A 60,948-nucleotide genomic window follows, 5' to 3' on the forward strand; every position below is an offset into this window, starting at 1 on the left:
CCCAATCGCTGGCGGAACTATCGATTCACCCAATGGTGGGATTCAGCCAGTTCGCACCTATTCGGGAGAACCAGTTGTTAACTTTCTAAGCAATTCAGAGAACCACTTGTTGGAAGAAATCTTATTTCGGTATAAAAATTTAATAATTTTTATTATTAAAAATAATAATATATAAAAATATATTTTTATATTTTATATTTAAATTTTTATTTCGGTATAAAAATTTAATAAAATAAATAAAATAAATAAATAAATTTTGTTTTTTTCCACTTTACAGGGTTAATCCTGTAAACATTCTGGTGGTGTTTCTAGACTAATTTTTATTGCCCTGCTTACAGAAACTGCCTCTCTGGTTAACCCTTCTTACATTGTAACAGCTAAGGCGAAGCTGTTACAAAGCCTCTGGTGGCTCAGCAGACTAAGTCTGTCTGTTATTAACACAGCTGCTTGCAATTACTGCAGGTTCAAGTCCCACCAGGCCCAAGGTTGACTCAGCCTTCCATCCTTTATAAGGTAGGTAAAATGAGGACCCAGATTGTTGGGGGCAATAAAGTTGACTTTGTATATAATATACTAATGGATGAAGACTATTGCTTAACACAGTGTAAGCCGCCCTCAGTCTTCGGAGAAGGGCGGGATATAAATTCAAATAATAATAATAATAAAAAGCGCCCATCGACGTAGTGACGTTGAGTTGGCCATGCCCACACGGTCACATTACCACCGAGCCACGCTGACCCAGCTGATCATTAGGGCAGAGAACCGGTTGTTAAATTATTTGAATTCCACCACTGAATTCACCCAAATCGGCCCGAACTGGCAGCAGTCCATCTCTGATATGGCCACCTATCAGGATCTATCAGGCGATGCCATGAAAAATTGGATCTCTTCATCTCTTCAAGTCATCTAGAGAAGACTTATTTTACATTCTCCTTCCTTACAAGGTAGAGCATGGTAGGGTGGCTAGCCTTTTCTTGGGTGGTCCCACCCTGTAGAATATTTTTTTTCCAGAAATACATACAGCTCCCACTTTGCTGATGAATTTCAATCAACTTAAGACAGTTTTGGGGGATGCAATGGCTCAGCGGTTAAAGACGCTGTTGTGACTCCATCCCCCGAACCTGGCCCCATGCCCAGAAGTGACTTGGAGCCAGGCCTGCTGCCAGAAAGTGACTTGGACAGTGAGGGGGAAGGGCCGTCAGGACTTACCTCAGGAGCACTGGCTTCCCTGGCTCAGCTCCAGGAGCCAGAAGCAGGCCAGGTGGAAGAAATAATGAGGCCTAGGAAGTGCTGAGTCATGGAGCCACACCCCACAGGATATAAAAGGCAGAGAGAGCTGGTGTATCTCTTTGTAACAGGCAAATCCACTGATTGACTAGAGCTGAAGTTTGTGACTCACCAGCGTCGTGGAAAATAACGAGGGCTCTTGGTAGATGCTGGCTCTTTTGCCACCAGAGCTGATAGTGCCGGCTAATTAAGCCATCATTCGGACGGAGGCGGAGGAGGAAAGAACAGATGCTAAGCTTGTCAGCCCAGGTTCAAGACCTGAATACCATGTGATGGGATGAGTTCCCGTTCCTTCCTCCAACTCCTGCCCATCTTGCAGTCTGAAAGCATGCAAATGGAAGTGGATGAATAGGTACCACTTTGGTGGGAAGGTAACAGCATTCTATGCACCTTGATGTATAGTCATGCTAGGTACATGACCAGGGAAGCATTTTTGGACAATACTGGCTCCCTTAGATAAGAAACGGAGGTAAGCACCACCTAGAATTGGACTCAACTGGACACGGGGAACCTTTAAAACAGTTTTATTTATTTATTTCAACAAGTCTTTGGTCCCAATTGATGGTGCCTATCATAGGCGTTATCTTACTTAAGAGCCATGGTGGTGCAGTGGTTAGAAAGCAGTATGTCAGACTAACTCTGCCGACTGCCAGAAGTTCGATTCTGACCAGCTCAAGGTTGACTCAGCCTCCCATTTTTCCGAAATCAGTAAGATGAGGACCCAGATTACTGGAGGCAACAAGCTGACTCTGTAAACCGCTTAGAGAGGGTGGTAAAGCACTATGAAGCGGTATATATGTCTAAGTGCTAGTACTAGTGTTATTTATTATTCTATAATAGAACCAGAGGTCGCTAAAATCCTAGGCTCCTAGGCACCATTATTTTCCTTTATTTAAACTAAAGGGCTTTTGAAAGTTATATTCCTTCGCTTCACACTGGAATCTTATTTAAATAAATAATCATATTTATTGACTGACTGCCTAAGAAACACTTGTTTCTTCTTCGCCAACTTCAGACCTTACACTTTATAGATGATGCTGAATGTTGTTCTATGAATTTTTGTACACAGCCTTACTTACAAGGGATTCCGTGTTGTTGTTGTTAGTCGCAAAGTCGTGTCCGACCCATTGCAACCCCATGGACAATGTTCCTCCAGGCATTCCTGTCCTCTACCATCCCCTGTACACCATTTAAGCTCACACCGACTGCTTCAGTGACTCCATCCAGCCACCTCATTCTCTGCCATCCCCTTCTTCTTTTGCCCTCAATCTTTCCCAGCATTAGGCTCTTCTCCAGTGAGTCCTTCCTTCTCATTAGGTGGCCAGAGTACTTGAGTTTAATCTTGAGGATCTGGCCTTCTAAAGAGCAGTCAGGGTTGATCTCCTCTAGGACTGACCTGTTTGATCGCCTTGCAGTCCAAGGGACTCGCAGGAGTCTTTTCCAGCACCAGAGTTCAAAGGCCTCAATTCTTTGTTGCTCAGTTTTCCTTATGGTCCAACTTTCACAGCCCTACATTGCAACTGGGAAAACCATAGCCCTGACTATACACATTTTTGTTGGCAGGGTGATGTCTCTGCTTTTTAGTTTCCTGCCTAAGCAGGGAGTTGGACTAGAAGACCTCCAAGGTCCCTTTCAACTCTGTTATTCTATTCTATTCTATTCTATTCTATTCTATTCTATTCTATTCTATTCTATTCTATTCTATTCTATTTCTATTCTATTCCATTCCACTCCACTCCACTCCACTCCACTCCACTCCTCTACTCTACTCTACTCTACTCTACTCTACTCTACTCTACTCTACTCTACTCTACTCTACTCTACTCTACTCTACTCTATTCCACTCCACTCCACTCCACTCTACTACTCTACTCTACTCTATTCTACTCTACTCTACTCTACTCTACTCTATTCTACTCTACTCTACTCTATTCTATTCTATTCTATTCTATTCCATTCCATTCCATTCCACTCCACTCCACTACACTACACTACACTACACTCCACTACACTACACTACACTCTACTACTCTACTCTACTCTATTCTATACTCTATTCTATTCCACTCCACTCCACTCCACTTCACTCCACTCTACTACTCTACTCTACTCTACTCTACTCTACTTTACTCTACTCTACCCCACTCTACTCTCTACTCTACTCTACTCTATTCTGCTGGATTCCTTGTAAACTTGTACAAACTGCAGATATATTCTAATCTAACTGATGGGCAGACCGGTATAACACAGTCACACTCAAAGCAGGATAGTTTTTGCTTGACTTCCACTTCCCTTTCTCTCATTGTGCTTCCCTGGTACAGTAATACATTGCTGTGTCCTCATTTTTCAGGTCGTTCATTTGCAGAAACATCAGGCTGTTGGAATCATCTCTGGAAATGGTGAATCGTCCTTTCACTTTATCCGAGTAATAAATGGGATTTGAGCCGGTACTGATGTACGCCACCCACTCCAAGGGCTTTCCAGGACTTTGTCTCACCCAGTGCAAATAGGCACCACTGAAGGTGAATCCTGATCCTCGACAGGAAAGACGGAGGGATTCTCCGGGTTTTTTCACATCCCCGCCAGATTCTACTAACTGGACCTCCAAATAGACACCTGCAAGGAGAGACTGCTTAACGTGGGTTTGTGTGTGTTAGAAGTTGAAATATGACAGCATCTTTAAATTAGGAGAACCTAAATTACCTCTGAAGAGTACAAAAGAGAAAACAAACGGCAACCAAAATATCATTTTCTCCTCGTTTTTGTTGTTTTTCTCGCTCTGGAAGGGATTCACTTGAAATGATGTTCTGGCTTTCCGGACATGCAGAAGAAATTGAGGTCGGGTGTAGTGATTTGCATCTAGGTTTGCATAGCGCTCAGAATAAAAGAGAAACGGAGAACACGCAAACCATCTACTGCAGGGGTCCTCAAACTTTTTAAACAGGGCCGATTCACAGTCCTTCAGACTGTTGGAGGGAGGGGCAGACTGGCTGGCTGGGCCTGGCTAGGTGGTCATGTGATTGGATGAGCGTGGCTAGGTGGTCATGTGATTGGCCATGCCCACCCAGTCATGTGACTGGGTGGGTGTGGCCAATTTAACTCCTTTTTTTTTGCCATTCTCCTTCCTAAGCTCCTGTTTAGATTATTTTCAAAGACTTTTAATTTAAAGCAGTGCTTTATGAGCTCAGAGCTGCTTTTCCAGGCTGCACCCACCCCCCACTCCACTATTCAAACACGGCCCTGTTTCGCATGGCTGTGAAAAAGATTTTTAATTTAAAGCAGTACTTTATAAGTGGAGAGCTGTTTTTTCAAGGCTGCATGGAGAGATCATCTCTCAGCTGGCCCTCCAGCTGGCTCGCTGGAAGATAATAATAACAACAACAACAACAGCAACAACAATAACAAAAGAAGAGTTGGAAGGGACCTTGGAGGTCTTCTAGTCCAACCCCCTGCCCAGGCAGGAAACCCTACACCATTTCAGACAAATGGCTATCCAACATTTTCTTTAAAAATTCCAGTGTTGGAGCATTCACAACTTCTGCAGGCAAGTTGTTCCACTTATTGATTGTTCTAACTGTCAGGAAATTTCTCCTTAGTTTTAAGTTGCTTCTCTCCTTGATTAGTTTCCACCCATTGCTTCTTGTTCTACCCTCAAGTGCTTTGGAGAATAACTTGACTCCCTCTTCTTTGTGGTAGCCTCTGAGATATTGGAACACTGCTATCATGTCTCCCCTAGTCCTTCTTTTCATTAAATTAGACATACTGAGTTCCTGCAACCGTTCTTCATACGTTTTAGCCTCCAATCCCCTAATCGTCTTTGTTGCTCTTCTCTACACTCTTTCTAGAGTCTCAATAACTTTTTTACATTGTGGCAACCAAAACTGAATGCAATATTCTAAGTGTGGCCTTATCAAGGCATTATAAAGTGGTGAAAGTGATAGAAGTAGAAAAATGTTGGTTTTCAAGAAAACGTTCCAGAAAGTAACACTCAATATAAACACAGCTATAAACCACTTCCTTCATCCTTTCTGATTCAATTATTCCCCAAGGACAAGGTATTTCCCTTTCTAGAACTTTGCTGCCACCTTGTGAAATTTTTTAAAAAATAGAATGAAAATAATTTCAAGGCCTCTTTTTGCCTTCTCCTTTTGCACATAAAATAACTGAACCACGGTATTAAAAAAAAAAAAAGGTAATGATTTCTTTCTTTTGGGTCTAATGGAAAAAGACCTGGAGAAAAAAAAATTGGAACTTTGTTACTATATATGTTGACAGCATATAAGGGTGGCTCAGTGGCTAAGATGCTGAATTTGTCAATCAAAAGGTCAGCAGTTCAGCGGTTCGAATCCCTAGTGCTGCCGTGTAACAGGGTGAGCTCCCGTTACTTGTCCCAGCTTCTGTCAACCTAGCAGTTTGAAAGCACATAAAAAATGCAAGTAGAAAAATAGGGACCACCTTTGGTGGGAAGGTAACAGCGTTCCGTGGGCCTTCGGCGTTTAGTCTTCGGATAGTGCTGGCTCTTTGGCTTTGAAACGGAGATGAGCACCACCCCCTAGAGTCAGGAATGACCACATATGTGTGAGGGGAACTTTTACCTTTACTTATGTTGACAGCAGCAAAACTCTGTATGTACAAAAAAATGGAAGGACACTTCAATTCCTAACAAATGGCTGCATAAGTTGATGGAGTTAGCTGAAATGGCAAAATTGACTATTTTGATTAAAGAGAAGAATATAAGTCCTTTTGTTTCCACATGGAGACAAAGCTTCTGAACTTTGTGCTTGAAGTGGAAAAGAACGAAACTTTGATTTGGGGTTTTACCGAGTAGATTGATAGATCTATCAAGGTTCCAAGTAACACCCCCAACTAAAGAAGACTCCGAGGCTGGCAAATAACCCTGTTTGGAATCCTCACCCTGTCTCTGACATCAATACAATTGAACGTGTCCAGAAATATTTTACAAGAAGAGTTCTCCATTCCTCTGAAAACAACAAAATACCTTATCCCACCAGACTTGAAATCCTAGGCTTAGAAAACTTGGAACTCCGTCGCCTTCAACAAGACCTAAGTTTAACTCACAGAATCATCTATTGTAATGTCCTTCCTGTTAAAGACTACTTCAGCTTTAATTGCAATAATACTAGAGCAACTAATAGATTTAAACTTAATGTCAACCACTTTAATCTAGATTGCAGAAAATATGACTTCTGTAACAGAATCATCAGTGCTTGGAATACTTTACCTGACTCTGTGGTCTCTTCCCATAATCCTAAAAGTTTTATCCAAAAACTTTCTACTATTGACCTCACCCCATTCCTAAGAGGACCATAAGGGGCATGCATAAGCGCACAAACGTGCCTACCGTTCCTGTCCTATTGTTTTCCTTTTCTTCTTCCTATATATATGCTTATACCTCCTTATATTTACCCATATATGTGTTTATTTACTATATAATCTTTTTGTATGATACCTACATATATTGTTGTGACAAAATAAATAAATAAATAAATAAATAGACATAAAACAACAACACATCATATAAACATATATATAAGCAAAAGTATGCAACAACTATATTAATTTGATATAATGAAAGGGAACAATAGGACAGGAACGGTAGGCACTTTTGTGCTTTTTTTTTTTAATTGAAAGAGTTTTAAAAAAAACAAAGATATTTTCCCCCCTTTTTCCCCCCTCCCTCCCAGAAAACCCCTTCCCCCCTCCCTCCCCCCCCCCGGCTTCCCGGGTCAATCACAAGGTATTGTTATACATAAACCAAACATAGAATAAAATTTTCCCTTCCAATCCAATTAACCTCATCCAAAGCTTTTCATCTCCCAACCCCCTCCCCATTACATAAAATAACTTTCTAATTATTCAAAGGCAATCTGATATTTCTTAATCTGATATCTGTTTTGTAGATAATCAATCCATTTTTTCCATTCAATTAAATATCTTTCCTGCGTATTGTCTTTTAAAAAAAGCTGAGATTTTAGCCATCTCAGCCAAATTAATGACTTTCAATATCCATTCTTCTATTGTAGATACCTCTTCTTTCTTCCAATATTGTCCAATCAACAGTCTTGCTGCTGTTATTAAATTCAGAATCAGTTTAGTCTCAATCCCTGTACAATCCGTTATAATTCCCAAAAGGAAAAATTGTGGCAGGAACTTTATCTTCTTCTTCAGTACATTTTGAATAATCCACCAAATTCTTATCCAAAAGGCCTTAATTTTCTTGCAAGTCCACCAAATATGAAAATATGTAGCGTCATCACAATCACACCTCCAATATTTCGCTTGGATATTAGGATACATACGTGATAATTTTTTGGGATCTATCACAACCTGATCTTCATTTTGATCCACTTTTTTCTGAACACCTTGCATTTTATCTTCTAAATGCTTATTTGACTGAGAGATCTGTTGCATTTCCTCTTCCAATCCCTCAATTTTTTTACTCAATCCTTGAACTGCCATGAGAATATCTTCTCTTATTTTTGCATTAAAATTCTCCATCATCTCTTTTTGCCTATCTTCAGAAAGTTTTAATTGTACTTTCAATATATCCTCAAGACTTGGTTCAGATCCCCTTCTTCCAGAAGGCTTTAAAGGTTTAACTGCCATTCTGTCTTCAAAAGAATCAGGAATTTAAACTTAACAACTTTCCTTTACTCCTTTCAGTATAAGAACAATTGTTTGTAACAATCCACAAATAACGCTACTTTGTTGTACTAAAAAATTTTACTTTCACTTTCAGACGCCATTTTAAGTCAATTAATCAGACACAAAGAAAGGTTTCAGGTTTCAAAAAGGGAGTCGGTATACTTGCCGTGTTGATTCTACATCAAAGATCGAACGCTTGTGAAATTCCCGTCTGCTTAGAAAATCAATCAATTTAATAAGTCCTTTTGAGCAGAAGTGACTCTCCTACTCCTTTTTCCTGAAAAAAAAAAACAGGAGCGCATTTGAAGTTGGAGATAGTGGAATTCGGTGAGATCATAAATCCAGGAAAATTCGCTCTTAAGAGCAAACCCCCTGTCTAGATCTACCACTTTTCCACAACTCTGCATAACCCTCTTATGCCCAAAGGGTATGCTAAGGTCAGTGAACAGTGATTTATACTGTTTCACTGACTTTTACAATCTTCTAACGCGGAGTGCCCTGTTAGAGCACCCGGCAGGAGCGGTGACGTCACTGGAGCCTCAGGCACTTTTGTGCTCTTATGCACGCCTTTTATAGTCCTTTTAGGAATGGGGTGAGGCCAATAGTTTTTGGATGAAGTTTTAATATTCTCCCTCTCTCCCTTTCTCTCTTTATCCATAACTAAATTGATGTTAATTCTTTCATAGAGAAAGGCGTGTAGGTTATTTGTACTGTAAGAGCTTATGCACTGGAGATAAATTCCTTGTGTGTCCAATCACACTTGGCCAATAAAGAATTCTATCTATCTATCTATCTATCTATCTATCTATCTATCTATCTATCTATCTATCTATCTATCTATCTATCTATCTACCTACCTACCTACCTATCTACCTACCTACCTATCATCTATCAGATTGCAGCTGTTTTTTCCTTTTTTTTTAATCTGAGCACAACCAAACCCCCACCCAAACAGGACACACCCCCAGCCAATCAGAACACAAAAAACCCCCCATCCAATCAGAGCACAGCCAAGCTCCCACCCAATCAGTTCAAACCCCCCACTAGCAGTTAAAAAGGAAGAAACAGCTGCAATCACACATTGCTCCCAGAAGCACGAAGCTGAAGCTTGAAGATGACGAATGAGACTTCGTCGAAACGTCACCAAGACACTTCCAATTTTACGCGGGAGAAAACCCGAATAACCAAAGACACACACACACACACACACACACACACACACACACACATATATATATATATATATATATATATGTTTTCTGAGGTTTTCACGGGTGTTTGTATATAGGTCTTTGGTTGTTTGGGTTTTCTCCCGTGTAAAATTGGAAGTGTCTTGGCGACGTTTCGACGAAGTCTCATTCGTCATCTTCAGGCTTCAGCTTCGTGCTTCTGGGAGCAATGTGATCGCAGCTGTTTCTTCCTTTTAACTGCTGGTGGGGTTTGAACTGATTGGGTGGGAGCTGGCTGTGCTCTGATTGGATGGGGTTTTTCTGTGCTCTGATTGGATGGGGTGTGTCCTGTGTTGGTGGGGACTTGTTGTGCTCAGTCTAGTCTGTGCTGCAGGGGGATTTGAGCTGGTGAGCTGCATAGCTGTTGTTTGGCTTTGTGGTCGTGCTACATCTTCATAGTGGGTGTCAGTCTGCTGCATGAATGGATTGGAGGGGTTTGAATCCCTCCAATCCAAATCCCCCTGCAGCACAGACTAGACTGAGCACAACCAAGCCCCCACCAACACAGGACACACCCCCATCCAATCAGAGCACAGAAAACCCCCCATCCAATCAGAGCACAGCCAAGCTCCCACCCAATCAGTTCAAACCCCCACCAGCAGTTAAAAGGAAGAAACAGCTGCGATCACACATTGCTCCCAGAAGCACGAAGCTGAAGCCTGAAGATGACGAATGAGACTTTGTCGAAACGTCGCCAAGACACTTCCAATCTTACACGGGAGAAAACCCGAACAACCAAAGACCTATATATATATATATATGTATATGTATATGTCATATTGTCACATCTGGGAAAACCCGAATCTGAAAGTTCCTGGGTTTTTCCCCATCCAAAAGAAAGTCAAAGTTCCATCCCCTGCACCCACATGTCCATCACATGATCCAATCAGTCATCATCCGAACTGGAGACAATTCCCACCCTCGTCATTCCCATCCAGGTGCAAGCTGAACGTCCTTGACTCTGAGAGCAAAACAATGTTGTTTTGGCTATATATCTGCACCAACACCTTTCAAATCCCCTCTTCCATTTTCCCCAGGCTCTAAATGTGGCAGCCCTGAAGTTCCAAAGAAAAGATGGCTTTGAGGGCTGACTTGTGGCTTGTTCAGATTATTATGAAAAAAAACCAAACAAAAAGCTGTGATTTGATGTTAATGCCTTATTCTACTGCAACAGAGTCAGGAGTCAATGTTTTTTTCTTTTTTTTCTTAAGGTTATGTTTTGTATCTTATTTTATTTTATAACCCAATAAAAACGTTAAACAAAAAAAGTAATCATTTCTCTTTATTTTGTTAATTTATTTTCATTTTCATTTCCAAACCCCCTCCCCCACCCAAGAAGGAAACCCTACACCATTTCTGACAAATAGCAGTCCAATCTCTTCTTGAAAGCCTCCAGTGATGAAGCTGTCACAACTTCCGAAGGCAATTTCTGTTCCATTGGCTGATAGTTCTCACTGTCAGAAAGTTCCTCCTTATTTCCAGGTTGAATCTCTCCTTGTTCAGTTTCCATCCATTGTTCCTTGTCTGGCCTACAGGTGCTTTGGAAAATAGTTTGATCCCCTTCCACCTCTCTGTGGCAGCCCCTCAAATATTGGAACACTGCTATCATGCCTCCCCTGGTCTTTCTTTTCACTAGACTAGCTATGCCCAGTTCCTACAACCATTCTTCGTATGTTTTAGTCTCCAGTCCCCTAATCATCCTGGTTAGGAAATGAAATGGCTGCAGGGGAAAAAAAAAAAAGAACCAAGCTCAGAGAGCACCAAGGACCCCTCATTTCAAATCCCAAGCAACAAATATTTTCCTTTAAAGTCACTATCTCCTTGCTGTATCAAGTTCTGACTCTTCACTGCATCTTGAATAAACAAAGATGAAAGTGGTCACTTTTTCTTTTGTTTTCTAAATAAGCCATGACAATGATAGATAAGACTTTGTGGTCAATCATTTAAATGTGAGCCAGCAGTGTGCTGCAGCTGCCAAAAAAGCCAACAAAGTTCCAGGTTGCATTAACAGAGGGATAGAATCAAGATCACATGACGTGTTAATACCGCTTTATAAGGCCTTGGTAAGGCCACACTTGGAATATTGCATCCAGTTTTGGTTGCCACGATGTAAAAAATGATATAGAAACTATAGAAAGAGTGCAGAGAAGAGCAACAAAGATAATTAGGGGAATGGAGGCTAAAATATATGAAGAACGGTTGCTGGAATTGGGTTTGTCTAATTTAATGAAAAGAAGGACTAGGGGTGACATGATAGCAGTGTTCTGATACCTCAGGGGTTGCTACAAAGAAGAGAGAATCAAGCCAGGGGCGAAATCCAGCAAGTTCTGAAAGGTTCTGGAGAACCGGTCCGGTAGCAGAAATTTTGAGCAGTTTGGAGAACCAGCAAATACCACCTCTGGCTGGCCCCAGAATGGGATGGGAATGGAGATTTTGCAATATCCTTCCCCTAGGAGTGGGGAGGGAATGGGCATTTTGCAGTATCTTTCCCCTGGAGTGGGGTACGAATGGAGATTTTTTTTTTTGTTTACATTTATACCCCGCCCTTCTCCGAAGACTCAGGGCGGCTTTTCAGTATCCTTCCCCTGCCATGCCCACCAAGCCACACCACGCCCACCAAGCCACACCCACAGAACCGGTAGTAAAAAAGAAATCGGATTCACTATTCTTCAAAGCACCTGAAGGCAGGACAGGAAGCAATGGATGGAAACTAATCAAGGAGAGAACTAGAACAAAGAAGAAATTTCCTGACAGTTAGAACAATTAACCAGTGGAACAACTTGCCTCCAGAAGTTTTAAATGCTTCAAACTGGAAGTTTCTAAAAAGAGACTGGATAACTACTTGTCTGAAATAGTATAGGGTTTCCTGCCTGAGCAGGGGTTGGGCTAGAAGACCTCCAAGGTCCCTTCCAACTCTGTTATTCTGTTAAGACATTGGATAAGATCAGCCTAAATTCATATTAGTTAGAACAATATTGTTAGAATAGAATAGAATAGAATAGAATAGAATAGAATAGAATAGAATAGAATAGAATAGAATAGAATAGAATAGAATAGAATTTTTTATTGGCCAAGTTTGATTGGACACACAAGGAATTTTGTTGATTGTTGATTGTTGTTGAATATTGTTGAACCATTGAATATTGTTGAAATGATTAAAGAGGATGGGGACTGCAACCCAATAACTTTGGATATCAATTTGCAAAGTGGTTGTGGGATACATTAATACTTCTCCTGAACCATTTTTATTATACTTTGAAGACGTGACCAGGAATACATATTAGGATTGCTTCTGTTTGAAGAAAGCCATGGGGGAAAGATTGAAACACAGTTTGTTCAATACCACCATGTCCAGAAGTATTTTAGTATTATTCCTGTTTGAAGAAAATCAAAGATTAAACTCAGTTCTCTTATTAGATATATCACTTCATGAACATGTTTCAACTCAATGTGGGACATAAGGATCAGCAGAATATTATATTATCATTTCCCCTTCAGGTTCAAAGTTTTTTGCCTTGCTCCAGCTACACACACGAGCTATGCTATTCTGTTCATATTTAATCAATGTGATCATCTTGAAACCTATCTCCCATTGGCTGCCTCATCAGGGAGACCATCAAGGGCACACAGAGAGAGTCAAAAAGAACATCTACTTCCAATGTGTTGTTGGTAATACACAGCAGAGTTGTTTCTCCTATAATTACTCCATAATTATAGTTACTTTCATCATCAGACCTCCAACAATTACCCACAAGATGCCAAAAAGAGAATCAAGCCAGGGGCGAAATCCAGCAAGTTCTGAAAGGTTCTGGAGAACCGGTCCGGTAGCAGAAATTTTGAGCAGTTTGGAGAACCAGCAAATACCACCTCTGGCTGGCCCCAGAATGGGATGGGAATGGAGATTTTGCAATATCCTTCCCCTAGGAGTGGGGAGGGAATGGGCATTTTGCAGTATCTTTCCCCTGGAGTGGGGTACGAATGGAGATTTTTTTTTTTGTTTACATTTATACCCCGCCCTTCTCCGAAGACTCAGGGCGGCTTTTCAGTATCCTTCCCCTGCCATGCCCACCAAGCCACACCACGCCCACCAAGCCACACCCACAGAACCGGTAGTAAAAAAGAAATCGGATTCACTATTCTTCAAAGCACCTGAAGGCAGGACAGGAAGCAATGGATGGAAACTAATCAAGGAGAGAACTAGAACAAAGAAGAAATTTCCTGACAGTTAGAACAATTAACCAGTGGAACAACTTGCCTCCAGAAGTTTTAAATGCTTCAAACTGGAAGTTTCTAAAAAGAGACTGGATAACTACTTGTCTGAAATAGTATAGGGTTTCCTGCCTGAGCAGGGGTTGGGCTAGAAGACCTCCAAGGTCCCTTCCAACTCTGTTATTCTGTTAAGACATTGGATAAGATCAGCCTAAATTCATATTAGTTAGAACAATATTGTTAGAATAGAATAGAATAGAATAGAATAGAATAGAATAGAATAGAATAGAATAGAATAGAATAGAATAGAATAGAATTTTTTATTGGCCAAGTTTGATTGGACACACAAGGAATTTTGTTGATTGTTGATTGTTGTTGAATATTGTTGAACCATTGAATATTGTTGAAATGATTAAAGAGGATGGGGACTGCAACCCAATAACTTTGGATATCAATTTGCAAAGTGGTTGTGGGATACATTAATACTTCTCCTGAACCATTTTTATTATACTTTGAAGACGTGACCAGGAATACATATTAGGATTGCTTCTGTTTGAAGAAAGCCATGGGGGAAAGATTGAAACACAGTTTGTTCAATACCACCATGTCCAGAAGTATTTTAGTATTATTCCTGTTTGAAGAAAATCAAAGATTAAACTCAGTTCTCTTATTAGATATATCACTTCATGAACATGTTTCAACTCAATGTGGGACATAAGGATCAGCAGAATATTATATTATCATTTCCCCTTCAGGTTCAAAGTTTTTTGCCTTGCTCCAGCTACACACACGAGCTATGCTATTCTGTTCATATTTAATCAATGTGATCATCTTGAAACCTATCTCCCATTGGCTGCCTCATCAGGGAGACCATCAAGGGCACACAGAGAGAGTCAAAAAGAACATCTACTTCCAATGTGTTGTTGGTAATACACAGCAGAGTTGTTTCTCCTATAATTACTCCATAATTATAGTTACTTTCATCATCAGACCTCCAACAATTACCCACAAGATGCCAAAAAAGAGAAATCAAGATGCATTATGCAGTTGAGAAAGAGTTTATAATATATAAGTATTCTTCAACTGGTTTTATTGGAAAGGAGGCTTCATCCATCCAGTTCTCCACCGTTTTGAACAGAACAGTTTCAGATCATTAAACTGTTTTGTGGCTTTTTAAAAAAAAAAAAATCTTTGTTGCATTTGTTGTGAATAGAATAGAATAGAATAGAATAGAATAGAATAGAATAGAATAGAATAGAATAGAATAGAATTTTTTATTGGCCAAGTGTGATTGGACACACAAGGAATTTGTCTTGGTGCTTATGTGTACATAGAAGAAAAGATACGTTCATCAAGAATCATAAGGTACAACACAGTGATAGTCATACAGTACAAATAAGCAATCAGGAAGCAATCAATATCAATATAAATTGTAAGGATAAAAGCAACAAAGTTACAGTCATACAATCATAAGTGGAAGGAGATGAGTGATGGGACCGATGAGAAGATTAATAGTAGTGCAGACTTAGTAAATAGTTTGACAATGTTGAGGGAATTATTTGTTTAGCAGAATAGAATAGAATAGAATAGAATAGAATAGAATAGAATAGAATAGAATAGAATAGAATAGAATAGAATAGAATTTTTTATTGGCCAAGTGTGATTGGACACACAAGGAATTTGTCTTGGTGCATATGCTCTCAGTCTACATAAAAGAAAAGATACCTTCATCAAGGTACAACATTTACAACACAATTGATGGTCAATATATCAATATAAACCATAAGGATTGCCAGCAACAAAGTTACAGTCATACAGTCATAAGTGGAAAGAGATTGGTGATGGGAACGATGAGAAGATTAATAGCATTGCAGATTTAGTAAATAGTTTGACAGTGTTGAGGGAATTATTTGTTTAGCAGAGTGATGGCCTTTGGGAAAAAACTGTTTTTTTATCTAGTTGTTCTGGTGTGCAGTGCTCTATACCGTCATTTTGAGGGTAGGAGTTGAAACAGTTTATGTCCAGGATGCGAGGGGTCTGTAAATATTTTCACAGCCCTCTTTTTGACTCGTGCAGTATACAGGTCCTCAATGGAAGGCAGGTTGGTAGCAATTATTTTTTCTGCAGTTCTAATTATCCTCTGAAGTCTGTGTCTTTCTTGTTGGGTTGCAGAACTGAACCAGACAGTTATAGAAGTGCAGATGACAGACTCAATAATTCCTCTGTAGAACTGAATCAGCAGCTCTTTGGGCAGTTTGAGCTTCCTGAGTTGGTGTGATAGATGAGAGAGAGAGAGAGATAAATGATAGATAGATGAGATAGATAGATAGATAGATAGATAGATAGATAGATAGATAGATAGATAGATAGATAGATAGATAGAATTCTTTATTAGCCAAGTGTAATTGGACACACGAGGAATTTATCTCATTGTGCAATGTAATATTGAGATACCCTTGCTGCTTTGTCTCTAAAACAGGTGACCGAAACTGGAATCAAATGCAGCAGACTCTTTTCTGTAGGAACACGCATCTGCAAGGATGGTGAGACTTGTGGCACTGGTCCTTTTGCTATCACTTGAAGAGTGCAAAAGAGTGACCACAAAGTGCCCTCGAACCCAATTTTTCACTGTTCCTCATGACTGGTATCAGCCAGGGACGCTTCTCATTGGTGGGATGGCATCTCAGGTCATTTATGTCTTTAATGAAGTTTCCTTCAAAAATATCCCTTCGCAAGATATTGGCTTTGATCTTCCAGTGTAAGAAACTCAACACTCCCCCCTCCCTCTTCCCAAAACAAGTACTACTCAACTCCTATAAATAGTCATGTGTAGTAAATAAACATGTAAAAATCAGTTATTCCCCCCCCTCCTCATCTTGTTACAGGATATATTCAGGTGGTCTTATTTCTGTCAGTGTCATTTTCCAGACTGCTAACAGTCACTTTATTACTTTGATATCAGCTGTAGTTTCTTATTATAACTTCTTTTCCTTCTTAATAAACATTAACTCAGTGTTATCGTCACCTTGCTGCATGTGCAGCATTTGTCTTGAATTGCAAAGAAAGTGACGAGTTTTGTTAAATTGGAGAAAGCAATGTTCCGTGGCTTCAAAGAGTGTATGAAACTTGGGAATATGGATGAAAAAGAATATAATTCTTTATTGATCAAGTGTGATTGATAGATAGATAGGTAGAATTCTTTATTGGCTAAGTGTGATTGGACACACAAAGAATTTGTCTTTGGTGCATATGCTCTCAGCACACATAAAAAGAGAAGATACATTCATCAAGAATCATACGGTACAACACTTAATGATAGTCATAGAGTAGAAATAAGCAATCGAATCATACTAGGAAACAATCAATATAGCAACGTAAGGATATAGCAACAAGTTACAGTCATACATGGGAGGAGATAGGTGATAGGAACGATGAGAAGATTAATAGTAATAGTAATGCAGACTTGGTGAATAGTTTGAGAGTGTTGAGGGAATTATTTCTTTATTTATTTATTTTGTCACAACAATATATATAAGCATCACATAAAAAGATTATTTAGTATATAAACATATATGAGGTAATATAATATAATTTGTAGCAGAGTGATGGCGTTTGGGAAATAAACTGTTCTTGTGTCTAGTTGTTCTGGTGCGCAGTGCTCTATAGCATCATTTTGAGGGTAAGAGTTGAAACAATTTATGTCCAGGATGTGAGAGGTTCTGTAAATATTTTCACAGCCTCTTTTTGACTTGTGCAGTACACAGGTCCTCAATGGAAGGCAGGTTGCTAGTAATTGTTTTTTTTCTGCAGTTCTAATTATCCTCTGAAGTCTGTGTCTGTCTTGTTGGGTTGCAGAACTGAACCAGACAGTTATAGAGGTGCAGATGACAGACTCAATAATTCCTCTGTAGAACTGGGGCAGTTTGAGCTTCCTGAGTTGGTGTGATAGATAGATAGATGATAGGTAGGTAGGTAGGTAGGTAGGTAGGTAGGTAGGTAGGTAGGTAGGTAGGTAGATAGATAGATAGATAGATAGATAGATAGATAGATAGATAGATAGATAGATAGATAGATAGATAGATAGATAGATAGATAGATAGAATTCTTTATTGGCCAAGTGTGATTAGCATTGATTGATTAGCAGGCAGTTAAGTAGTTAAGATTGATTCATAAGTAGGCTAACTATTGCACGCTTTTCTCTATGAAAGAATTAACATCAATTTAGTTATGGATAAAGAGAGAAAGGGAGAGAGGGAGAATATTAAAAACTTCATCCAAAAACTGTCTACTATTGACCTCACCCCATTCCTAAAAGGACTATAAAAGGCGTGCATAAGAGCACAAAAGTGCCTACTGTTCCTGTCCTATTGTTCCCTTTCATTATATCAAATTAATATAGTTGTTGCATACTTTTACTTATATATATGTTTATATGATGCGTTGTTGTTTTATGTCAATATTTGCTTATACTGTTGTGACAAAATAAAAAAAAAATTGGGAAGAAGACATTGTTTCCTATTATCCTAATTTAAAAAATGGTGGATGAGTCAGTTTTTGGAAAGTCATTTATTGCAGGATTGGAAAATCTTTTCCCTGAGAATTGCTCAGTTGCTTTGTGTGTTCAGGGAAGAGTTTTAATATCACCATGTGCTGTGGTTGGAGGCATTTCACTGATTTCTAAAGATTGATTTCTGTTCAGCTGCATTTCATAATGCACATATTGAAAGCTTGCTTTCTCACTTTTTCTACTCCCCTGTTTTCCATCCATTAAGATGGAAGCCAATCAAGGAGAGAAGCAATCTAGAACTAAGGAGAAATGTGCTCACGGTGAGAACAATTAATCAGTTGAACAACTTGCCTCCAGAAGTTGTAAATGCTCCAACATTGGAGGTTTTCAAGAAGAGATTGGGCAACCATTTGGCTGAAATGGTATAGGATTTCCTCCCTGAGAAGGGAGTTGAGCTAGAAGACCTCCAAGGTCCCTTTCCAACTCCTTTAGTCTGTTTTCTGAACCTTGATTCATCATAATACTGGTCACATTGAATTATGCCAAGAGTTGTGCTGGTCAATTTCCTTGAGTCTGTCATTTGCACCTCTATAACTGTCTGGTTCGGTTCTGCAACCCAACAAGAAAAACACAGACTTCAGAGGATAATTAGAACTGCAGAAAAAACAATTGCTACCAACCTGCCTTCCATTGAGGACCTGTATACTGCACGAATCAAGAAGAGGGCCATGAAAATATTTACAGATCCCTCACATCCTGGACATAAACTGTTTCAACCCCTACCCTCAAAACGATGCTATAGAGCACTGCACACCAGAACAACTAGACACAAGAACAGTTTTTTCCCGAAGGCCATCACTCTGCTAAACAAATAATTCCATCAACGCTGTCAGACTATTTACTGAATCTGCACTACTATTAATCGTTTCATCGTTCCCATCACCAATCTCTTTCCACTTATGACTGTATGACTATAACTTGTTGCTGGCAATCCTTATGATTTATATTGATATATTGACCATCAATTGTGTTGTAAATGTCGTACCTTGATGAACGTATCTTTTCTTTTATGTACACTGAGAGCATATGCACCAAGACAAATTCCTTGTGTGTCCAATCACACTTGGCCAATAAAATTCTATTCTATTCTATTCTATTCTATTCTATTCTATTCTAACAGAACAATTAATAAGTGGAACAACTTGCCTGCAGAAGTTGGAAATGCCCCAACACTGGAAATTTTTAAGAAGATGTTGAATAACCATCTGTCTGAAATGGCAGGGGGTTGGACTAGAAGGCCTCCAAGGTCCCTTCCAACTCTGTTGTTGTTGTTGTTGTTGTTGTTGTTGTTATAACATTGATAAGTAAAAAGTTTTGCAACTCTATTTGCAGGATGCTGACCAAATTCTACCAGAATGTGTTGGCTTTGGCATTTGCTGTAAATACACTCAACAAATCTCCAATGATTTTGCCGAATGTCACACTGGGCTTCCACATCTACGACACCTACTATGATCAGAGGATGACCTACTACAATCTTCTCAATTTGCTCTTTAAATTGCACCGTTTCCTTCCTAATTATGAATGTGGACCTCCTAAAAAACTAATTGCTTTGGTTGGAGGACTTGGATCAGACACCTCTTTCCACATGGCAGATATTTTAGGACTCTACAAGATTCCACAGGTGAGGATTACACATAGCTGCAGGGAATAGCTTTTTATTAATCTTATGTTCGCCACACAAGTGATTTTGAAATAGACAAGAGAAGCTAGAAAATCAAAGCAATTGAAGCTTAGAGAATTTGAGAAATAAGGACTCCTGGGAGGATCAGGGAGGTTCCAAATCCTTCTTTCTAATTCAAGTTGGTCATATTTCTCCCTCTCTGTCAGGGGTTGCCTTCACATACTGTAACAACCAGTTCGCCCAGCACCGGAAATATGAGCGTGCATGGATGCACGCTCACTTTGCTCATCTGCGCATGCGTGCGGTGTCACAAAACACGGCAATTCGCTCATGCACGCTATCCACACACGCGTGCGACGTCAAGCAACACAGCAATTTGCTCTCACGCGCGGTCGGCACATGCACACGGCATCAAAAACACAGCGATATAAGACGGGATTGCATGCTATAGGTCGCTACTACGGGTTCAAGTGAACTGGTCAAACCGGCTGAATCCCACCACTGATCTCTCTCTCTCTCCCTGTCTCTCTCTCTCTCTCTCTCTCTCTCCCTTCTCCCTCTCTCTCTTTCTCTCTCTCTTTTGACGGGGGGAATTTTTATTTTATTTTAAAACAAACTACATACAAAATATCTTTTTTTGAACAATGTATCAGCCAGGTAAATAATCACATCAAATTCAGTTTTCCCCCACCCTCTTATATATTTTATCAATATATTTCCCTTCCCCTTTTTTACAATTTTTTTTTCCAACAATTATCCCCCCCACCTCCCTCCCCCCCTCCCCCCTCCCCCTCCCCTCGACCCTTCCCCCCCCCCATGACTTCCCAAAGCAAAATACAGGGTATTACATCTAACAATCATAAGCTAAAATACAACAATAAACCATCACCCATTACTTCTCCTTTCCCCTTTGCAACCTTAACTCCCCTTTCCCATTTAAACAAATACACTAATACAGTACAATTCCTACAATCACTCATAAGCTATTTGATACTTTTTAGTCTAATATTTGTTCTGAGTATAATCAATCCAACTTCTCCGTTCCAATATATATCTTTCTTGTGAATATAGTCTTTCAAATACGTTGAAATTTTTGCAATTTCAGCTAAGTTTGATACTTTTTTTTTTTTTTACATTTATATCCCGCCCTTCTCCGAAGACTCAGGGCGGCTTACATTGTGTAAGGCAAAGACACTTTAAGTGTCCATTCTTCAATTGTAGGCAAATCATCTTTCCTCCAATATTGCGCAACCAATAATCTCGCTGCTGATATTAAATTTAAAATCAGTTTAGTCTCTATTACTGTACAGTCCGTAATTATACCCAATAAAAATAACTGTCATATAAACTTTATCTTTTTTTTAAAGATATTCTGCATAATCCACCAAATTTTTATCCAAAATGCTGTGATTTTTTTTACAAGTCCACCATATATGATAATAAGTAGCATCATCACAATCACATCTCCAACATTTAGCTTGCATATTCGGATACATATATGCCAGTTTTTTAGGATCTAAATGCCATCTATAAAACATTTTATAAAAGTTTTCTCTTAAACTTTGTGCTTGGGTAAATTTGACATTTCTAACCCAAATTTTTTCCCATGTTTTCATCATTATAGGTTGCTGGTTATTCTGTGCCCAATTTATCATACAATTCCCCCTTCCCCTCTTTTTAATTTCTCTATTTACGTTGCTCTTCAAAAGAAAAAAAAATCTAGTCTAACCCTCCGTCCCAAATTTAAATCTTTAATCAAATCTATACCACCCCCTTTTTAATTCCCCTCTTTTATCTCTTCCCATTTATGTTAAAACCCTGTTTTCTCATTTATAAATTCTTTCTTTTCAATCTCCATTGCATCAACCTCAGTCATCTCTTTACATTTCAATAGACATACTGATCTCTCTTAAATAAGTAAAAGGGAAAGGTTTAGTTTTAGCAAAGAGAAATGGAAAGATGGAAATTTCCTTTCTGCAGGTATTATTATTATTATTATTATTATTATTATTATTATTATTATTATTATTATTATTATTATTATTATTATTATTATTTATATTTGTATACCGCCCTTCTCCCGAAGGACTCAGGGCGGTTCACAGCCAATAAAAACAACAGAAAACATATAATACATATAAAACAGCAAAAAAGAATAGAAAATTAATTCAACTGATGGCCTAAAACTTTTAAATATAAATTTAAAACCTCATTTAAAACCCCTGATTTAAAACCCCAATTTAAAACTACGTTCACCCTAGTCCTGCTCTTCGAAACAGCAACGTCTTCAGCTCGCGGAGGAAGGACCTGAGATCGGGGAGTTGACAAAGCCCCAGAGGGAGCTCGTTCCAGAGGGTAGGAGCCCCCACAGAGAAGGCCCTCCCCCTGGAGGTCGCCAGCCAACATTGTTTAGCTGACGGTATCCGGAGGAGGCCCTCTCTGTGAGAGCGCACTGGTCGGTGAGAGGCTAATGGCGGCAGTAGGCGGTCCCGTAAATATCCCGGCCCTAAGCCATGGAGCGCTTTAAAGATGATAACAAGTACCTTGAAGTGAACTCGGAAGTCCACCGGGAGCCAGTGCAGACTATGCAGGAGGGGTGTTACATGGGAGCCACAAGGTGCTCCCTCTATCACCCGCGCAGCCGCATTCTGGACCAGTTGGAGTCTCCGGGTACCCTTCAAGGGGAGCCCCATGTAGAGAGCATTACAGTAGTCCAGGCGGGATGTAACCAGGGCATGAGCGACCGTGCATAAGGAAGCCCGATCCAGAAAGGGGTGTAATCAGGCGAACCTGATGAAAAGCTCCCCTGGCGACGGCCGTGATATGATCTTCTAAAGACAGCCGTACATCCAGGAGGACGCCCAGATTGCGAGCCCTTTCCATGGGGGCCAATAACTCGATTGAATAATGGATTGATGGATTGATTGATTGAAGACACCATGCCTTTCTGCACTTTGTCTTTAAGCTCACATATGGATCGTTTGCTCCTGAAGAGATTGTAAAATCCAGGGATCCTACTTTTTATCGCATGGTCCCAAACGACAAGAACCAGTACATGGGAATTATCCATCTGCTTCTACACTTTGGCTGGACATGGGTGGGTCTTTTTACAGGAGATGATGATAGCGGGAAATATTTCTTGCATAGCATGGAAGCGCTGTTTTCCAAGTATCGAATCTGTTCAGCCTTCCTTCAGGTGTTCCCACGCCAAGGCCGTGTCTTGTCCAGTGATGATATGGGTACATTTGGAAATATCCACGTATCTGTTATGGATCAGAGGGCCAGAGCATTCATCATCTATGGAGATACCATGAACCTCATGTGGTTAATTACCTATAGCACTCTTCTAGTTTCTGACAACGCTTATTTAGGGAAGGTGTGGATCATGACCGCCCAGATGGAATTTGCAGTAACGGGTGTGACGAGACGGATGGATTTTCAGATGTTCCAAGGTGCCCTCTCCTTCACCATTCATTCCAAGGAACCTCGGGAATTTGAGATGTATCTTCAGAATAAAAACCCATACCAGCCTGAAGGTGATGGCTTTGCCCAGTTGTTCTGGGAACAGGTTTTTGAATGTTCATTTCCAAATGCTGGAGAAACATTGGAGCCAGATGAACTATGTACTGGGAAGGAGAACCTGGATAAGCCACCTCGGTCTGTTTTTGAAGTGAAGATGAGCGGCCACAGCTACAGTATCTACAATGCTGTCTATGCAGTAGCCCATGGTCTCCACGCAATGCACTCATCGAAGACCAAACACAGAGTAAGAATGGGGGAGCAAAGACTGGAGTTTGAAGACATGCAACCTTGGCAGGTAATATTCCCATAATAGAATAATCTTTAAATTAAATTAAATCGCTTTAATCTAGATTGCAGAAAATATGACTTCTGTAACAGAATCATCAGTGCTTGGAACACTTTACCTGACTCTGTGGTCTCTTCCCATAATCCCAAAAAGCTTTAACCAAAAACTTTCTACTATTGACCTCACCCCATTTCTAAGAGGACCATAAGGGGCGTGCATAAGAGCACAAATGTGCCTACCATTCCTGTCCTATTGTTTTTCTTTTTCTCCTTCTTATATATATATATATATATATGCTTATTCCTCCTAATATTTACTCATATATATGTTTATGCACTATATAATCTTTTTTGTATGATACTTATATATATTGTTGTGACAAAATAAATAAATAAATAAATAAATAACAGAGATGGAAGGGACCTTGGAGGTCTTCTAGTCCCATCCCCTGCTCAGGCAAGAAACCCTATAGAATTTCAGACAAATGGTCGTCCAATCTCTTATGTTTTCTACGATCCTGCTACCAGAAAATAAATAGCATATCAATGTGTCCAATCATCAACAAAATATATATTGTACAGAAGCCAAAAACTATTGGGAGAAAATAAAGGGTTGGTTAGAAGAAATAACCCAACAACATATTGATTTAAAACCGGAGTTGTTTTTATTGGGGATCCTACCAGAGAAAATTAGTAAAGAAAATATTTATTTGATTAGACATGTAATTACAGCAACAAGAATAGTTTTTGCGCAAAATTGGAAAGCAGAGAAAATACCCCTGGAAGGAGAAATTATTAGAAAAATGTTAGATTGTGCAGAAAACAGATTAATGAACAGATTAACCTTAAGGGTTAAAGAAAGAGAGGATTTAGAATGTTTTAAGATATGGGATAAATTTTACCATTGGTTAGAAGAAAGGTACAGATAAGTAATGAATAATTATTTAAGAAAATGATAATACTGTATTTGTGGAAAAATGGCAATTGTTTAAATTGACGTGAAGAAAGAAGAAACAACAAAATGATGGAGCTAGGAAGAAAACACCGAGATGCCACATGTAAGGAATTGCTGATGTTTTAAATGTATGTTTGTCTATAAAATAAAATCAAAACTTTATAAACAAACAAACAAAATATATATTGATGATTAGAATTAATAGTTCAGTTCTTGGGTATTTATGTCCATTATTGTTTTCATGGGAAATCAAATGCTTGCCTAGTTAGTGAAAAAATGTTTTGATCATTATGGCAGCATGTAGAAGCCTTATGCTGACACATTAATTAATACAGGGTTTGTTTGTTTTTTATTAACAACCGCAATTGGGACTTTCAGCTTGGGGGTTAAGCAAAGCGATCAGTATGATCTTATTTCAACTTTCCTTTGTTGTACAGACTTGTGAAGGTTGTCAGAATGAGGACTAATAGCAAAGTAATTTTTAGCATTATTGTAAATAAATATTTGGTAAATGAGGCAGTCGCTAAATGAAGACTATAATCTGTAATCACTGTCAACTGTCATAGATAAATATTTATTGCCCAGCAGCAATATGTTAATGAATGGTTAAAATGGAATGTAAGGGAATAGAAAATAGTGAAATAATATTTTAAAATCTTATAGAATTAGGAATGGAAAAGCAACTCAGGGAAACAGACTGAGTAAATGAATTAATAATACAAGAGAGGAATAAGCTCCCAGAGTCACATTGTGATGAGATGGGTGGCAAACATATTTAATAATAAAAATATACTGCTGGATTTTGGTCTAGAAAGAGTGGAAATGTCCAATTTTTACATTCATCTGCCAAGTAAGCAAAAACAAAATTATCGCTGATAAAATTCATTTTCTCTGACTTTTTTCATGCAATGTCATAGTATCTTTTTTGTTCTGTTTTTATATCTGTTGAAAAAACAAACCAACCCAAAATTGGATGGGGATCCTCTTTCATTTTCCTCCCTCCCTTCCTCCCTCCTTTCCTGACTGCCAACATTTTCTCCTCGGAGTCTTAAATGCACAAATAATGTTTAGAAAAATGGCCATGCCTATCAACTTTGTTATAGGAGACCAAAAATAGATTGGACAACAAGAGAATATAGAACAATTTGTTCTATAATATGCAGATTTTGAGATGGATAGTAGATATATAGATGTTAGATGTTTGAGAGAGATATGATAGACGATAGATAGATAGATAGATAGATAGATAGATAGATAGATAGATAGATAGATAGATAGATAGATAGATAGATAGATGATTAGATGATGGATAGAGAATGGATTGATAGATGATAGATAGATAGTTGGATGATGAATAGATAATAGAATAGAATAGAATTTTTTATTAGCCAAGTGTGATTGACACACTAGGAATTTGTCTTGGTGCATATGCTCTCAGTGTACATAAAAGAAAAGATACGTTCATCAAGGTACAATATTTACAACACAAATGATGGTCAATATATCAATATAAATCATAAGGATTATCAGCAACAAAGTTACAGTCATACAGTCATAAGTGGAAAGAGATTGGTGATGGGAACGATGAGAAGATTAATAGCATTGCAGATTTAGTAAATAGTTTGACAGTGTTGAGGGAATTATTTGTTTAGCAGAGTGATGGCCTTCGGGAAAAACTGTTCTTCTGTCTAGTTGTTCTGGTGTGCAGTGCTCTATAGCATCGTGTATAGATAGATAGATAGATAGATAGATAGATAGATGAGATTCCCCTTAACTTCAATGAAACCCCTGAAAGTCTTGAGGTGAAAGTCCTGAGAAAGAATATATCTCTTCATAGCTATGGGTCATAGAAACCCATGTCACAGAAAACAATGCTCTACTAACAACATTTCTCTAAAATAATGGAATACAATTTTCAAAATCTTATCAACTAGATGCCTTTCTCTTGTATAACCATTTGTCATTCTGCTACTGGAAATCAGGAATTGGGAGGAGACTCATATCTTAACTCACAAGAGAGGATTGTCTATGTGGACAGAAGGGATTCATTCTCAAGATCTAAAGAAAATAAAGCGGTACAGAACAGAACAGATTAACAGAGTTGGAAGGGACCTTATAGGTCATCTTGTCCAACCCGCCCCCACACTCAAGCAGGAGACCCTATACCATTTCTGAAAAATGGCTGTCCAATCTTTTCTTGAAAGCCTCCAGTGATGAAGCTCCCACAACTTCCGAAGGCAACTTCTGTTCCATGGATTGATTGTTCTCACTGTCAGAAAGTTCCCGTCTCATTTCTAGGTTGAATCTCTCCTTGGTCAGTTTCCATCCATTATTCTTTGTCTGGCCTACAGGTGCTTTGGAAAATAGCTTGACCCCCTTCGTCTCTGTGGCAGCCCCTCAAATATTGGAACAATGCTATCATGTCTCCCCTGGTCCTTCTTTTAAATTTCTGAAGCCAAACGTGGGCTATAACCTACATTTCCTGCCTTCTAGACTCACACCTTATCTACTGTCCTTCCTTCCTTCCTTCCTTCCTTCCTTCCTTCCTTCCTTCCTTCCTTCCTTCTTCCCTCCCTCCCTCCCTCCCTCCCTTCCAAAAGTCTCCCTGATGCAGAAAATAATCTCCTAGATTAATTTATATTGAATTTAATTGCTTCCAACATTTCACAGGTTGACATTATACTCTTACTTTTATTATCCCTTGTACTGTTTTCTCTTCCTCCCAGTTACATGTATTTCTTCAAGGGATGTCATTTAACAATTCAGCTGGAGAGAACCTGAATTTCAATGAAAGAAGAGAAATTGTTGCTGGATTTGATATAATGCACATGATCTTATTCCCAAACAACTCCTTCCATAAAGTCAAAATTGGATGGTTAGAACCAATGGCTTTGGAAGAAGAACAATTCTTTATAGATGATGAAATTATTGAGTGGCCCAGCTCCTTTAACCAGGTATGCATTGTTAGATTTCCTTGACAGATTTTCCTTCAGAGAATAGAATAGAATAGAATAGAATAGAATAGAATAGAATAGAATAGAATAGAATAGAATAGAATAGAATAGAATTCTTTATTGCCCAAGTGTGATTGGACACACAAGGAATTTCTCTTTAGTGTATATGCTCTCAGTGTACCATCTGTGGTTACACATTTCCACTACTGTAAAATTTGTCCATACGAAAAGATGTTGCAGTGAGATCTAAGAGAATTCACTATGGCCGACTTGCCTCAGTCAACTTGCCCTGGCTGTCTACCATGGTCAATTAGCCAAAGTCAACTCATTGCAGGCTAACTTGCCATGGAACAATTTGCTATGGCCATCTCACCACAGACCAATTCAATATGGGATAATTCAAGAGAGAGAGAAGTCAATTGCAGATAGTCTTCTCTTGCTTTAGGTTTGAACCTTCTTAAGTTAGAAGGCTGGGGTGAGCTGCAATTCTATTTGTCCTTTTCTTGAGTTATCCCATGTTGATTGTCCTATGGCAAATTGTCCCATGGTAGAATGACCAGGACAAGTTCACCCAGGGTGAGTTGTCCCATTTTGGTTGCAGTACTAGTATAAATTCAGTATTGTTGTGGTTTTATTAAGTATTACTATTATTACTACAGAGGTGGTATTCAGCAGGTTCTGACTAGTTCTGGAGAACCAGTAGCGGAAATTTTGAGTAGTTCAGAGAACCAGTAAATACCACCTCTGACTGGCCCCGCCCCCATCTATTCTCTGCCTCCCGAGTCCCAGCTGATTGGGAGGAAATGGGGATTTTGCAGTAACCTTCCCCTGGAGTGGGAAGGGAGATTTTACAGTATCCTTCCCCTGGAGTGGAAAGGGAGATTTTACAGTATCCTTCCCCTGGAATGGGGAGGAAATGGAGATTTTACAGTATCCTTCCCCTGTCATGAATACCAAGCCACGCCCACAGAACTGGTAGTAAAAAAATTTGAATCCCTCCATTGTGTTACTAGCAACAATATTTTGGAAAAAAAATTTCTTCAAATAGGAAAGTAATATAATTTAGCGCACTTTTTAAAAAGGCTTACATTTCTATTATCTGTATATATTCATGCGTGTTGGTCATTTGTCTGTTTTCCGATTTTCAGGATCCCCCCAAAATAACTAAATTTTCTTAGCTTCCTTACAACCTGGACTTTTTTATTTTATTTTTATGAACAGGTATGTCCTATTTCTGTGTGCAGTGATTCATGCCCACCAGGGTTTCAGAAACAAAAGAAGGAAGGGAAGAAATTTTGTTGCTATGACTGTTTTCCATGTCCAGAAGGAAAGATCTCCAACAAAACCGGTAGGTGATATAGCACCCTCAATTTTTCACCTAGCCTTAGAATTATGTAAAGTAGAGATTCCTGCAGATGAAAACGTGATTAAGAAAATATTGGAATGTGCAGAAATGAATAGATTAACACTTGCAATTACAGGAAACGAAGAATCTGATTATTATGATATATGGGATTTATTTTATCAATGGCTAGAGAATAAATATGAAAGTAAAGTATAATAAAGTTAAGTAAGTTGAGAAGAGAAATGTTATAATAATAGATATGTTAAGTATTAGTATTAAAATAAGAGTAGATATAAATAATGAATATGGTGATAAGCTTTAACTGTTATGACACAAAAATGTTGTACCCCGATGACATACTGTTTAATCAATGATGGAATGTTTGTATTAAAATAAAATTAGATAGATAGATAGATAGATAGATAGATAGATAGATAGATAGATAGATAGAGATAGAGATAGAGATAGAGATAGAGATAGAGATAGAGATAGATATAGGTATAGATATAGATATAGAGGAATATGTAAAGTGGTGCCATTCAATATCTGAGGATTGCCTTAATTCAGATTAAGGAAGCAAGCCAAATTGAGCTGGTGTCAACAGTTTAGAGATAGGCAAGATTAAGAAACATGAGCTCTTGAGATTTCTTGTTGTCATTAAAGTATTATAGCACGTTCTTGAAAGTCTACCAGATATTCTACCCAGTACTAAAGGTAAAGGTAAAAGTTCCCCTTGCACATACGTGCTAGTTGTTGCCGACTCTAGGGGGCGGTGCTCATCTCTGTTTCAAAACCAAAGAGCCAGCGCTGTCCGAAGATGTCTCCATGGTCATGTGGCCGGCATGACTCAATGCCAAAGGCACACGGAACGCTGGTACCTTCCCACCAAAAGTGGTCCCTATTTTTTCTACTTGCATTTTTATGTGCTTTCAAAACTGCTAGGTTGGCAGAAGCTGGGACAAATAATGGGAGCTCACCCCGTTACAAGGCAGCACTAGGGATTCGAACCGCCGAGCTGCTGACCCTTCGATCGACAAGCTCAACGTTCTAGCCCCTGAGCCACCGTGTCCCCAGTACTACTTAAGTATAATACAATCAAGTTAGTTACTGCATTTTTTTTGTAGCACTTATTGGGATTCTAATATCACTTTGAAAGCCTGTCTGGTGGTGCCTTGTATTTGAAAACAAAGATGTGCAACTTTGATGGCTCCTCCGTGTTGTTCAAGTGAGCTGTCTTGATTTGTTTTCCAATCCTGTCAAGCTCTAATAGATATGCTTATTTTCCTTGCACTTTTCTTTTAAGACACAGACGAATGTATGCAGTGCCAAGATGATCAGTATCGAAGCCAGAGCAACGACAGCTGCTTGCCCAAGATCATAACATTTCTTTCCTATGAAGAACCACTAGGAATGAGTTTAGCCTCAATAGTCCTTTGTTTTTCACTGGTCGCAGTCTGCGTGTTAATTACTTTTATTAAGCACAGCGATACTGCCATAGTCAAAGCCAATAACCGGGAACTCACTTACACTCTCCTTTCCTCCCTCTTCCTCTGCTTCCTCTGTTCTTTCTTATTCCTTGGCCACCCCCATAAAGTCACTTGCCTCATTCGCCATGTTGCTTTTGGTATCATCTTTACGGTGGTGGTATCTTGTGTGTTGGCCAAAACCATCACTGTGGTTCTTGCTTTCATGGCCACCAAACCAGGTTCCAATGTGAGGAGGTGGATGGGAAAAAGGCTAGCCAACACCATTGTCCTTTCCTGCTCTCTCATTCAAGCTGGCATTTGTACTGTATGGCTTGCCGTTGCTCCTCCGTACCCCAAGTTGGACATGACATCCCTGCCGAGCGAGATAATAGCAGAATGCAACGAAGGCTCTACCTTCATGTTTTACTTTGTTTTGGGCTACATGGGACTTCTGTCCATCATCAGCTTCATCGTGGCTTTCCTGGCTAGAAATCTGCCAGACGCTTTCAATGAAGCCAAGTTCATCACTTTCAGCATGCTCATGTTTTGCAGCGTTTGGTTGACTTTTATCCCGACTTATTTGAGCACCAAAGGCAAATACATGGTAGCTGTGGAGATCTTCTCCATTTTGGCCTCTGGGGCTGCACTGCTTGCCTGTATCTTTTCTCCAAAAGTTTATATTATCCTGCTGAGACCTGAGCTGAATAATAAGGAGGGATTAATAAGGACAAAGAATAAACCCATGTAATTGCATCCTATTACATAATGTGATTGACATCAAACAACTCAGTTTCACAACAAGTACTGTATTGTTCAGAATATAAGACACACTCCCCCCCCCTTAAACAGTTTGAAAATTTGGGTGCATCTTATACACCAAATGTAGCCCCACCCACAAGGCCATAAAAGTGAGGCACAGAGACGGTGATGGTCTATGGCAATCCCTGCAGCCTGGAACAGCTGATTGGGGGTATTCTGGGAAGCCGATCCACCCACCCATCAGCTGCTCATGCTAAATCAGGCTGCAATAATGTGCTGAAGCTGACCTGGCTATTCGCTATTTGCTGCATGGACGTGTCAGAATTTTCAGCAGCAATCACATCCAGAAAGCACACACAAGTAACTGATTCAGCAGGATTCAATAACTTCTCTTTATATATAATATAACACATGAAGTAAAGATACAATACTAGAATCAGGTTTTCCAATGTGGTAATAAATACAAGCAAAACACAAGCAGAGGAGAGGAGTTTCAGTTTTAGTTTCAGAGCTCAGCACAACAGTTGAGCTAAGCCACGCCCAGGCTCCTTGCTATCTGCTTGTTGTTCACACAGCAAATACTGTTTCAGTTTCCAAACAGACCTCAACTCTCTCACACACTGACAGGATGCTAGCCAGATGAATACCAATGGATGCTGGTAGGCAGAGGCAGAATTTTTTTTCCCTTATTTTCCTCCCCAAAAACTAAGGTGCGTCTTATACTACGGAGCATCTTATACTCAGAAAAATATGGTAGATCTGCTAATCAATTATTAGTTGACATCACCCAACAAATATATGAAAAAAATAAACATAATAAAGTACTTTTATTTAATTATATAATTGCAAGTTTCAACCAAAAAAAAAACACTTTCTAATGCAAGATTGTTCGTAAAATTATTCATTGGTAAATCTTACTGAATCCATAGGCTGGGATGACACACTCAGAATTAAATTGTTGGATAGGAACTCCAAATTGCATTTTCCTTACCACTTAGACTAACCAGTGGAATGTTTATCTGAACCCTTATTTGTTTGTACTGTTAAAAAGCAGATTTGGACAGAAATTATACCCATGTGTAAACTAATTCATTTGTTGAAAAGATGGATGATTTTCTTTTCTTTTCTTTTTTTTTATTGAAAAAGTTTTACAAAGCTTTTTCCATCCGCCTTTCCCTCCCCTCCTCCCCTCCTTCACAAACCCCTCCCCCCTCCAACTTCACGGAACAAACACAAGGTTTAGTTAAAAATAAAACAAACATATGCTAAAAAAATTTTCCTCCCAACTCAATTATACTCCTACAATTCTCATCAGTTCCTAACCTCCCCCAAAACAATCAGAAATAGTACATCCTAATCATTCAAAGGCAGTCTGATATCTCTTCATCTGATATCTGTTTTGAATATAGTCAATCCATTTTTTCCATTCATTTAAGTATCTTTCTTGTGTATTGTCTTTCAAAAAGGCTGAGATTTTTGCCATCTCAGCCAAATTGGCAACTTTCAATATCCATTCTTCTATTGTAGGTAATTCTTTTTTCTTCCAGTACTGTCCTATCAGTAGTCTTGTTGCCGTTATTAGATTTAAAATCAATTTAGTCTCAATTACTGTACAGTCCGTGATAATTCCCAGTAAGAAAAATTGCGGCAGGAACTTTATCTCCCTTTTCAGAACATTTTGTATAATCCACCAAATTCTTATCCAAAAAGTCTTAATGTTCTTACAAGTCCACCAAATATGAAAATATGTAGCATCATCACAATTACATCTCCAAACAAAAACAACGTACTATAGAAAAAATAGAATATAAAGGTAAAGAGAGATATCAACAGAAAAAGGTGGATGATTTTCATGGTGTATTGCTACTTGTTAGAATTAAAGTGGTCGACTTTTCGACCTTTGCAAGGATGTCATAATGTACCCTCTGATGGAATATTTTTAGGAAATATTTTTCATTGTTAAGATTGCTTTTAAATCTCTCACCACTGCCGTTCAAAAAATATGAAGATTAACTTTCAAAACTTTTGCATGGATTTTTTTAATATTTTTGAACATGTATTTATATTCCTGCCCTAGTGAGATGACCAACTGAGATTTGGTTTCCTAAGATCTGGAACAATATTTTACATGAGATCTCTCTGGGGGCCCCTACTCTTTGGAACGAACTTTCCCCTGGTTTACGACAAATACCTGACCTTCGGACTTTTCGCCGCGAACTGAAAACATACTTGTTTGTTCGTGCGGGGCTTTCTTAATTGTTTAGTTTATAATTTTAAATTTTTAGTTTTAACTGGGGTTTTTAGATGTTAATTATTTTAATTTCGGCCACACTGTGTAATAAGTTTTTTAATTTATTTTAATTGTATATTGTCTCTTTTTATCTTGGCTGTACACCGCCCTGAGTCCTTCGGGAGAAGGGCGGTTTATAAATCTAATAAAATAAATAAATAAATAAATAATAAATCTCATGGGCTGCTTTTATTTGGCAAAATTTAAATTGCATTGGTTATATCTTTCATTGTAACCTGAGCTGATTTATATATTGTTGATAGATTTCTCATATTTTATTTCTAAAGAAGAAATGATGCAGAAAAGTTACAGTAAAGAAGCAAATAAATAACTTTCTCATGGTCAAGTATATGTTATTGAAAGGAGTAGTTTTATACATTTCAGTATGAATAATTATTTATTTGCATAGTTATTTGCATGTGTGTGAGTGTGTTAGACTTAGAATAACTTTATTGTCACTTTGAATGTACACTAATAGGCATACATTAAAATGAAATGTCATTTCATACAGCTTTCAATCAATCAGTCAGTTTATTACAGTCATAGACCAGGGACCAGAACAAATAAAAACACTCAGTAAATATACAATTAAAAATTCTAGTATAAAATAATAAAAAAGAACTAAAATCTGTGATAAAATCCAGTCTGTCAAGTATACATGGTCTAGTTATACTAAAACTGCAATCCATAAACTGTGTGGCCTGTTGTCAGCTTAATACTAAAAGGGAAAGGAATAAGCAGTGCAAAAGGTTTGCCACATGTGTTATATAACATAACTATGGTGGAGAAGACGAGAAGGAAGGACTCCCTGGAGAAGAGCTAATGCTGGGAAAGACTGAGGGCAAAAGAAGAACGGGATGACAGAGAATGAGGTGGCTGGATGGAGTCACTGAAGCAGGAGGTGTGAGCTTAAATGGACTCCAGAGGATGGTAGAGGACAGGAAGGCCTGGAGGAACGTTGTCCATGGGGTCGCGATGGGTTGGACATGACTTCACAACTAACAACAATAATGGTGGAGAAGACACGTGTTTCCAATGAATCTCCAGTGCTGCTGCACGGAAGCTGCCCACCTGCACTGTAGTTATGGACCGTTCATCCTTAAGCAGCCACTGGAGATAAGCAGTGTCAGAATGGCCAGGATACCTAGCAGTGATTGGCAGGATATGTTTTTTTCCTAGTTTCAACGTAAAAGAAACATCGAAGGAGTATGTGACCCATAGTCTCCACCTCTCCTGAGCCACAGGAACCGAGTCTTTCAGTCAATAGTATATTTTTATACTGCTTTGCTCGCAGAAGCACGAAGCCGAAAGCACCAGCCTGAAGATGATGAGTGAGACCTCATCGAAACATCGCTAAGATACTCACAACCTTACATGGGAAAAGACCCGAATATGCCAAGACCTACACACATACACACACACACACACACACACACACACACACACACACACACACACACGTTTTCTGAGGTTTTCGCGGGTGTTTGTATGTAGGTCTTTGGTTATTCGGGTTTTTTCCCACGTAAAATTGGAAGTGTCTTGGCAACATTTCGATGAAGTCTCATTCGTCATCTTCAGGCTGGTGTTTACAGCTTCATGCTTCTAGGAGCAATGCTCCTAAAATGCCATTTGGAAACCTGCCCTTATCGACAAACAAGTCCCTAACGTGAAGAATGATGCAAGACCCACACTCACCAATTCCACACAGCATGTCACTACCACATAACCACGCAGAAAGCAAACTCAAACCCACACCGATGATGAAGCACAACCACGGACCAGAAGCCAGACCGCAGCTGCATCATTAGCCATTTCAAACCCCTCCAATCCACACATGCAGCAGACTGACACCCACCATGAAGATGGAGCACAACCACGAACATGAAGCCAAACAACAGCAATGCAGCTCACCAACTCAAATCCCCCTGCAACTCAGACTAACCTGAGCACAGCCAAGCCCCCTGCAACTCAGACTAACCTGAGCACAGCCAAGCCCCCCCACCCACAGAACACACCCCCAGCCAATTAGAGCACAGCCAACCCCACCATCCAATCAGAGCACAGCCAAAAACCCCAACCAATCAGAACATACCTCTACCCAATAAGAACACAGCCAAGCTCCCAACCAATCAGTTCAAACCCCCACTAGCAGTTAAAAGGAAGAAACAGCTGTGATCACACATTGCTCCTAGAAGCACGAAGCTGTAAACACCAGCCTGAAAATGACGAATGAGACTTCGTTGAAACGTCGCCAAGACACTTCCAATTTTACGTAGGAGAAAACCCGAATAACCAAAGACTATATATATTTGTTTTCTGAGGTTTTCACGGGTGTTTGTATATAGGTCTTTGGTTGTTCGGGTTTTCTCCCGTGTAAGATTGGAAGTGTCTTGGCGACGTTACATATATATTCGTTACATATATATATATATGTTTTCTGAGGTTTTCGCGGGTGTTTGTATGTAGGTCTTTGGTTATTCTTTTGCTCCCAGAAGCACGAAGCTGAAGCCTGAAGATGACGAATGAGACTTTGTCGAAACGTCGCCAAGACACTTCAAATTTTACGTGGGAGAAAACCCGAATAACCAAAGACATAGATAGATAGATAGATAGATAGATAGATAGATAGATAGATAGATAGATAGATAGATAGATAGATAGATAGATAACCGAATCAGTAGTAATAATACACTGCCTTTTGGTCTGTGAATAAAAAGATAAGTGGTTGCCTTATTTTTTCAAAGATTTTAAATTTGGAGAATCTCAACCTGAAATTCAGTTGGTAGAATAACATTTCAAACAAGCAGATGAAAGACAGCTGAAATCCTAACAGTGAGAGATGGGAGATGATAGAGTGGCTTATGTCATTTTTATGGTTTGTTTACAGTGATGTTACCAATTGCTCCTCAGTAGCATCCATAACAATCTATAATAATATCAACATGAAGACAAGACTGTTATAGCAGGTTGCTATGGCATCATAATATCAAATGCCTAAGGCATGCCAACTGAGGGATACCATTATTAAAGGTAAAGATAAAGGTTCCCCTCGCACATATGTGCTAGACATTGCCGACTCTAGGGGGCGGTGCTCATCTCCGTTTCAAAGCCGAAGAGCCAGCGCTGTCTGAAGACGTCTCCGTGGTCATGTGGCCAGCATGACTCAATGCCAAAGGCACACGGAACGCTGTTACCTTCCCACCAAAGGTGGTCCCTATTTTTTCTACTTGCATTTTTATGTGCTTTCGAAACTGCTAGGTTGGCAGAAGCTGGGACAAGTAAGAGGAGCTCACCCCGTTACACGGCAGCACTAGGGATTCGAACCGCTGAGCTGCCGACCTTTCGATCGACAAGCTCAACATCCTAGCCCCTGAGCCATGTGTCCCATCTTTTATTATTATTTATTTATTATTTATTAATTATTTATTAATTATTTATTAATTTTTATTTTTTTTTTATTATTATTATTATTATTATTATTATTATTATTATTATTATTATTATTATTATTGTTATTATTATTATTATTATTATTGTTATTATTGTTATTATTATTATTAATCTTTTATAACATTATTACCCATCTGTGATTTACCTTCCTTGCAGATCTTTAGATAACCGTGTTATTTCAGTCCTTATTGCCCAATTGCCTGCCTGAAAACAAAGGGGAAAAAAGATGGGGAATAAAATAATTAGCTGTCAAGGAGACTCCTAGGAGGGACAAATTACAACCCTTGAAATTATCTACTATTAGTTTGCTTTGGTGCAATGCCAAGAAACCGTTCCGGAAAATAATACCGAAAGCAACAGACAAACTAGATGTGATTAACAAATCCCCTGGGTTTTTTACCTTTCGTAGCCATAACCAGAAACAGAAGAGAGACACAATTCTGTAAGACATACTATGGTCCCTTCAAATTGTCTTGCATTCATTCAGTGATTCATGCATTCTCAAGGATGTTGATATTCACGTTCAGGTCGAGATTGTTTTCCAAGTCAGGTCTTCAATCTTCCTCTGCAGCTTGGGAGAAAATAGCCATTTCAAGGGATGAGGCAGCAATGGCTACATCCAGAGAAAAGGTCTTCTCGTGGGCTCTGATGCTAGTAGTGTTACTCCTGCTGTTGCCCCAAATATCATGTGCCAATTCCAGCACGAACTGCCCCTTGATCGAGGTGCAGCCGGTTCCTCATGAATGGCATAAACCTGGCGATCTCATGATTGGTGGCATGGCTTCTCAAATCATTTGCTTTTTCCCTGCAGTTAACTTTGAGCGACATCCCGATGCGGATCTAAATATTGAACTTGCAGTGTAAGGCTATATATATATATATATGTATGTATATAGGGATGCTCAGGGGCTAGGACGTTGAGCTTGTCAATCGAAAGGTTGGCAGCTCGGCGGTTCGAATCCCTAGTGCTGCCGTGTAATGGGGTGAGCTCCCGTGACTTGTCTCAGCTTCTGCCAACCTAGCAGTTTTGAAAGCACGTAAAAAATGCAAGTAGAAAAAATAGGGACCACCTTTGGTGGGAAGGTAACAGCGTTCCATGCGCCTTTGGCATTGAGTCATGCCGGCCACATGACCATGGAGATGTCTTCGGACAGCACTGGCTCTTCAGCTTTGAAATGGAGATGAGCACCGCCCTCTAGAGTCGGCAACGACTAGCACGTATGTGCGAGGGGAACCTTTACCTTTATGTATTTATTTTATTTTATTTATTTATTTTGTCACAACAATATATGTAGGAATCATACAAAAGATTATATAGTATATAAACATATATGGGTAAATATAAGGAGGTGTAAGCATATATATAAAAAGAAGAAAAGAAAAACAATAGGACAGGAACGGTAGGCACGTTTGTGCGCTTATGCACGCCCCTTATGGTCCTCTTAGGAATGGGGTGAGGTCAATAATAGAAAGTTTTTGGATAAAGCTTTTAGGATTATGGGAAGAGAACACAGAGTCAGGTAAAGTATTCCAAGCACTGATGATTCTGTTACATATATGTACGTATATACTTTCCCTGTACTCATGTCATCTTGGAGTTCCAGGAAAATGCTGGAATTCCTAAAATGTGGTTCATGGGTTTTCCCTTTTTTAAGAAATTCCAGGGAAAATAGAGGACCACAAAAGATGAGACGGTCAGTCTTGGTTAGGAGGTAGGGCAGTGCCAGGTAATACAAAAGATAAAAGGTAAAAAGAAAATATTGACAGGTCTGCTTCTATTTCTTTCTTTCTTTTTCTTTCTTTATTTTTGTCAAGCGTATATAAGAATACAGATAAAAGTATAAACATGATTATGAACACATGAAATGTATAAACATGAGTATGAACACAAGAAATGGGTATGAATAAATGGGAACAGTAGGACAGGGAAGGAAGGCATGCTGGTGCACTTATCCATGCCCCCTTAAAGACCTCTTAAGAATGGGGTGAGGTCAACAGTAGACAGTCTAAGGTTAAAGTTTTGGGGGTTTGGGGATGAAACCACAGAGTCAGGTAGTACATTCCAGGTATTGACCACTCTGTTGCTGAAGTCGTATTTTCTGCAATCGAGTTTGTATCTTAAGTTTGTATCTATTGTGTGCCCGTGTATTGTTGTGGTTGAAGCTGATGTAGTCATTGACAGGTAGGACATTAATGTCTGATATGCAGTGCAGGTTCCAGACAGATGAGCTGCATTCGAGAATTGGTCTGGCGAAGGTTTTGTATGCCCTGGTTAGTAGTACAATGTTACCAGAGAAGAAGCTACACAAGATTAGGTTAACAGCTCTTAATGCCTTTTTGGCAATGTTGTTACAGTGGGCTCTGGCACTTAGATCTTTAGAGATGAGTACTCCAAGGTCCTTGACAGAGTGAGGGTTGTCTTCAAGGACATGTCCATCTGTTTCTATATCATGCCCGGAGAACTGAATGGATGGGTCCACCCAGATAATCTGAACTGTTCTCGATTTACATTACACAATATTTTCTTCATCTTTCTTCTCAATGGTTTCAATGGTTTCAAATTTTCACCCCATCCTCCTTGATGCTTCTTTGTTTCTTCTTGCATTCTTCTTTGTAATGCGATCCTTCTGAAGTGCTCTTCCTGCAAGCCGTATCAGTGGATTTAATTTGAAAAGCCACCACATTTAATCGTCATTACCAGATCATGTAATAATTTAATCTCACTGTTCAATTACCTGCTGTATAAAAGAGTGCTTGCTTTGATCGGTTCTATATTGCCTTCCAATTAAATGTTTTATTCCAATTATATCCACCTTCATTGGATGAACCCTTGTTGTAGTGCTCTGAAAATGAGACAAGAAGATCCCCCTGCCTATTTTCTCCAACTATTTACAATTTTATACATCTCAATCCTCTTCAGCCCAACAAGAAAAACTCAAAAAAAAACCCTCTTCAACCCAACAAGACAGACACAAACTTCAGAGGATAATTAGAATGGCAGAAAATATAATTGCTACCAACCTGCCTTCCACTGAGGACCTGTATACTGCACAAATCAAGAAGAGGGCCGTGAAAATATTTACAGACCCCTCGCATCCAGGACATAAACTGTTTCAACTCCTACCCTCAAAACAACGCTATAGAGCACTGCATACCAGAACTACTAAACACAAGAACAGTTTTTTCATTCTGCTAAACAAATAATTCCCTCAACACTGTCAAACTATTTACTAAATCTACACTACTATTAATCTTCTCATCATTTCCATCACCAATCTCTTTCCACTTATGACTGTGTGACTATAACTTTGTTGCTGGCAATCCTTATGATTTATATTGATATATTGACCATCAATTGTGTTGTAAATGTTGTACCTTGATGAACGTATCTTTTCTTTTATGTGTACTGAGAGCATATGCACCAAGACAAATTCCTTGTGTGTCCAATCACACTTGGCCAATAAAAAATTCTATTCTATTCTATTCTGTTCTGTTCTGTTCTGTTCTGTTCTGTTCTATTCTATTCTATTCTATTCTATTCTATTCTATTCTATTCTATTCTATTCTATTCTATTCTATTCAGTGTTGTATCATTAAGTGTTAAATTGTACCCTATGACTATCATAAGTGTTGCACCTTATGATTCTTGACGAACGTATCTTTTCTTTTATGTACACTGAGAGCCTATGCACCACAGACAAATTCCTTGTGTGTCCAATCACACTTGGCCAATAAAAATTCTATTCTATTCTATTCTATTCTATTCTATTCTATTCTATTCTATTCTATTCTATTCTATTCTATTCTATTCTATTCTATTCTCTCAAGTCATTTTCTCTCTCTAAATAAATAGACTAGAAATGCTACTTTTTTTTTCCAGTTCTGTGTCCCCCGAATATTTGGGCCATCTATTTGTCTTTGCAGGATGGTGACAAAATTCTATCAGCATGTCCTGACTTTGGCATTTGCTGTAAGTGAGATCAATGAAAATGCAAACCTCTTGCCAAATCTTACACTCGGCTTTCACATATATGATAGCTATTATGAGGCACGGATGACCTACTGGGCCACCCTGGACCTGCTTTTCAAATCACGACGATTCCTTCCAAATTACAAATGTGACTCAGAGAGGAATCTTATGGCGGTCATTGGGGGAATGAGTTTGGACATCTCAACCCACATGGCAGACTTCTTAAATCTTTACAAGTTTCCACAGGTAAAAACTAATGTTGAGGAAATCAAACTTGTTAATGTACCATTCATGTATTTCTTCTCCTGTTACATTGTTTCAGAGAGAAGGGTGGGGGGAAGAGAGAGAGACTGACAGACAGACAGACAGAAACAGAGCGAGAAAGACAGAGAGAGAGAGAGAGAGAGAGACAGAGACAGAGAGAGACAGAGACAGAGAAGAGAGACAGAGACAGAGACAGACACAGAGAGAGAGGGGGGAGAGAGAGAGACCGACTGAGACCAAGACTGAGAGAGACCAAGAGAGACAGAGGGAGAGACAGAGGGAGAGGGAGAGACAGAGAGACAGACAGAGAGAGAGAGAGAGAGAGAGAGAGAAAGAGACAAAGACAGAGACAGATAGAGACAGAGACAGACAGAGAGACAGACAGAGAGAGACAGAGAGAGAGAAAGAGACAAAGACAGAGACACAGAGAGAGAGACAGAAAGAGAGAGAGAGAGACCGATACCGAGACCAAGACCAAGACTGAGAGAGACCAAGAGAGACAGAGAGAGAGACAGAGACAGAGAGACACAGAGACACAGAGAAAGAGAGACAGAGAGAGACAGAGGGAGAGGGAGAGACAGAGAAACAAAGACAGAGAGAGACAGTCAGAGAGACAGAGAGAGACAGACACAGAGACAGAAAGAGACAAAGACAGAGAGAGACAGAGAGAGAGACAGAAGACAGACAGAGAGAGACAGAGAGAGAGAAAGAGAGAGAGAGAGAGAGAGAGAAACAGAGACACAGAGAGCAGGAAGAAAGGATGAAGAGTCTTGATAGTTTCTAATTCATGGCTTGTTTTTCCAAATGTAGTTTCTGAAATAAAGTAGATACACTGATAGCCCAACAGCCCAATCTATCTTTAAAAAAAGTCTTACATTCCTTTTTAGCTTAGTTATGGTTCCTTTGCCTCAGAAGACAAAACACGTCCACGTTCCTTTTATCACATGGTCCCAAATGAAAGTCACCTGTATAAAGGCGTGGTCCAATTGCTTCTACATTTCAGATGGACATGGATTGGGCTACTTGCTGTGGATGATGAGACAGGGGAACATTTCTTGGACAACCTGGAGAAGATGTTCCACGAAAATGGAATCTGTTCTGCTTTCAGACGAATGCTCCCTAAGCAGGGTCTCTTTCTTCCATTTGATGAACTTGGAGAGATGGCATCAATTGTCTATCAGACCTTCATGGATAGGCGAGCTAGAGCGTGCCTCATTTATGGTGAAAGTATGACCCTTCTGTGGCTGAGCACTTTAGTGCCTCTAGCAGATCATCAATACGGAGCAAACGTCTCCCTTGGAAAGATATGGATCACAACCGTCCAGATTGATTTTACCGTGACATCCTTCATTACTCGCACTTTTTTTAAAATTTTCCAAGGGACTATTTCCTTCTCTATTCACTCAAATAAGCCTCAGGGGTTCCAAGCCTATCTTCAGAACGTAAAGCCTTTTGAGACAGAAGGAAGTGGTTTTCTCAAGAAATTCTGGGAGCAAGCCTTTGAGTGTTCACTTCCAAATTTTCAAGGATCAGATGACGCTGCTGGTACGTGCAATGGCAATGAGAAGTTGAGAGATCTTCCTAGCCCTGTTTTTGAGATGAGCATGACTGGCCACAGTTACAGTGTATACAATGCAGTCTATTCCATAGCACATGCTCTGCATGCTGTGCTATCATCTAGATCTCCATTCGGAGAAATAACGAGAAGACGACGTCTTCAAGAAATCCATCCTTGGCAGGTAACATTTCAACTATGGTCCTGTGTAAAGTCTATAGCTTGCTCCCAGAAGAACTGAAGCAGTTCATTTTGACAAAGTGAAGCATAGGGATTTTACTTATTGAAAGTATCACATCACTCCAAGGTATAGGAGAGGGATCCTCAAACTACAGCCAGTGGGCTGGATATAGCCCACCGAAGCCATTAATCTGGTCCGCAGGGGACCATGAGGCTGCCCCGCCCACATCACCCTGCCTACCCGCAGCCCCCACCAACATTCCGGAGGCCAGGGAGCCCAAAAATGGGACATGTGGAGGCCTCTGGAGGCCAAACACAGGCCCATTTTTGGGCGGCAGAGAGGTACTGGAGGCCGGGGAAGGCCAAAAACGGGATGCAAGGAGGCCTGTGGAGGCTCATTTTTTGCCTCCCTGGCTTCAGAGAGAGACAGAGAGACAGAGAGGGAGACACACAAAGACACACAGACACACACAGACACACAGAAGTCCCTCGTACCAGGGGTAGTATTGATTTAATTTCACTACTGGTTTGCAAATGTGAATGTGTGCACCTCCTCCACGCATGCGCAGAGCTTTCTCCACACGCACACAGGGTCAAAAACAGGATGTGATGACATCTGGGTGGGTGGGAGGAGCCTCCCGCTGCCGGCGCTACCGGTTCGCGCGATCTGGATAGAACCAGCTGCCTCATACATACCCCAAGGCTACCACATCTCTTCACTAACCTGCTTTCCACCCCTCCAGGAGCCAAACAAATTAAAAATTAATTTGCATGTATTGTTTGGGCTGCTAAATCAGCCACGCTCACCCAGTCACATGACCACCTAGCCACACCCACCCAGCTGGTCTCCCTCCCCCCCAACAGTCTGAGGGACCATGGATTGGCCCCCTGTTTAAAAAGTTTGAGGACCACTGGTCCAGGAGAATTCAAAAGAGGATATGTATATGTATATGTATGTATGTATGTATGTATGTATGTATGTATGTATGTATGTATGTATAGATAGATAGATAGATATAGATATAGATATAGATATAGATATAGATATAGATATAGATATAGATATATATTTGTTTTCTGAGATTTTCGCGGGTGTTTGTATGTAGGTCTTCGGTTAATCGGGTTTTCTCCTGCGTAAAATTCGAAGTTTCTTGGTGACATTTCGACGAAATCCCATTCATCATCATCAGGCTAGGTGCTTACAGTTTCGTATTTCTAGGAGAAATGTATGATCGCAGCTGTTTCTTCCTTTTAACTGCTAGTGGGGGTTTGAACTGATTGGTTGGGAGCTTGGCTGTGTTCTGATTGGGTGGGGGTGTGTTTTGATTGGTTGGGGGTTTGGCTGTGCTCTGATTGGATGGTGAGGTTGGCTGTGCTCTGATTGGATGGGGGTGTGTTCTGTTGGGGGGGGCTTGGTTGTGCTCAGGTTGGACTGAGATGCAGGGGGATTTGAGTTGGTGAGCTGCATTGCTGTTGTTTGGCTTCGTGGTCATGGTTGTGCTCCATCTTCATGGTGGGTGTCAGTCTGCTGCATGTATGGATTGGAGGGGTTTGAAGTGGCTAATGATGCAGCTGCGGTCTGGCTTCTGGTCCATGGTCGTGCTTCATTATCGGTGTGGGTTTGAGTTTGCTTTCTGTATGGATGTGTGGTGGTGACATGCTGTGTGGCACTTGTGAGTGTGGGTCTTGCATCATTCTTCATGTTAGGGACTCATTTGTTGATAAGGGCGGGTTTCCAAATGGCTGATAGGCGGGAGGTATCATCTCGTTTATTCATGCTGTGTGGACGTTTTTCTATCTCGATGGCTTCTCTGATTATTTATCTGATTATATATACATATATATATATGTAGGTCTTTGGTTATTGGGGTTTTCTCCCGTGTAAAATTGGAAGTGTCTTGGTGACATTTCGATAAAGTCCCATTCGTCATCTTCAGGCTAGGTGTTTACAGCTTCGTGCTTCTAGGAGAAAATTCTCCATTTCTCCTAGAAGCACGAAGCTGAAAACACCGGCCTGAAGATGATGAATGAGACTTTGTCGAAATGTCGCCAAGACACTTCCAATTTTACGTGGGAGAAAACCCGAATAACCAAAGACCTACAATAAATAAATAAATAAATAAATAAATAAATAAATAAATAAATAAATAAATAAATAAGTATGTATGTATGTATGTATGTATGTATACATACATACATACATACATACATACATACATACATATTTATTTATTTATTTATTTATTTATTTATATATGCAAAGGAACTATTTGTGATTTTCCAGTAACGTACTGGAAAAGTTGAAAGGCTTTTGTTTCTTGTGATTGCCTAAGATCTTGGACTAATAAAGCCACACTAAACTAAATGGATGTGAAATAATGGAACGAGCTGTATATCAATTCTTGGCAACAGACAAGAATAATTTGAGGGAAAGATAGAAGCTGTCCTTGCCAAGTCTCATGAGAAAGTCAGACTGGAGATGGCCAATTACTTGCAGAAAATAGCAGTGAAAATTAGCCCCATTTTGAATTAAACTTGTCCAAAGCCCATTTCTCCAGTTCTGTGGCATGCATCACTATACAACACCTGTAACTACTGAGTGAGAATTTGCTAGCCAATTTTAAGTACCCTTGAATTTGTCAACTGAGTGAGAATTATTTCCCAATATCCTCTATATCTTCAAGTACCCTTGAATCAGTGGTGAAATCCATTTTTTTTACTACCGGTTCTGTAGGCGTGGCTTGGTGGGCGTGCTGTGGCTTGGCGGATGTGGCAGGAAAAGGATACTGCAAAATCTCCATTTTCACCCAGCTCCAGGGGAAGGATACTACAAAATCCCCATTCCCTCCCTACTCCTGGGGGAAGGATATTGCAAAATCTCCATTCCCACTCCACTCTGGGACCAGCTAGAGGTGGTACTTGCTGGTTCTCTGAACTACTCAAAATTTCCATGACCAGTTGTCCGAAAAAACTCAGAATTTTCGCTACCAGTTCTCCAGAACCTGTCAGAACCCGCTGGAATTCATCCCTGCCTTGAATCCATCAGCTTCTCTTTCCCTCTTTCATCTAGCTCCACTCAGTTCTTCAGTGCATTGGCTTTAACAACTCGGCTGGAGAAACAGTGTCCTTTAATGAAAATAGAGAACTGGTTGCTGGATTTGATATTGTCAATTTGGTCATATTCCCCAACAACTCCTTTATTAGAACGAAACTTGGAGAATTGAGTCCTCATGGTTTTGAAGAACAAAAAATCACCATCCATGAAAATAAAATTTTCTGGCCAGAGTTTTATAATCAGGTATGAATTCTGCTCTTAGACATGGTCCTCATTTGTAATGGAAGGTGTGGATGATCTTAAGCAGAGGTGTCAACTCAAGGCCCGGGGCCCAGATCCAGCCTGCCCTCGAAATAGCAAAGATCTGGCTGCCCTAGAAATAGCAGGTGTCAGCAAACTGGAAGGTGTCAGCAAACTGGAAGGGGGGATTGTATGGAGCTGGGGAGCTAAGTATTTATTATTTATTTATTTATTTATTTATTTATTTATTTATTTATTTATTTATTTATTTATTTATTTATTTATTTATTTATTTATTTATTTATTTATTTATTTATTTATTTATTTATTTATTTACATTTATATCCCGCCCTTCTCCGAAGACTCAGGGCGGCTTACAGTGTATAAGGCAATAGTCTCATTCTATTTGTATATTTACAAAGTCAACTTATTGCCCCCCCAACAATCTGGGTCCTCATTTTACCTACCTTATAAAGGATGGAAGGCTGAGTCAACCTTGGGCCGGGCTTGAACCTGCAATAATTGCAGGCTGCTGTGTTTTAATAACAGGCTTCTTACAGCCTGAGCTATCACGGCCCCAAAAGTAGTAAAAGTATTCAAAATAGCATTCCTTTCTTTGAGAATCAAAGCCAAGCTGCCCTGTACCTGGAGGGGTATGACTAGGAGGCATTTCCAGCTGGGATGATGCGTTGATTGGACAATGTGATGGACATGTGGGTGCTGGGGCAGGGACTTGGACTTTCTTTTGGGTGAGGAAAACTCAGATTTGGGTTTTCCTAGATGTGCCAATATAACATCTCGAATAAAATGGAACTTTGAGGAAACTCAATCCTCAGAGTTTTCCTTCATTGGAGGTATTACTTGGAACCCTGACAAAAGGCCTGGCCATGGTGCCTCTGCCAGTGAAAATGGAGCTTGGGAGGGCCACACACATTCCTCTCAGACTTCGTTTTCGGCTGTGATGGCCTCCTGTCACCCTCTGCCAGTGAAAACTGGCAGAGGTGCCCCCTAAGCTACATTTTTACTGGCAGAGGGTGGCGGGAGGCTGAAAAAGGAGCTCGGGAGCCTGTTTTCACTGGCAGAGCACTCGGGCCACCACAGATGCCCCCAACACGAGTGTCAGCCTCTGCTTTTATTTTAAGTGTATATTTACCTATTGGAGTGTTTTACTGTTTTATTACTTTGTTAAAGGTTTTTTCTTACTGAATGTCTTACATGATTTATGGGGAAGGGAGGAGGTTTTTACTGTTGCCAGGGTTCAGCTGTCATTTCAGGTGGAGGAGGAGATAGTCTTTCAAACAGACTTTTAAAGTGATTTGGCGGCGTGAATGTAATGGGAGTTGCCTGCTTCGCATTCCATCCGGAAGATTGACAGGGGGAGAACATCGAAAGTGAAACAACATGTGGCCAAGGAGGAAGAGGACATTGGACTATGACTGTTTGAACTCTGGAGAGAGGAGGGTTCATGAGAGGAAATACTTTTGTACAATTATAATTACTTTCAGTTCTGGCTTTGCTTTCCTCGCTATCGGACATGCTTAGTAAAAATTACCAATATCTATAATCTTATGGAGTTGGGTCACGTCTGTTTGAAAGACTATCTCCTCCTCCACCTGACATCAAACAGGCCATGCCCACCCTGACCATGCCCACTGTGGCTCCTGAGGTCAAACACAACCCTGATGTGGCCCTCAATTAAATCAAGTTTGACATCTCTGATCTTGTTGTGTCTGCGCCCCCTGAGCCGGGCCTCCTGCCAGAAAGTGACTTGGAAAGTGAGGGGGAAGGGCCGTCAGGACTTACCTCAGGAGCACCGGCTTCCCTGGCTCAGCTCCAGGAGCCAAAGGCAGGCCAAGTGGACGAGATAATGAGGCCTCCGTCCCTGACCCTTTCTCCCCCCCAGGCCACGCCTCCAGACCCAGCTGATGGCAAACAGACTTGGTTGGACCCTAGGTTTCGTAGGCAGGAAAGGAGGGAACAACAGAAGCAGGGGTGGGGCAGGCCTAGGAAGTGCTGAGTCATGGAGCCACACCCCACAGGATATAAAGGCAGTGAGCACTGCTGTGTCTCTTCATAGCAGGCAAATCAACTGATTAACTAAGAGCTGAAGTTTGTTCCTGAGTGACTCACCAGCGTTGAGGAAGATAACAGAGAACTTGGCAGACGTTCATTATTCTGCTGCCAGAGCTGATAGTGCCAGCTAATTAAGCCATTACTCGGACGGAGGCGAAGGGGGGACAGAACAGATTTTGAGAAACAGAGGGAAGAGACGCTTCCTAGGAAATAATGAGACAAGGGAAGCAGGAGTCTCCAGTGGCTCAACTTTCAGAGGAAGAAACTTAGGATGGACGTATGGAGATTCTATGGAGATTCTCAGTCAACTAGGTTGTCCCAAAGGTGCTTTTTCAAAAAGCAACTGGACTATGCCTTTCCTTGAGGAAGAAGATGAAACTTCATCCATTAGTCAGAACTAATGAAGCTTCTTGGATGAGAAGTGAAAGGTCTTTTTCATCTTTTAACAACCCCATAATCTCTTGTGGGGTGAAGTCTAGGCAACTGAATGGAGCTAGTAGAATGTTTACTGGCCGGATGCCCTTCCTGTCGCCAATGCAGAGTTTTGTTCAGCAGATATATTCTCAGTGTGGCCAGAGAGAGAAATATCTGCCTCTACTTAGGATCAAACTCACAGCCTCCTGATTGTGAGATGAGATCGATGAGATCTGCCTCTACTTAGGATCGAACTCACAGCCTCCTGATTGTGAGATGAGAGCTCCACCTCTAGGCCACCGCACCACTCCTAAGTCTTCTTCCTCAAGGAAAAACATAGTCCAGTTGCCTTTTGAAAAATAACCTGCCCTAATGGATCAATTATAGCAAGGAAAATGGAACGATATATTTCTCCTGTTTGGATTCCGAAATGTCACTTCAAAATTGTTAAAAACATAAATCGCCTTTTTCTGGTTAGATGATTCCTCTTTCGGTGTGCACAAATTCCTGTGAACCGGGTTATCATAAAAAAAAGGAGGATGGGAAGAAATTCTGTTGCTACGGCTGTGTTCAATGCCCCGAAGGAATGATTTCAAAATCGAAAGGTGAGTTTTGAATTGATCTTTCTCATGAGTTGGTCGCAGCAAGATACAAAACTTGTCCAAAAATACAAGTTATACCACAATTTGGCAAATGGGAGAAATAAAAAAATTGCATTAGTGTTCCTTGAATGAGCCTCTTTTGTTTCCTCTTAATTAATTTGAGTTACTCTGAGCAGTAATGGCAAACCTTTTAATAATAATAATATTAATAATAATAATAATATTAATAATAATAATAATATTAATAATAATAATAATAATAATAATAATAATAATAATAATAATAATAATAATAATAATAATAATAATAATAATAATAATAATAATAATAATAATAATAATAATAATAATAATAATAATAATAATGTTTTAATTTGTATACCGCCCTTCTCCCGAAGGACTCAGGGCGGTGAACAGGCAAATAAAATACAAACAGAAACATACACCATAATTAAAACAACCCTTAAAAAACTGATTCAAATTTGCCAGAAAATTTAAAATAACATTACACCCCATAAAATTACAGAAATTTAAAACCCATCAAAGTTCAATTAAAATTTAAAATTTAGAATTTAAAATCAGGCCAGTCCAGCCATACGAAATAAATAGGTTTTAAGTTCGCGGCGAAAGGTCCTAAGGTCAGGTAGTTGTCGAAGCCGGGGCGGAAGTTCGTTCCACAGGGTAGGAGCCCCCACAGAGAAGGCCCTCCCCCTGGGGGCTGCCAGTCGACACTGTTTGGCTGACAGCACCCTGAGGAGTCCCTCTCTGTGGGAACGTACCAGACGCTGGGAGATAGAGGCCGGCAGTAGATGGTCCCGTAAGTAGCCCAGTCCTAAGCCATGGAGTGCTTTAAAGGTGGTAACCAATACCTTTTCAGCATCAAGTGCCAAAAAGGGAGCGCTTCGTGTGCGCTCTCGTCAGGGCTGCGACCAGGAAGAGGAGCTGCTCAGGGGGCATGCATGCGCCAGATAAGGTACTTCCGGTTTCCGGTGTGCAAGCAAATCTTCCGATTACTGGCACCATGCACATGCACCAATCAGCTAGCCGGCATGCATGCTCACACCAGAAAACGGAAGACCAGCTCTTCTGGTTTCCGGCACTGCCACACACACAAAGGCCAGCTAATCATCAAATGCGCATGCACGCCAGAAACCCAGAAGAGGAACGGGCGACGCCGCACGTGCCAGGTGACATGGCTCCACATGCCACTTTGGGCACATGTGCCATAGCTTCTCCATCACGGCTCTCGAGGGTCATATTAAGTGGTGGGATTCAGCCAGTTTGCACCACTTTGGGAGAACCTGTTGTTAAACTTTCTGAGCAGTTTGGTGAACTGGTTGTTGGAAGAAATCATTAGGGCAGAGAACGGGTTGTTAAATTATTTGAATCCTACCACTGCTCATATTACTAACACTTTAACAGCCACATTCTCCTAATATAGTCTTTCTCAATATGATGTTTTCCAGAACGTTTAAGTTTTGACAGACTCCTGAATGTAGTTTGCTGGCATTTTTAAAACTAAGGAAAATCAAAAGAAGCATATTTTAAATAGTAGTACAAGAATGTTTTTAGAAGGCCATCTTTATAATGGATAGCAAGAGAGTAATGGAGTTGGAAGAGACCTTGTAGGGCTTCTTGCTCAAACAGGAGACCTTATACCATTTCAGACAAGTGGCTATCCACTCTCTTCTTAAAAGCCCTCCAGTGATGGACCATCCAAAACTTATGAAGGCAAGTCGTTCCACTGGTTAATTGTTCTCAGTGTCATAAATAATAATAATAATAATAATAATAATAATAATAATAATAATAATAATAATAATAATAATAATAATAATAATAATAATAATAATAATAATAATAATAATAATAATAATTTAATTTCTATACTGCCCTTCTCCTGAAGGACTCAGGGCAGTTTACAGCCAAGTAAAAACAATAAGAAATATAATATACAATTAAAACCAATTTTAAAAAACCTATTCAATTTGGCCCATTAATTAAAATACACAATAAAACCATAAAAAAACCCATTAAAATTAATAATAGACTTCTATTTTATGCCAGTCCTGCACGGAAGAACAAGTAGGTCTTCAGCTCGTGGCAAAAGATCCGGAGGTCGGGAAGTTGTCAAAGTCCTGGGGGAAGCTCATTCCAGAGGGTAGGTACCCCCACAGAGAAGGCTCTCCCCCTGGGGGTCGCCAGCCAACATTTTTTGTCTGACGGCACCCTGAGGAGGCCCTCCCTATGGGAGAGCACAGGTCGATGGGAGGCAAACGATGGGAGGCAAAGAAGACCTAGTCAGTATGGATAGAGGCTTCCATGGATAGATGCTTCCATGAAAACATACTCATGCAATTATATATTAATTCATGACTGTTTATCTTTTTTTTTTCTCAAAGATATGGACAGTTGCTTCCACTGTCCAGAAGATCACTATGCAAGCAGAAGTAGAGACAAGTGTTTTCCTAAAGTGATAACTTTCCTTTCCTACGAGGAACCATTGGGAATTATTTTCTCCTCAGCAGCCTTTTGCTTTTCTTTCACCACCGTCTTGATACTTGGAATATTTATTACACATCAAAATACTCCCATCGTCCAAGCCAACAACCGGGATCTCACCTACCTTCTCCTCCTTTCCCTCCTCCTCTGCTTCCTTTCTTCTTTGCTATTCCTTGGAGAACCTAACAAGGTAACCTGCGTTCTCCGGCAGTCTGCTTTTGGCATCATCTTCTCGGTAGCCATTTCTTGTGTGTTGGCCAAAACTATCATGGTGGTGGTTGCTTTCATGGCTACCAAACCAGGATCCAACATGAGAAGGTGGCTTGGAAGAAAAATGTCTAGCTTCACCATTGTTGTAAGCGCCTTTATCCAAGTAGGCATTTGCGTGGTGTGGTTGGCAACTTCTCCCCCGTATCCAGATTTGGATATGCAGTCACTAGCCAAAGAGATCATAGCAAAGTGTAACGAAGGTTCCATCGTTATGTTTTACTTTGTCCTGGGCTACATGGGATTCCTATCCCTCATCAGCTTCACTGTAGCTTTCCTCGCCAGAAAGTTGCCAGACACTTTCAACGAAGCGAAGTTCATTACGTTTAGCATGCTGATGTTTTGCAGTGTTTGGCTGAGCTTTGTGCCAACCTATCTGAGCACTAAGGGAAAATACATGGTAGCTGTGGAGATCTTCTCTATTCTAGTCTCCACGGCTGGATTACTCGGCTGCATCTTTTCCCCCAAATGCTACATAATCATACTGCATCCTGAACTGAACACCAAAGTACAGATGATAAAGAGGAGGAAGATCTGAGGTTCCAGGTTACAAATCTTGCCAACGGGGAAGACATTTAGGAGGAAGAATTATGGAGCCTGCTTGCATTGCTGGATTTGATGTGTGCATTCAGCTGCAGTCATCTATTTCCATTTCTTATTCTTTATGAAATACATGCAATGAACTAAACTCTGGATAAGCATGGTCTTCTTTGTAGGAAAGCAATGGACTATATTTTAATTCATATGGATTAATGGTCCTTGTTTGATTTTGATGGAGATCAACAGTGCTTTTGTGATAAGTTTGGCTGAAGTGAAATATGTTTAAGATGCACGAGATGTCAAGAACTTGAGTTTTACACAGAGTTCCTATGCATCACACAGCATGGCAAATATGAACATTTACAGCCTGGTTTCTAAGGAGGCCTAAATTTATAAATAATATAAATTAACAGAAATACAAAGGGGATCTTAGAAACTGTTATTTTCTTTTTTTCCCCCCTTTCTCCTCCTCTTTGTCCCTTTTTTCCTCTTTATTTTCCAATACTTCAATGGTAGTTAAATTCCCTTTATCTTCTTTTCTCTTTTTCAATATGTGCAAAGAACATTGAGTGACAATACAGACTTCAAAGACAAAAATCTTTATTGTGCGACAAATGGTATAATGTATGCAGCAGTTTTTTTTAAGGTTACATTCACTTCTAGAAGGAAAATAAAAATAATTTACATTTATTAACACTGGCATTAATGTATAATTTAGGTAGATATAATATTTTTTGTCTTTCTTTTACCCTCAATGTCCTAAATTATCCAGATATTGGTATCTTTTTTTTAATTATTTTTTTTATAGTTTTAATGTGATACACAATCTGACACACGACATATAACATATAAATATTTCCTATTTCTAAACAGCGTTTCTTAGTGGTCTTCTTTTGCTTTTATATCTTTTCCCCAAATCACACTTGTTATCTTTATTTACATTAAATTATTTAATACTAATAGCTTTACTTTTCTAGATTCTTATATATTTATTATTTACATATTATACATTTCTAATACATTTCTGTACTGCTTAATTACTCCCCTTTGGGTTTTTCCCCCTTTATTTCTAGACTGAAGCCATTCAAACCATTTATTCCAGATTATATAATAATCTGTCTCTTCTTTCTCTTTCATTTCTTTTATCAACTTGTCCATTTTGGCATAATAATTAATTAATTAATTGAATTAATTAATAAATAAATAAATAATTCAACATGTTGGAAATGCAAAAAACAAAAACAAAAAAAAAAACAACTCAGGGAACATATTACCATCTATGGTGGACATGTCCGATGGCAAAAAAATTCTGGGCAAATATTAAAAAATGGCTAGAAAAAATAAACAACCAGTTGAAAGTAAACCGGAAACATTTTTACTAAAATTTTTTACAAGACACTGGTGTCTTAATCATTTTAAACAGCATTGTATAAATATTGCAGTGCCAAAAAAATACAATGTAGTAAGCAAGTTTCACAAAAAGAACTATGGATTCAGTTCAGATCTGAGGCACAGTGGTTATTCAAAGGAATAACTTTTGTAGAATAAAAATATTGATAAATGGATGTTCCCTTGTAACTACGTTCAGGAAATCTTGGAACCATAGAATTGAATAGGGGCCTCTGTGGCTCAGGCTGGTAAGACAGTCTGTTATTAACAGCAGCTGCTTGCAATTACTGCAGGTTCAAGTCCCACCAGGCCCAAGGTTGACTCAGCCTTCCATCCTTTATAAGGTAGGTAAAATGAGGACCCAGATTGTTGGGGGCAATAAAAGTTGACTTTGTATATAAATATACAAATAGAATGAAGACTATTGCTTGACATAGTGTAAGCCGCCCTGAGTCTTTGGAGAAGGGTGGGATATAAATGCAAAAAAAAATAAAATAGAATTGAGTCTTTAAGCAATAGAGGAAATTTTAAAGCAATTTTTAAAAAATGTTGCTGTTTTAATATGACTTGTTATTGTTTTTGGAGTAGACTTGTGAGCTATCAATATGGTTACCATTTTTAGATTTCTTTTGCCTGGAAGACAATTTTTGACTTCATTTCTTTCTCTTGTTTTTTTGTTTTGCTCTCATTGTTTTTAAAAAAATAATTTTTATTAAACAGATTTTTTTAAACAAAAGCAAAAACAAAAACGAAATATTAACATTTTCTTCTTTTCAACAGTTTCCATCAATACTTATACATTTTGTGTCTCTTATCCTAATGTATCTTTTATACATATATTTCTAATATATCATAAGTATATCACTATAATATATTATATTATTCTAATTATTTCATTTACATATGTACTTAGATATACTCATGTACCCAATTTCCTTTCCACAGTTTTTGTTTCTTTTTATTTGTTCTTCTATTTCTACTCCTAATTTAGCCATTATTTAATTTTTCCTTGTCCTTTTATTTTTTTTCCCTTTTTTCCTCCAACCATTTATTCCATCTCTCCCAGACTAGATAATCTTCTGTTTCCTCTTTTTATTTTATGTATCTCCTTCGTCACCTTATCCATTTCTGCACATTCCATGATTTTTCTAATTACATTGTCTTCAGATGGTATATTGTTATTTTTTCCAGTTCTGTGCGTAGACTATTCGTGCTGCTGTAACTATGTGGATCATTAAAAACCGTATTTCTTTTTCATACGACTCTGGAATTATTCCCAGTAAAAATGTTTCTGGCCTCATTTCTATATGGTGATTTATAATTTCTTCTATTTGTAATTTAATTTTTTGCCAATATCGTTTTGCTTTATGACAGGACCACTACAAAAATTGTTCTCATTTTTTGACGATGATAATGATGATGTTCAAAGCAGAATCATTTTATTAACACTGTTGCATGTACACAATAGAAATCCTCCAGTGATGAAGCACCCACTACTTCTGATGGCAAGTCCAAAGAAGGACTAAGGGAGAAATGATAGCAGTGTTCCAATATCTCAGGGGCTGCCACAAAGAAGAGGGAGTCAAACTATTCTCCAAAGCACCTGAGGGTAGAACAAGAAGCAACGGGTGGAAACTAATCAAGGAAAGAAGCAACTTAGAACTAAGGAGAAATTTCCTGAGAGTTAGAACAATTAATCTTCAGTGGAACAACTTGCCTCCAGAAGTTGCGAATGCTTCAACACTGGAAGTTTTTAAGAAGATGTTGGATAACCACTTGTCTGTGGTGGTGTAAGGTTTCCTGCCTAAGCAGAGGGTTGGACTAGAAGACCTCTAAGGTCCCTTCCTACTCTGTTATTCTATTCAATTCTATTCTATTCTATTCTATTCTATTCGATTCTATTCTATTTGATTCGATTCGATTCTGTCACTTCCTGTCCAACCGGAAGTTGGGAAATGGGCCATTTTGGGCTGTTTTTGCCCTCCCCAGCTGCATAAAGAGGACCTGGAGCCAGGTGAGAAAGAAAAACAGGCCTACTGGGCCATCGCGTGCCAGGAGTGGGGGGGATTGCGCGCGCATGCGCAGAGCAGGGCGCATAGAATTACGGTTGTGGGCACACGCACACATGAACCTTCCCCCCCCCATCCTGGCATACAATGGCAAAAAGGTTAGCCATCACTGGTTTAGGGTCTCCTGCTTGTTCAGGGGGTTGGAGTAGAAGACCTCCAAGGCCCCTTCCAACTCTGTTATTCTATCCTTCCTTATTTGTTGGCCAACGTATTTGAGCTTCAGCTTCAGTGTCTGTCCTTCCAAAAGTCAGCAGTCTTGATTTCCTTACATTTATTTCCTTGGCAAGAAACACATTGTCTTTAACAGATCTTATTCTTTTTTCATTTTTTCCCCAAGAAAAACAAAGGTTTTCATTAAGGAGGCTTTGAATCATCATCATCACTTCTTGATGGTCACAATGGTTCAAACATCAAAGCAAATAGTCAGATGTAGCGTTAGGTCCTTTGCCGACTGCTAATAACCTAAAGTTACCAAGATAGTCAATAAAGTTTTTAAAGTCGGAAGTATTGTCTTAATGCAGTTACCAAAGCAAGAGATTTTTATGTTAAGGTATTGAAGGCTGGAAGTTTACCAGATTTAGAAGTTAAGGTGGGAGGAGAAGTGTAAATGGCTAAAAAAAAGGGAGGAGGAAGTAAAGCAAACAGAATTTGAAATTGGGGCTGTAACTTTGGGAGAAGAAATACAGAAAATAGCAGGGGAGGAGCAAAGGATGGTAATCTTTAAAAAAGATCAAGGAGTAAAGAAGCAACATTGTCAGATGAAAAGTGTTTCCTTTTATGGGAAAGGGTAAAATGTAAGTAAAAATTTTTGAACATAAAAGAAGTAGAAAGGATAATGTTCATTTGTTTGAGCCTGTAAGTCAAATGTGGGTGTATTTCCAAATGTGGGAAATATGGGTGAACATTTCCTTCTTTTTTGGTTTCTTTTTATGGAGAAGGAGAGTTGAGGTTTTAGGGGAGGGATGGGAATTTATGGATAATTAGGGTATTTTGGCTTATGATTGTTAGATTGTATACCTTGTACTCTGCTCTGGGAAGTCCGGGGGGGGGGGAGTGGGTGATGGTGGGTGGGGGGAAGGGTGTGGGATGTAATGGGGGAAAAATTTTTGTAAAACTTTTTCAATAAAACAATTAAAGTTTTTAAAGTCCCCATATTTACCAAGAGATTTATTGAGCTCAGTGTTGCTGTCCCCACTTGTAGATCCCTCTCCTGCCTCAATTGCCTCTGTTCCCAGTCCACTCCACTCCTAGACTTCCTTCCAAGGTAATGGAAGATAAATCATAACAGATCTGTCTGTTGGGTCAAATTTGGAACAAAGGGCAAACAACTTTACACAAGCTCATTAGTTCAGAATGGTCAAACAATTGGCAACTCCAAATCTCAACCAAAAAACTATCTGTCTTACACATTGGCAAAATAAATAAATGAATGAATGAATGAATAAGAACACCAAATAAAAGCTGGGCAGATACGAAATCATAGATGATTCTTACTCTGTCAAGGAGAAGGAGAAATTTCCTGACAGTTAGAACAATTAATCAGTGGAACAACTTGCCACCAGAAGTTGTGAATGCTCCAACACTGGAAATTTTTAAGAAAATGTTGGATAACCATCTGTCTGAGATGGTGTAGGGTTTTCTGCCTGGGCAGGGTGTTGGACTAGAAGACCTCCAAGGTCCCTTCCAACTCTGATATTATTATTATTATTATTATTATTATTATTATTATTATTATTATTATTATTATTATTATTATTATTACTACTACTTTGGAGTACTCATCTCAAATAATCTAAGTGCCAGAGCTCACTGTAACAGCATTGCCAAAAAGGCATTAAGAGTTGTAAACCTAATCTTGTGAAGCTTCTTCTCTGATAACATTGTACTGTGGACTAGGACTAGACCAATTCTCGAATACAGCTCGTCTTTCTGGAATCCACACTGTATATCCGACATTAATACAATTGAGCGAGTCCAGAGGTATTTCACGAAAAGAGTCCTCAACTCCTCTGCTCACAACAGAATACCTTATGCTACCAGGCTTGAAATTTTAGGCTTGGAAAACCTAGAACTACGCCGCCTATGGTCCGACCTAAGCGTAGTACACAAAATTATCCACTACAACATACTACCTGTCAATGACTACTTCATCTTCAACCTCAATAATACACAAGTGCAATATAGATACAAACTCAAGGTAAACCACTCCATATTTGATCACAGAAAATACTACTTCAGCAACAGAATGGTCAATGTCTGGAATGCACTACCTGTTGGGCCTCGTCCTCCCTCCTCTCCTCAGCCGGGCCCCTCCCATCTCCTCCCGGGCCTGTTATCAGACTCGGAGATTGATAATGAAGATGAAAGGTCTGTCATGCCTCCAACCCACGGCCCTGGCCCCATGCCCGGACAGGATGTCAGGAGTGAACAGACAAGCCTGGGAAACGTCACTCCTAAAGTGTGTGAGCAGGAAGCCAGCCACATGCTGGAATTACTGACAGCAGATCCAGCTGAAGAGAATTCACAGTGGGAGGATCCTCACTTCCGGAGATCTGAGAGGTGACGCCAGCAGAAAGAAGGGAGGGACAGGCCTGGATAAATGCTGAGTCATGGAGCCATACCCCACAGCCTATATAAAGGATCTGCTTTTGGCATTCCAACCTTGAGTCAAGCAAAGTCTCATCTAGTTTGCTGATATCAGACTCTATCACTGAAGTCATAACTTGGACTCCTGCCTGCCCTGAGAAACCTCGAAGGAATTTGGCAAGCTTCAGAAGCTTCGTTGCCACATTTGATACGGACTTCCTTGACCCGGTCATTGGAGGGGGAGGGGGACACTACACTACCTGACTATGTTGTTACATCCTCAACCCCCATAATTTTAAACTGTCTACTGTAAACTGTCTACTGTTGACCTGACCCAATTCCTAGGAGATCTATCTGTTGGGTCGTGTTTGGAACAAAGAGGAACCAAACAACTTTACACAAGCTCATTAGTTATGGAGAATGATAAAGGCAAGACTAAATGAACATGCTGTGTGGCGTTGTGGTTCAAAGAGCCATGAAGGCACAGTGGTTTGAATGCAGTACTGCAGGCTACTTCTGCTGAGTGCTGGCTGCCAGCAGTTTGGCAGTTCAATTCTCACTGGCTCAAGGTTGACTCAGCTTTTCATCCTTCCAAGGTCAGTAAAATAAGGACCCAAATTGTTGGGGACAATATGCAGCTCATTGTTGTGACTCCAGCCCCCGAACCTGGCCCCATGCCTGAAAGTGACTCCGAGAGTGAGGTGGAAGGGCTGGTAAGGCTTACCTCGGGAGCACCGATTCCTTTGGCTTGGCTCCAGGAGCCAGAACCAGAGCAGTCGGAGGACGTAACGAGGCCGTCATCCCCTGATTCTTCCCTTCCCCAGGCTACGCCTTCAGACCCAGCTGATAATAATAATCAAGCTTGGCTTGACCCGCGCTTCAGAAGATTAGAGAGGCGGCGTCATCAGAAGGAAGGGTGGGGCAGGAGCCCCACTCCACAGGATATATAAAGAGCTTTGGGACTGCTCTCACTCCATGGGAAGCAAAAGTTTAGCTGAACCATTTCAAAAAGAGCTGAAAGTCTTGTTACGTGAGTCATTTGTTTGAACTTGGGCAGGCAGCTGCGATTTCTCTGCCAGGACTGATAAGAGCTGTGAATCCACTGGCTGAAGGCCAGCTCGTGGGTCTGAAGTGGGGAAGGAGACAGAACACTCACAGAGGTCTGTAAAGCACTGTGAAGTGGTATGTAAGTCTAAATGCTATCACTATGCTGAAGAGCCTTAACTATTCCATTTGTTATAGAAAGTAGACATGAAGGAAATGTTTGAGAACTTGATGAGAAGTGCCATTTGAATCACCAGGCATTCGTTCTCCACTAGAGCACAAGTAAGTAGTAGGAGAAATAACTACCATGAAAACTGAAAATTTCACAGTAACTGATAACAGGGAGGTTTTTGCCAGTTTCCAGATTCACTTCCTCTCACTGTGTAAGCTCTGCAGTAGTAGACTGCTGTGTCTTCCATTTTCAGTCTGTCCATTTGCAGATACAGCTGGTGGTTGGTATTGTCCCTGGAGACGGTGAAGCGCCCTTTCACAGATTCTGCGTATTCTTGCTTACTTGCATCAAACCAAATAACTGCAATCCATTCCAGTCCTTTCCCTGGAGCCTGTCGCACCCAATGCAGGCCCGCGTTGCCAAAGTCAAACCCTGAACCTCTGCAGGAAAGGCGGAGGGACTCCCCAGGTTTTTTCAAACCTCCTCCCGATTGTTCGAGGAGACCTTCAGATTTGATACCTAGGAATCGATATGCATTTTAATACGCGTTCATGTATTAATGTATAGAGAATTAATTATATAGTCTGTGCTGCGGACTTGTGCTGCGGAAGAAAAATCGCGCCTTACCTCTGAAAAGGGCTGAACATATAAGTAACTGCAGCCCAAGGACAATTTTTCCCTTCATCTTTTTTGGGGGAGTTGGTGGTGGAGCTGGTAGTGCCGTGGGATTGGTCTTAGTCTAAGAGAATGGAGTTGGGGCTTCATGATGAAGGGGCACAGAGCAATCCTTGCATTTCTACATGAAGTCATCCGTATATTTACATATCGGTCAAAATAAAAGGGGCAACGTTTCCCATCAGCTGTTCTTGGAGATCGACAACATGACTGGGGAGGCGCTAAGTTCTGAACAGATGAGGAGAGTAAGCATCATAATGGTCCCATTGGTTCAAACTTCAAAGCTAATAGTTTTCTTTCCTTAACGATTATTGATGGATTCTGATTCTCCTCCTCCTCCTCCTCCTCCTCCTCCTCCTCCTCCTCCTCCTCCTCCTCCTCCTCCTCCTCCTCCTCCTCCTCCTCCTCCTCGTTGTTAGTTGCAAAGTCGTGTCTGACCCATCACAACTCCATGGACAAGATTCCTCCAGGCCTTCCTATCCTCTACCATCCTCTGGAGTCCATTTAAGCTCATGCCTACTGCTTCAGTGACTCCATCCAACCACCTCGTTCTCTGTCGTCCCCTTCTTCTTTTGCCCTCAATTGTTCCCAGCATTAGGCTCTTCTCCAGTGAGTCCTTCCTTCTCATTAGGTGGCCAAAGGATTTCAGTTTCATCTTCAGGATCTGGCCTTCTAAAGAGCAGTCAGGGTTGATCTCCTCTAGGACTGACCGGTTTGTTCGCCTTGCAGTCCAAAAGAGTCAC

General features: G+C 39.9%; 2 protein-coding genes and 1 gene segment (V, D, J or C); 2 read left to right on the plus strand and 1 right to left on the minus strand.

Moving 5' to 3' along the window:
- The first annotated feature begins 22,610 nt into the window (after positions 1 to 22,610).
- Positions 22,611 to 30,857, plus strand: LOC131196869 (vomeronasal type-2 receptor 26-like). Its single transcript, XM_058180282.1, has 4 exons — positions 22,611 to 23,399; positions 27,071 to 27,298; positions 28,520 to 28,646; positions 29,947 to 30,857. Exons 1-4 carry the CDS (start codon positions 22,611 to 22,613, stop codon positions 30,855 to 30,857), a joined length of 2,055 nt encoding a protein of 684 aa, XP_058036265.1.
- A 10,929-nt stretch (positions 30,858 to 41,786) lies between these two features.
- Positions 41,787 to 52,268, plus strand: LOC131197827 (vomeronasal type-2 receptor 26-like). The gene is made up of 4 exons (XM_058182356.1): positions 41,787 to 42,581; positions 45,648 to 45,875; positions 48,838 to 48,964; positions 51,364 to 52,268. Exons 1-4 carry the CDS (start codon positions 41,787 to 41,789, stop codon positions 52,266 to 52,268), a joined length of 2,055 nt encoding a protein of 684 aa, XP_058038339.1.
- A 7,413-nt stretch (positions 52,269 to 59,681) lies between these two features.
- LOC131197828 (immunoglobulin heavy variable 3-33-like) lies at positions 59,682 to 60,276 on the minus strand. The segment is given in 2 exon segments: positions 59,682 to 60,049; positions 60,158 to 60,276. Coding segments are annotated over 2 exon segments (426 nt in total).
- Positions 60,277 to 60,948: the final 672 nt, after the last annotated feature.

This window comes from Ahaetulla prasina, chromosome 4, assembly GCF_028640845.1.
Source record: "Ahaetulla prasina isolate Xishuangbanna chromosome 4, ASM2864084v1, whole genome shotgun sequence".
NCBI classification, from domain to species: Eukaryota; Metazoa; Chordata; class Lepidosauria; order Squamata; family Colubridae; genus Ahaetulla; species Ahaetulla prasina.

Excerpts from the sequence above, each read along its gene's own strand:
- LOC131197827 (XM_058182356.1), top strand. The coding sequence starts at position 41,787 with ATGGTCCCAAATGAAAGTCACCTGTATAAAGGCGTGGTCCAATTGCTT. Across the intron at positions 42,582-45,647 it reads AAGAAATCCATCCTTGGCAG|CTCCACTCAGTTCTTCAGTG; the intron begins GTAACATTTCAA and ends TCTTTCATCTAG. Across the intron at positions 45,876-48,837 it reads GGCCAGAGTTTTATAATCAG|ATGATTCCTCTTTCGGTGTG; the intron begins GTATGAATTCTG and ends TTTTCTGGTTAG.
- LOC131196869 (XM_058180282.1), top strand. The coding sequence starts at position 22,611 with ATGGTCCCAAACGACAAGAACCAGTACATGGGAATTATCCATCTGCTT. Across the intron at positions 27,299-28,519 it reads GGCCCAGCTCCTTTAACCAG|GTATGTCCTATTTCTGTGTG; the intron begins GTATGCATTGTT and ends TTTTATGAACAG. Across the intron at positions 28,647-29,946 it reads AAAGATCTCCAACAAAACCG|ACACAGACGAATGTATGCAG; the intron begins GTAGGTGATATA and ends TTTTCTTTTAAG.